The following is a 72,089-nucleotide window of genomic DNA, read 5'->3' as shown; positions in this document are numbered from 1 at the left end:
GAGACTTGCTTTTTTTATGGTAAACAAACAAAATGTCATATTTTATTTTTAAAATTTAATTTCTAGATATCTTAATAGTCATATTATTTCATAAGTGGATGGATGACTACTTGGGTGGCTCTGAATGTGTAGTTTAGGATATGTCTAGAAGAATTAATAGGTTTAGAAAATAAAAATTTTTATAAAGAAAGATCAACAGAGAAACCATAAAAAAAAAAAAAAAATGTAGGCCAGGCATGGTGATTCATGCCTGTAGTCCTAGCACTTTGGGAGGCCAGGGTGGATGGATCACGAGGTCAAAGATCAAGACCATGCTGGCCAACATAGTGAAATCCTATCTCTACTCAAAAAAATACAAGAATTAGCTGGGTATGGTGGTGCATGCCTGTAATCCCAGCTACTCAGGAGGCTGAGGCAGAACAGTCACTTGAACCAGGTAGTCAGAGGTTGCAGTGAGCCAAGATTGCACCACTGCACTCCAGCCTGGTGACAAAGCCAGACTTTGATTTAAAAAAAAAGAAGAAGAAGAAAGAAAAGAAAAAGAAAAAAAAATAATGTGAGCATATATTCACAAGAATCAAAAATTATGTGCCTGGCATAGTAGCTCATACCTCTAATCCTCGCACTTTGGGAGGCGAGGTAGGCAGGTTACTTAAGCTCAGAGTTCGAGACCAGCCTTGTAGAGACCCTGTCTCTACAAAAAATAGAAAACTTAGGTGGTGCGTGCACCTGTAGTCCCAGCTACTTGGGGGGCTGATATGGGAGTATTGCTTGAGCCAGGGAGATTGAGGCTGCAGTGAGCTGAGACTATACAATTGCACTCCAGTGGGTGACAGATCGGCCTTGTCTGGTTAACATTTCTCCTAAAGGTAATTCTACTTTGCAATTATATAATACTTCTTTCCCCTTTGAAAGTAGTTTTTTTTTTTTTTTTTTGAGACGGAGTTTCACTCTTGCTACCAGGCTGGAGTGCAATGGCGCGATCCTGGCTCACCGCAACCTCCGCCTCCTAGGTTCAGGCAATTCTTCTGCCTCGACCTCCTGAGTAGCTGGGATTACAGGCACGCGCCACCATGCCCAGCTGATGTTTTTTGTATTTTTAGTAGAGATGAGTTTCACCGTGTTGACCAGGATAGTCTCGATCTCTTGACCTCGTGATCCACCCGCCTCGGCCTCCCAAAGTGCTGGGATTACAGGCGTGAGCCACCGCGCCCGGCCTTGAAAGCAGTTTCAATTCTATTATCTCACTTTATAAGCTTTGAAGGCTAAAGTGATGAATAGAATTTTAGGCTATCTTCAGCCTGAAAACAATGAAAGTTAGCAAAAACAAAAAAAAAAAAAAAAAAAAAAAAAAAAGATTATGAACTAATGGTTTACAGAGACTATTTTCAAGGACAATTCTTTTGATTGTGCAGATTGATAAAGGGAGCAGGCCTCCTGAGTAATCATTACCTTCTGTTTCCTGTGGGTGTGTTGAACCAAACCGTCAGGAAAGCCGCTAATTATCGGGAATAGCAAAGCTGAACTGTTCCCCTAAGCTTCTTCAAAGTGCCAGAGCAAATCCAGAGAAGGAAATCCTGCAGTGGAGGGAAAAAGGATTTGTGTCTCAGAGAAAGTGAAATTTAAGACGTATGCCCTCTGGCGCCCAAGAAGTGAAGGACAAGGGTGATGATCCAAGATATGCAATTTGTGAATATGAAATATGTTGAAAGACTGAAAATTTCCTGATTAGGTGTAGGGCTGGGATAGTGAAGAACATTCTTGGCTTAAGATATAGACATAAAAATTCATACATTTGGAAGGTCTCTCCTGCGGAAATTTAGGAACAAGACTACAGTAACCTGTTAGTATTCACATATTTTCTAACTCACAAGTAGTAAATATATGTGAGTATTCATTCATGTTTTCTAGATTTTATATCACCATTAATAAAGCAAGTATTATTATTATTCTAATTTTAGAAAAAACAGAAATTATCATATCAAGGCTGATTTATACTGAAAAATAAGTGAACAAGGGAAATTATACAAAATTATATCCCTAAACAAATATACTATAAAATTGCTTACTCTTTTATAATAACTCAATGTAACTTGACATTACTAAGTTACCAGGCCCTAGAGACTATTTTTTAAGGTCTGTGTGACTATTAGAAAATTAAAGAGCCTTCCATAGTGCCCCATCTTCTCATAGTGATCTCACATTCTTTTTCCCTCATAATCACCACATTAAACTTGGAATTTTTTATCTCAGAGAAGCAGGATTGTTCTCTCAAGGAGCAGATTTTAAAAAATTGAGGAAGAACAGGAAACAGATAGTAGGAAGGAGGAAATTGTTACCAACCACTCATTCAGCCACATGATGCCATGAGGGCCACTAATCTGTTCACATAGGCTCAACAGCTCACAGGGTCTTCTGCTATCTCATCTGGGTCCCTTTAATTTTAATTCCCTCCCTCCAAGTTTATTATGGTAAAATATATGTAACAGAATTTACTATCTTAATCATTTTTAAGTGCACAGCTGAGTGGCATTCAGTGTATTCATATGGTTATGCAACCATCACCAGCATCCATCTCCAGATCTCTTTTCATCCTGCAAAATTGAAACTCTATGCCCATTAAACAATTCCTCATTGCCCCCTTCCTGCTACCCCTGACAACCATCATTCTACTTTCTGTCTCCATGATTTTGACTACTTTAAGTACTTCATAAGAGTGGGATCATATAGTATTTGTTGTTTTGTGACTGGCTTATTTCACTCACTTAGCCTAATGTCATCAAGGTTCATCCATGTAGTAGTATGTGTCAGAATTTTCCTCTTGGTCTTCTTTTTTATTTTTTTCTTGTGGCAAGGTCTCACTCTGTTGCCCAGGCTGGAGTGCAGTGGTATGATCTTGGTTCAGTGCAACCTCTGCCTCCTGGGTTCAAGCAATTCTCCTGCCTCAGTCTTCTGAGTGGCTGGGATTATATGCACCCGTCACCGTGCCTGGCTAATTTTTGTATTTTTGGTAGAAATGGGGTTTAACCATGTTGACCAGGCTGGTCTTGAACTTCTGACCCATGATCCGCCTGCCACAGCCTCCCAAAGTGCTGGGATTACAGGTATGAGCCACCAAGCCCAGGCAGGAGACTTTTCTATTTATTTATTTTGAGATGGAGTCCTGTTCTGTTGCCCAGGCTGGGAGTTCATTGGCACAATCTCAGCTCACTGCAACCTCTGCCTTCCGGGTTCAAGCAATTCCCCTGCCTCAGCCTCCTGAGTAGCTGGAGTTACAGGTGCCCACCACCATGCCCAGCTAATTTTTGTGTTTTTAGTAGAGAGGGGGTTTCACCATGTTGGCCAGGATGGTCTCAATCTCCTGACTTTGTGATCCACCCACCTTAGCTTCCCAAAGTGTTGGGATTACAGGCGTGAGTCACTGTGCCTGGCCTGAGACTCTTTCCTGTTTATCTATCTCCTTTGTAAAGTTAATTCCTAAGTACTTTATTATTTTTGATACTATTATAAATGGAATTATTTTCTTAATTTTCTTTTCAGATTGTTTATTGTTAGTATATATGAATGCAACTGATTTTTGTATGTTGACCTTGCATCTTGCTATTTTGCTGAATTTCTTTATTAATTCTAATTATTTTTGTGTATGAAATCTTCAGGGTTTGTCATCTGCAAATAGAGATATTTTACTTCTTTTTTTTTCCAATTTAAATGCCTTTCATTTCTTCTTCTTGTCTCATTGTTGTGTCTAGCATTTCCAGTGTTAGACGGTGAAAGTGGAAATTTTTGTTTCGTTCCTGATCTTAGAGAAAGAGCTTTCAGTCTTTCACCTGAAAGCTGAAGAAGCCACCTGCTGTGGGTTCTTCACAGACAACTTTTGTTATATTGAGTTAGTTTCCTTCTACTCAGCGTTTACTGAGCGTTTTTACTATGAAAGGATGTTGAATTTTGTCAAATGCTTTTTCTGCACCACTTGAGATGATCGCGGCTTTTCCCCTTCATTCTGTTAATGTGGTGTATTACATTGATCAGTTTTCACAGATTGAATCATCCTTGCATTCCAGGAATAAACCTCACTTAGCCATATCGTATAATCTTTTTACTATGCTGCTGCATTCAGTTTGCTTGTATTTTGTTCAGAATTTGTGTGTGTGTGTGTGTGTAAATGTTCATAAGGGATATTGGTCTATAAATTTTCTTGTCTTGTAGAGTCTTTATCTGGCTTTGGTATCAGTGTAATGCTAGCCTAATAGACTGGGTTAGAGAGTAATCTTTCCTCTTCAATTTTTTTGCAAAAGTTTGAGGATTGGTGTTAGTTCTTTAAATGTTTGGTATAATTCACTGGTAGAACCATCAGATCCAGGGCTTTTCTTTTCTTTTAAGAGATAGGGTTGTCCGGGCATGTTGGCTTATGCCTGAAATTCCAGTACTTCGGGAGGCTGAGGCGGGTGGATCACCTGAGGTCAGGAATTAGAGGCCAGTCTGACCAAAATGGAGAAACCCCATCTCTACTGAAAATACAAAATTAGCTGGGCATGGTAGAAGGCACCTGTAATTCCAGCTACTTGGGAGGCTGAGGCAGGAGAATCACTTGAACCTGGGAGGCGGAAGTTTCAGTGAGCCAACATTGCGCCATCGCACTCCAGCCTAGGCAACAAAAGCAAAACTCCAACTCAGACCAAAAAAAAAAATAAGAAAGAAAGAAAGATGGGGTCTTGTTATGCTGTCCACGCTGGTCTGGAGCTCCTGGGCTCAAGTGATCCTGCTCCTGCTACTGCAGCCCCTGAGTAGGTGAGACTACTATTGCATGCCACTGTGCAGGGCTTTTCTTTCATGGGAGATTTTAAATTACTCTCTTTTATAAGAGATTCAATCTTCTTATTAGCTACAGGTTTATTCCGATTTTCTATTTCTTTATGGCTTAGTCATGACAGGTTGTGTGTTTTTAGAAATTTGTCCATTTCATCTAGGTTATTCAATTTGTTGTAATACAATTGCTTATAGTACTCTCTTAAAATCCTTTTTATTTCTGTAGATTTGGTAATAAGTCCCCACTTTAATTTCTGATTTTAATAATTTGAGTCTTCTTTTTCTTTAGTCCATTTAGCTAAAGGCTTGTCAATGTTGTTGATCTTTTTGAAGAACCACCTTTTGATTTCTCTATTATTCCTTTTTTCTTCTGTTTATTATTTTTTTTTCTGTTGTTTTTCTGTTCTCTAATTCATTTATCTCTGCTCTAATCTTTATTATTTTCTTCCTCCTACCAGCTTTGGGTTTAGTTTCTTTTTCTTTTTCTAGTTCCTTAAGTTTTAAGGTTAGGTTGTTGATTTGAGACATACATGTTTTTAAATGTAACCTATTTAATGTAAATTTTGAATTTTTATAAATTGTCCCCTTAGCACTACTTTGTCTGTGTTCCATAAGTTTGGGTATCAGGTGTGTTCATTTTCATTTGTCTCTAGGTACATTGTAATTTCCATTGTGATTTCTTCTTTTATTTATTGGCTATTTAAGGGTGTGTTGATTAATTTTCACAAATTTGTGAATTTTTCAAATAGTTAGAGTTTTTGATCATTATTTCTTCAAATAGTCTCTCTTCCCCTTTCTCTCTCTGTTCACCCTCTGGAACTCCCACAATGCATATGATGATCTGATTGATGGTGCCCTACAGGTCCCTTAGGCTCTATTCACTTTCCTCCAATCTTTTTTCTTTCTATTCCTCAGACTTGATAATTTCCATTGTCTTATCAAGTTTGTTGATTTTTCTGCTTGCTCAAATTTGCCTTTGAATTTCTTTAGTAAATTTTTCACTTTGACTACTGTAATGTTCAGCTCCAGAATTTCCTTCTTTCTCTCTTTCTTTCTTTCTTCTTTCTTTCTTTTTTCTTTTTTTTTAAATTTCTTTATTTTTAATACAGGGTCTTACTCTGTTACCCACGCTGGAGTGCAGTGGTGCAATCATAGCTCACTACAGCCTGGAATTCCTGGACTCAGGTGATCCTCCCACCTCTCAGCTCCAGAATTTCTTTTTGCTTTCTTTTTAGGTTTTCTATTTCTTTATTGGTATTTCCATTTTCTTTCACCACATCCTTTTTTAGTTCTTTTAGCATCTTTAATACAGTTTTTTTTTTTTTTTTTTTTTTTTTTTTGAGACAGAGTCTCGCTCTGTCACCCAGGCTGGAGTGCAGTGGTGCCATCTCTGCTCACTGCAACCTCCGCCTTCTGGGTTCAAGTGATTCTCCTGCCTCAGCCTCCCAAGTATCTGGGACTACAGGTGCCTGCCACCATGCCTGGCTGAGTTTTTTGTATTTTTAGTAGAGACAACATTTCACTATGTTGGCCAGGCTAGTCTCCAACTCATGACTTCAAGTGATCTGTCCACCCCGCCCTCCCAAAGTGCTGGGATGGAGTTTCACTCTTGTTGCCCAGGGTGGAGTGCAATGGTGTGATCTTGGCTCACTACAACCTCCACCTCCTGGGTTCAAGTAATTCTCCTGCCTCAGCCTCCCAAGTAGCTGGGATTACAGGCATGCACCACCATGCCCAGCTAATTTCATGTTTTTAGTAGGGACAGGGTTTCTCCATGTTGGTCAGGCTGGTCTCGAACTCCCAACCTCAGGTCATATGCCCCCCTCAGCCTCCCAAAGTGTTGGGATTATAGGTATGAGCCACCACACCTGGCCAGTTTGCTGGTTTTCTTTTCTTTTTTTTTTTTTTTTTGGTTGTAGGCTGTCTATTGGTGTGGATCAGCCAGAAGTATAAAGTTAAGATCTTCTCATATATTTTTTTGAGCCTTCACCTTTCCCTGGGCATACATAATGATTTTCTAATTCCAATCACATATATGTGGTTGCTTTTTAATGTTCTAGTCTTCAATATCTAGCTCACAAAAGGGGAAAAAATGAAGGGTAAAAGGTGTTTCCCCTTTATACTCCCTGAGAGTCACTTCATCCAGAGATGGAGGGCCTTGCAACAATGGGGTAAGGTGCAGCAACAAAACCTGCCGCTTTGCAGCTCTGTGATCAGAATCAGCAATCAGCAATGAGAGCACAGATCCTAGACATTTGGAGAACAGGGTCCTTTTCAGCCACCCTGGCTCCCACAGGCTTTGTACAGGTTGCTCCAGGGGCATGTGCACAGCTGCCTGACACGTGTCTGAGGGTGGTTAGCTGCTACTGTGCTTACAGCACAAATTGATGAAAATTAACCACAGTTATTGCCCAAGCTCTGGAACTTATAATCCTTCAACAGACTCCACAGTTCCAAAATACTACTACTAGTAAAATTATTGTCTAGGTGGTAAGATAGGTTCCTGTTTTTCCTGCCCTGCCACCTTCTAGGAATTCTCTCTGGGGCCCCTTATTTTAAAAAACTTTTTATTGTGAAAAATTTCAAACCTAAACAGAAGTAAAGAGAATGATACAGTGAATCCCTATGCACTCATCACCCGGCTTCAACAATTACCAGCTACCTGCTCCTTCACCTCAATTTCAGCCTATAATTTCTTGCCCATCCCTTTCCTGGCTTTCCTCCCAATGCCTGGCTTCAAATGATGTGATTTTCTGCCTTCTGCTCCAGCTCCAAGAATCAATGTGAATTAATATTAGGATTCACATAATATTGATTTGACTAAATTAATGGGCCCTCTTTTTAATATTCCTAACTTGAATAATTTTTATACCCTCCACCCTACCCCCGAGACTCTTTTTTTTTAAAGGCAGTTTTTAATCCTTTCCAATGGTTTGAGAATTTGATGAAAGCCATGGACCATAACCCTAGAAAAAAAGGCACACACACCATTTTATATGTGATTTCAGGAGGTTCATGGACAGCTTGAAACCTTCTAAAGACCCTATGTTAAGAACCCCTACTCTAAAAGGTAGATTCTCCTTTTTCCTAAGCCATACCTGGTTTTTGTAGCCATGGTTCTCTTCCACATATACATAGAAATGTAATACTGGGAAAGCATCCAGTCCCATCATTTTTTTGTTGTTCTATTGAGGCAACCAGACATAAAGGGCAATTTTATTTGTTTTTGTTTTTTTCATGAGGGCATTTTTAATTAATGTCCAATTAGTTTCATTCCACATGAAGGAAACATGCCTGTTCTAAATCCTGGAGAATGAGCAACAGAATTAGAGGTACCACCAACATTTTCATACTAACCTCATGCTACCTCTAAATATTTTTCTGCCCCTTTGAAGTGAATTAATGCTAACTCCAAAATATTCCAAAAACCTGCTCTAAAAATACCTGCTTCAGCACATTTTCTTCTCTCTCCTCCCTTCTCTTTTTTCACACAGCATTGGATTTACATGAAAAGCAAGAAGGAAAAGTACTAAGGGAGTCAAAAGACAAATTGGAATGAATTGGACAACTAATTTAAAAAACCTTTTAACAAGTATATTTTAAACTATAAGGGTGTTCATGATTCCTTGGCAGGATTCAATTTATGTTTTGTTCTGCTATTTGCTCATTCATGGAAAATCTCTGGGATGAACCCATCAACTAGCATAGGAGATTGGTCGAGTACTCTAGCACTGTTCCCTGAAACATTCTCCCCAGTTTTTCTAATGCTGAACCTTAGCTCTGGCTGTACATCACAATCACCTATGAAGTTTTTCAAATTGAGAAAAGAGATGGGCTCAGGTGAGCCCATTTCAGGTTTACTTACTTTGGGGCCAGGCTTCTGAATGTGCAAGCCAGGGATGAGAACCCTGCTCTAATGCTATACGCAAGAAATTAATATTGTTAGTAATGGTGGAGGCCTGGGAAAATACTAAAATTATTTCATAGCTTATAGCTCAGCAAGAAAGCTATATTTAGTCTTTAAACAAAACAGGAAAATTTCAGAAGGAAAATTTTGAAGAAACTTGACATGTAAACCACTCTAGGGTGAATTTTTTTTTTCTTTTGAGACAGCGTCTCACTCTGTTGTCCAGGCTGAAGTGCAGTAGCATGATCTCGGCTCACTGCAACCGTCACCTCCCAGGTTCAAGCAATTGTCCTGCCTCAGCCTCCCGAGTAGCTGGGATTACAGGTGTTCGCCACCACGACCAGCTAATTTTTGCATTTTTTAAAGTAGAGGTGGGGTTTCACCACACTGGTCAGGCTGGTCTCGAACTCCTGACCTCGTGATCTGCCCCTGCCTTGGCCTCCCAAAGTGCTGAGATTTCAGGCATGAGCCACCGCTCCTGGCCTCGGCTAATATTTTTAAAATGCTATTTTTCTCTACCATTTAATTCCTAATGTGGCAAAAACTTTTTAGCTCTGTTGGGATATGCTGACACATTATATGTAAACACATTTGTATCTTATTTATTTGTATTATATAAATAATAAATGCACTTTTTTAATGTATAGAAAAGTACAAAGTAGAGAGTAAAAATCTTGACCACCCTCCCTGGTCCCATCTCAGATGAAACCCTATTAGGAATTTCTTATGTATTCCTCTAGAAATTGGCTTTTCACATCAAATATATATATAATGTTAATATTTATTTATTACATTTATTTATTAGCTCAGGATTCAAAGGGGCTTGGAGATTATTATGAAGGTACATTTCTTTTACTTTCATCCTACCTATGGTGCAACAAGAAGTCTAGATTTTTACTAGGTTCTCCTCACAAATAACTTTAGGACTCCTTGGGAACATTTGACTTTCCCACAGGATCATGATGGTTAGCTCCCAGGGGCAAGCCTCTGAGTAAATAACCTCATGTAACCTCAGGACTAGCCGGCTTTTCAGCATATCTGGAGGTTCAGGCCAGATCCTGGACCCTCTCTGCCTAACTCCCATGGCAAGGTCCAGTTCTCCTGGTGGTACTTGAGCCTGTTTTTCTTTTCTTTTCTTTTGAGACGAAGTTTCGCTCTTGTTGCCTAGGCTGGAGTGCAATGGCGCAATCTCTGCTCACTGCAACCTCCGCCTCCTGGGTTCAAGTGATTCTCCTGCCTCAGCCTCCTGAGTAGCTGGGATTACAGGCATGCATCACAATGCCTGGCTAATTTATTGTATTTTTAGTAAAGATGTAGTTTCTCCATGTTGATCAGGCTAGTCTTGAACTCCCGACCTCAGGTGATCCGCCTGCCTTGGCCTCCCAAAGTGCTGGGATTACAGGTATAAGTCACCGTGCCCAGTCTGAGCCTGTTTTTTTTTTTAACTGGAATCTGGACTCCTGAATTCTCCCAGGTCATAAGAAAAGAGTATGTTTTAATTCAATCAAAGTCTGTCTACTTCCAAATGACAATGGGAATGTCCACTCCTTTCAGGGGATGACTTTACTTTGTCATTCAGGAAAGTGTGATTTGACCCGAAAGGAAGTCAGGATTCAGGACATTTTGCACAGTGTGGGTTCTTCAGGGGTTTTTTTGTTTTTTGTTTTTGAGATGGAGTCTTGCTCTGTTGCCCAGCCTGGAGTACAGTGGTGCCATCTTGGCTCAATGAAACCTCCACCTTCCGAGTTCAAGCAATCCTCCTGCTTCAGCCTCCCAAGTAGAAAAAGGATTACTTTGATGTAACAATATTTGCAAGCCATGGCATGCACCTCTGGGTTCTCCAGTTTTAGAATAAGTGTCTCCTTATTCTGTAGTAGTAAGGGTCTTCCATGGCCCAGTATGTGTCACATCCAGCCAAATCCAAGCCAGCTCTCTAAAGTTTAAGGTAATAATCTGGCCTGCACACCTTTTCCGGGGTCTTCAGACTTGCTCTTATTCTCCTATGAACAATCCCCTTAATTAACACCAAGTATCACATGCACCTAAGAACAAGTGAAATTGTACTGGGATAGTGCAGCCTAACCACAAGGAACCTGTAATCTGAAGAAATGCAAGTCTTCTGCCACAGTGATCATTTTCATATTACCAGCCAGAATAAGATTGCTCTTCAACTAAACAATCTCCATCTCAGAAATGATGCCTGAGATTTGACTCATAATTACATAAAAGTGGGGCACTGAGCAAAGTGGGTGGGGATTTTGAGGCAACAATATTTGACACTAGTCGATTATCATTGAAACTAAGTGATGTGTACATGAGGGTTCATTATACTATTCTATCTACTTTTGTATAAGTCTGAGATATTCTATAGTTAAAAACAAAACAACAACATATCTGCAAAGGCTTTACTCTTTGGCCAGGCACAGTGGCTCACACCTATAATCCCAGTGCTTTGGAAGGCCAAGTCAGGGGGATTACTTGAAATCAGGAGTTCAAGACCAGCCTGGGCAGCATAGCAAGCCCTCATCTCTACAAAATATTTAAAAATTAGTAAGGCATGGTGGCACATGCCTGTAGTCCTAGCTTCTTGGGAGGCTGTGGTGGGAGGATCACTTGAGCCCACAAGTTCGAGGCTACAGTGAGCCATGAACTTGTGTACTCCAAGTACTCCAGTCTGGGCAACAAAATAAAAAATAAAAAAATAAAAAGGCCGTCTAAAACAATAAAATAAAAAGGCTTTATCCTTGATGTTTGCATCACTACAAAATTCATCTTTGTGGTTTTGTGGAATAATAGAACTTGCAGGCCTATGGGTGAATTTAGTCTCTACTCTCTTAACAAGCTTCTTTCCCTCCACACATAACAGAGATTTTTAGGGCCAATATTCACTCAAAGTTTGCATTCTAGCTACTGAGTTCTTCCTCACAAGCACTCGCTTCAGGGGAACTTCTCATAATCAACCCTAGGATTACAGCAACCTAAATGTCTTGTTCTCCTTTCAATATTTCTAAAGATGTGTGCCATCTTGCATTTCCAGATAGTAAAAAAAATTCTACCTATGCAATTTTATGACTCTCTTTTTTTTTGAAAAATGATTATGCTAGTAGAATTGGAGGAAAAGGAGTCTGGTGAGGGTGGCTTGGAGAATGACCAGCTAGTCACCAGGACGGGATAGCACCTCTGGTCCTAGTGAGATTTATGGGAGGGGCTTTGTTCTAGAATGTGGTACTCAGCTTTATTAACTCAGAAACTTAAATGTTAACACACATAGACACAATGGGACTCTAAGGGCTGATGAATGCCAATTAATTAACTTGCAATGGGAAACATAACTATAAGCAAGCTCCAAATCCAAGTTTGCTAGTTAGCACATTTTCTGTATATGGGAACCTTAAGAAGGCAAATTATAACCAGAAGGGTATTTGGTGATAGCAAGTTCTACAACAGTTTTCAACTAGGGAGGGTTGCCATTCTCTGGAGGATACCCAGAGGAAAGAATGCAGAGCAGTGGTGTGATCTTGGTTCACTGCAACCTCCACCTCCCAGGTTCAAGTGATTCTCCTGCCTCAGCCTCCTGAGTAGCTGGGATTTCAGGTGCACGCCATTATGCCCAGCTAATTTTTGTATTTTTAGTACAGACAGGGTTTCACCATGTTGTTCAGGCTAGTCTTTAACTCCTGACCTCATGATCTGCCCTCCTCAGCCTCCTGAAGTGCTTGTATTACAGGTGTGAGCCACTGCAGCCAGCCTGGAAGAAGCATTTAGGGGCGTGTGTGTGTGTGTGGGGGGGTGGGTATTTTCTTTTAGCATATATGATTAGAAAAGGCATATTCAATATTATAATTCAACAATATTTGGGGGAAAATTTAAAACTCTACTGGATTCATAACAAAATTGTAAAAAATAAACCTCAACAAAATGTTCCTGGCTGGTGACTCAGCTGGGGGTAAGGGGCAGGGTGGGTATCTACAAATCAGACTCTTTCTGGAGAATCTAAGATTTTTCATTTTTCAAAATGAGGCAAGAAAACATTGTTTACTGAGACACTGAACAAAAGCCATACATGAGGCAACATAAGTTTGCAGAATCCAAAACAATTTTCTGTTCTCATGTTCTCACAAAACAGTGTTATGATTAATATAATCACATTTAGTTTTTTAGTACTCATTAACTGTGGGAATTGATGTAGAAATCTGGGTTACTTATAAAGTATGTACTTTATAGTACTGTACTACGTACACAGTACTACTATAAAGTAGTGCTACAGTTTTGTGACCAAATTCTGCAGCCAGCTGAAACCACTGTATGGGTAAATCAGACATTGATGGTCTCAGCTTTGATTTTTCTCACTTCTTTTTTTCTAAAGGATCCCATTTTCATTTGGGGATTGCTGTGTCTCCTGGAAAGAGGACTCCACTCCTATTCTATTACATTCCAACCCCTCAAACACAGCAATTAGTTGGTAGCCTAAACCAGTCCAACCAAAGTGAATCTGAAAGATTTTTCTAATAATGTTAATGACAAAGATGGGCTCATTTTCCAGGTACCTTTAGTAGCCATCTGTGGCCATGAGAAGAGTCTAAAGTAGGAGAAAGCCAACAGACAGGAAAGATACTGGGGCATTGGGATCGTCTCTAGGCCACTGGATCATGTTTACCGGAACCAACACTACTTCTGGACTTGATGGTTATTGGTACCAACAAACTTTTTTAATTGTTCCAGCCATTTTTAGTTGTAATTGAAAGCACTAGTGGGTGGATCAGGGTTCTGTTGAATCTGGACTGTTTGATTTTCTTGTTCTTCGACCAGCTTGAGTATCAGTCAGTGAAGCAAGTCATAGAGAAGTGGCTGTAGTAAAACTGTCATGTTCTTAACTTTTGCTGCACATCAGAATCATGTGGAGAGCTTTAACAGATATCAGGCCAATTAAACCAGAATCTATAAAGTCGGTATTCAGGAATCAGAATTTTTAAAAATTCTCAAGTAATTCCAGTGAGTGGCATTGGCTGAGAACCACTGGTCTAAGGATCTTGTTCTGTCCATTCAGTGGGATCTGCAGACAGCATGTCCTAAATGTGTCTTTACAGTAAAGAAAAAAAAAGGCTGACATGTAATTTGTGAGGTTAATGCAAACCATACTTGTGTGACAGAAAAGCAAAATGTATGCAAATTTTGTACTTACTCCATATTATAATCCTTTCTCTCTCACTCCCTTTCACACTTCATTTAATAGGAACTTACCATATACCAGACATAGTGACAGATGCAGAATACAGAGAAAACAAGAAAAGCAGTTGTTATAGTTCACAAAAAATAGAAAATTAACCTATTAATTACAGCAAAACCTAATGCACCTATGATAAGGCAGCATAAAGCACTATGTGCATGCACAGAGCAGGGGACGCCTAACCTCCTGGAGCAAAGAAAGTTTAAGCTAAAACCGGAAGAATGCATGGGTTAATTTGGTAGATGACGGAGGAGGGCCCAGACAGAAGCTTTGAATTCAATGTCATAGAAGTGAGGGAACTAAAAGAACATAGTGGGGAGGAGAGAATGAATACTAGAGAAATAAGGCTGGACCTCGCCAACATGGTGAAACTCTGTCTCTACTAAAAATATGAAAATTAGCTGCGCATGGTGGCATGTGCTTGTAATCCCAGCTACTCGGAAAGCTGAGACAGGAGAATCACTTGAATCTAGGAGGCAGAGGTTGCAGTGAGCTGAGATGGCGCCATTGCACTCCAGCCTGGGCAACAAAGCAAGACTCTGTGTCAAAAAAAAAAAAAGAAAGAAAGAAAGAAAGAAATGAGGCTGGAGATTGGAGATCAAGGCAGGAGCCAGATTATGAAAGACTTTATAAGTTATATTAGAAGTTTGAATTTTATTAAAAAGGCAATGTAAATCAACTGAAGAGTTTTCAGCATTCAAATAATATGATTTCTATGTTTGGAAGACAATTCTGACTCTGGGCAAGGAATGGGAATGCACTGTGGAGTATGGGGGGTTTGATAAGAGGAAATCAGGGAGACCAGTTAACTGCAGGCAGATACACTAGCTCTTGCAAGAGACAATAGTGGACCAATGAGCATGGGGGCAATGAACAGAAGTGAACTAATTTAAGGTATATTTAGGAAGGTAGAATTGATAGAACTTGGGAATTGACCAGCTGTGGTAAGAAGTCAGAGAGAAGCAAAGAGTGACATACGTCTCTGGTTTGAGTGAGTGAGTGAATGGTGATACCATTTCATAAATAAAAAACACTGGAAGAAGAGCAAGTTTGTAAGAGAAGATGAATTTTGTTTATTTATTTATTTTTATTTTTTAATGACCAAAACAATGCATCTAAAACCGCAGCTTCTGGAAGAACCACTTGTTCTTGCCTATTTTGTATCTCTCTTCAAACTTGACCTTGGCCTCTTGTCAGGCCTTGCATTTAAGAGCAGAATCTCTGAAGACATTCTTATTGACGACAGTTTTGTCCAAGAGGATATCCACAGAGTACCTTGTGGGCATTAGGTGATTGTAGTTATAAACTTTCATAAAAGACTTGATCTTTGACCTGTTGGCGATCTTCTTCTTGCACATGGCAGCTATCACTTTACAGGGTTAGTGGTCAATTCCAGCCACCAGAGTGCGGCTACAGGGGCGATCTGAGGTGCCATCATCAATGTTCATGATGACAGCTTTGCGTCCAGAGTAGCGTCCAGCCAGGACAAGCACCACCTTCCCAGGTTTCATGAATTTGCCCATGTTGGCAGCAACCACTTGGGCCTATAGCAAAAAGGAAAGAATGACACTTCTGCCGAATTTCGTTTATTTTGAGTATGAAGTACCTGTTGGACATTTAAGTGCAGGTATGTAGTAGGTACATCTGTCTCAAACTCAGGAAAGCAATATGGGCCAAACATCTATAGCTGATAGTTATCAGCAAACCGATGTTAATTAAAGCCTAGGGAATAAGCCAAACTACCTAGCATAAATGTGTGGGGAGAAATGGCTTAGGATGAAGCTCTGGGGAACACTTACTACTAACAGGAGCATAGAAGAGAGTCCTGCAAAGAATAATAATACAGTGCTAGAGTTGTAGGATGCAAAATAGCAGAGTGACAAAAAAGAACATAGTAGGGTAGGGGAGAACACTAGAAGGAAAAAAAAGAAAATAAAAAAACAAAGGACGGAGATGGGTACATTAAAATGAGGACTGAAAAGTATGCATTGGATTTAGCAACATGGAAGTTCCTGAAAATGTTACCAAGATTGGTTTGGAAAGGCAGGTGAATTTTTTCAAGGAGTTACTGAAATAGACAATAGGGAAGGTGTGTGGTAACTGAACAGGGATGTGAATCAAAGGACATTGAGATGAAATAGACTTAAAAATACTTACTTTTTAACATAAGAAATCAGGAAGATGAATAAGTAAAAGTCACAAAAGTGTCAGAAAAGAATGGGATCCAGAAATGTGAGGAATGGCTTTCCTACTGGAATGGGAGAGGAAAAGGACTATTAGGGCAGGGAACAGGGAGAATTGTAAACTTGGTGACCAAAAGAGGGGAGAATTCCTGTCTGGTCACCTCTGTTCTGTGAAGAAGGAAGGAGTCATCTACCAAGAATGAGAAGGGGTGCTGGGTTGACTGGTGGTTTAAGGCGAGTGGAGAAGTTTTGAAATAGTTGTTGAAAGTGGGAGACAGCTGACTAGGGAAACTGAAAGACAGCCAGTGTTAAGGGTTTAATTGAGATCGATGACAATGAATGTATTAACTTGATAATCTCTGTGGTTTTGCTTATGTTCTCCTGTAGAGCTCAGCAGCCCAGGCACAGAGTATATTGCATGTACTATTCACTCATCACTCTTATTTACTCATTCACTTGTTCATTAATTTAACTACTCTGTGCCAGGTACTATTCTAGGCACTGTTTCATTCAATGATTATTTAATGTTTTATCTTCTTGCTTTTTCTTTGAAACAAGGTCTCATTCTGTCACCCAGGCTGAAGTGCAGTGGCACAATCACTGCTCACTGCAGCCTCAATCTCCTGGGCTCAAGTGATCCTCCCATCTCAGCCTCCCAAGTAGTTGGGACTACAGGCACACGCCACCACACCTGGCTAATTTTTGACTTTTTGTAGAGATGGGGTCTCGCTATGTTGCTGAGGCTGGTCTCCAACTCCTGGCCTCAATCAATCCTCCTGCCTCAGCCTCCCAAAAGCACTGGGATAACAGGTGTGAGCCCTCATGTCCAGCTGTTTTTTAATCTTATTTCTGTAAGCAGACTGTAATATATTAATACTGAATTACAGTGAAACCACAGATTATTGAGTTTTACAGAGATAAGAATTTATAGATATGATAGAGAAGGTACAGAAAGCAAATAGGACTATTGCATTAAAGAAAAATGGTCATTAATGTTGTGTATTTTGAATCTTGTCTCCCTAATCACACCGTGAGATCTTTATAAGTTTGTTGCAGCCAATATATATGCTTATCCTAAAAAAATAACTTTTAGATACACGACAATTTGCAGAGCTATTTTACAAAAATTCCATTTGTGTAATAATGTAAGCAATTTTATAAAATTAATGTAATTGTATTGTTACACTTGATAGCATTTAGGGTTAGACCCTAAGACCATAACCTAAGCAGAGAATGAATTTATTAGAAATGCATTAGGTACTCTGCAGAATCAAGAGACAGACCTAAGACCTGGTCCATAAAGGACAAGAATAGGAGCAGATCCATGAGGCTGTGTAACAGGCCATCAAACACCTGGCCAGGCCACTAAAATGAATCTGTGTCAACCATTCTCTTTAAGTTCGAGGATTTCAGAGTTCCAGGAGAGATTTATAGCCTCAGTATGGATACCAGATAGCATGGCCCCATGTCTGACAGTCCCATTAAACTATAGCCAACTTAGAAGAGAATATTCCACACATGTAAACTTGGGTGTAATCAAAACAGCAAAATGATCAATTAAAAAAAGCATCTTCTTGATGTCCCTAGTGAAAACTAATGGGTCCCTCTCTTATAAATGCAGAGCTCCTTATTTGTTGTAGCTCTTCATCTGCCTAACGCACTCTGAACTGATGATGTCTATGTACCTTTCCATTTCCTCCAATAGCTTATGAGCCTTGGAAGTCAGTGGCTGAAGCAGCTGCATCATCTGGGGAGCAGAGTCCTAAAGATCTCCCGATGTGGCTATTTCAAAATTAGTTTAGAATATTCTGAGGCATGGACTTCTGGAAGAGCAAATGCCCTTTTCTCCATTCCAATATAGACAAATAAATTTTTAATGGTTTTTACCTTTCTAATTTGAAAAACACTACTAGATGCCTATAGGAAGACATAAATCCTTAGTTGCTTTCCTATCTTTTCTAAGTCTGCCAAATGTCCACAGAACATCTCTCATTTTAGTAGGAAATCTTTTAAGTCAAAATTAAAAAGATATACAGTTTTCCCCTGGTATCCACAGGGGACTGGTTCCAGGACTCCTGAAGATACCAAAATCTGTGGATGTTCAAGTCCCTTACATAAAATGGTGTAGTACAGAAAGTCCTCAACTTTCAATTGTTCAACTTGCGATTTTTTGACTTTAGGATGGTAAGACACACATTTAATATGGTCTTTATGAGGGGACCACATCCAGATAAACCCATCATAAATAGAAAAATATTGAAAAGATGGGCCAGGCACAGTGGCTCACGTCTGTAATCCCAGCACTTTGGGAGGCTGAGGTGGGTGGATCACCTGAGGTCAGGAGTTTGAGACCAGCCTGGCCAACATGGAGAAACCCCGTCTCTATTAAAGATACAAAAAATTAGCCAGGTGTGGTGGTGCACACCTGTAATCCCAGCTACTCAGGAGGCAGAGACAGGAGAATCGCTTGAATCACGGAGGCGGAAGTTGCAGTGAGCCGAGATCGTGCCATTGCACTCCAGCCTGGGCGACAGAGCAAGACTTTTTCTCAAAAAAAAAAAAAGCAAGCAAGAAAAATAAAATTTCTAAAGGTAAACCTATCATAAGTCAAGGAGCATTGTGTTCACACATAACCTATGCACATCCTTCCCTATACTTGAAGTCATTTCTAGACTACTTGTAATATCTAATGTAAATGACATGTAAATAGTTGTTACACGATATTTTAAAGTGTTTGTATTATTTTTATTGTTATAGCTTTATATTTCTGAATACCTTTGATCTGTGGTTGGCTGAATACATGTATGTGAAACTGAGATATGGAGACTGACTGTAAAACTGGTCTAATTTTCTTTACAGCTGATTTTAGCTAAATCTCTTCAAGAATTCTTCTAACTTCATAGCTGGTATAACTTTTGAATAAGGCTAAAAACAAAACACAATCCACTGGAAAACAACTCTTCTAATAACTGGCTAAGAAGAGGTTGCTCTCCGATGCTTCCAACTTGTATCTGGGAAGATAATTCTATTTTTTCTTTTGAGATGGAGTTTCACTCTTGTTGCCCAGGCCGGAGTGCAATGGCATGATCTCAGCTCACAGCAACTCCCACCTCCCGGGTTCAAGCAATTCTCCTGCCTCAGCTTCCCGATTAGTTGGGTTTACAAGCGCCTGCCTCCACACCCAGTTAATTTTTTGTATTTTTAGTAGAGTCAGGGTTTCACCATGTTGGCCAGGCTGGTCTCGAACTCCTTGCCTCAAGTGATCTGTCTGCCTTGGCCTCCCAAAGTTCTGGGATTACAAGCCTGAGCCACCACACTGGGAAGATAATTATAAAAAACCATAATTATAGAAAATATATTACTAAATCTGTTAGAAGTTCTTTTATGAACATAAAATAAACTGCAACAGATTATAATCACAGTAAGACCAAGAAAAAGGCTTGTTTAAAATATTCTGAAAAGGAGTATCCACAGAATGCTTATTCAGTCATAAAGGATATGAAATACTGATACATGCTACAACATGGATGAACCTTGAAAACATCATGCTAAGTGAAAGATGCCAGACACAAAAGAGCATATGGTATATAATTCACTTATATGAAACATCCAGAATAGGCAAATCCACTGAAAGTAGATTAGTGGTTGCTAGAAGAAGGGAAAATGAAGAGTGACTGCTAATAATTACAGGTTTCTTTTGGGTATGATGAAAATGTTCTGTAATCAGATAGTGCTAATGGTTACACAATTTTGTGAACATCCTAAAAGCCACTGAATTGTACATTTTGAAAGGGTAAATTTTATGTGAATTATATCTCAATAAAAAATAATTTCTTAAAAGAAAGGGAGGAGGCTTAATGAGAGGTTTGGCATGAAAATAAATTGTTTTAAGGGCCTAAGAAAGGCACGGAATTTAGTATTTATCTCTTGGCAAAAACAAAGAGTGGATGAAACAAGTATAGAAAAGAATACCCAGTAATTACATTCTTGAAAGACTAAACATAGGGGAAAAAAAAAGGTTTTAATTACATTGCTCATTCCAGGAGATAAATAATTTTTGCCTTTTTGAAAAGTACATGGGGAATGGCTCATTTTCCCCCGGGATACTAAAAAAAAAAAATTGCCTGCAGCTTTTCTTAAGCTCTTCTTTTAGTCTATGAATTGTGCCAAGTCTCAGCTGCAAAATCAAGCCATTTTATTATGGTGCAGCACTTAAACTCGCTTGAGCATTGTAAGAATTTTTTATTTATTTGGAATGAAAGAATACGGTTTTCAGACCATGCCAGAAAATCATATCCTAATCATCTATACTTGCTCCAATGAAACTCAGACTTCCCTGGATTTTCTTTTCCTCATTCTCTGAATTTTAATCTTTGTGTTTTTAGTCTTTGAGTTAACTGAGAACCCTTTTCGTTCTGTGAACTAAGCACATTCCTAAAAAACCACAGGCATCTACTTCTCATTGGACTTATGACAATCACAACATTGGCATGCAGGTAAAAAAGAACTTGATTTGCTTTTCCCATCACACCTCTGGTTACCTCAGGGGACCCCACTTCAATGGAAAAAGAGTAAGGATAATTTCAAAGTATTCTTCAGTATTCTATAATGATTTAACCTTTCCTCTGCACACTGCTACAGCTGTAGCCATTGAATCATGTTAGATTTCTGCCTTCCAGAAGAAGGTAGAGTTACAAGGAAAAACAATTCTAGCAGACGCAAGACCAGAGGAGCTTCCTTTCTTCAGAATAACTCCCTCAGGAGATTCCTTTCTGCAGCCTAATGAGCTTATAGATTAAACTGTTTTAGAGGATGGACTGGCCTAAGACGATTCTAAATTCTGAGATTAGAACTTTATCCTTTGTTCAACACACAATATGGATCACTCTAAGCACTTGCTATTTAACAAAACTGAATCTGTACCATGTAAAAAAGCCAGAAGAGGTTTCGAAATGTGTTTTATTATCAATATAATGCCATGCATAAGTGGATAGTTTATAGTAGCTCAGTGTTAACAGAGCAGAGTAAAAAAATTTAAAAAGTTAAAAGGCCTCATATGGTTGGTGAGAAAAGGCAAAAATCTTTTTTTGTGTTATTTCCCTTTTTGGTTGCTGGGCAGACTCTTCTGCAACAGAGGATATGATAACTGCAAGAGAAAAAAATGAAAAGTGTAGTCTTTACAACTAAAAAATGTCAACTTACGCTCAAGCACAGTTCAAGAGCACAGTCTCTCAATCTGGTGATCACATAATTAATAAAATTTCTAATGATAACATAATTTACACTATAATTATGAAAAGGAGTTCATCTTATTAAAAAGTTGCTTGGGTTTAGAATGGCAACAACTCAAGTAAAAGCCAAGTTTTAGAGTACATTAACCTAGATATTTGTATTATTGATATTCCCGTTTACTTTCAGCCCATTAAGGATATAAAATTACTGTTATTCTTATTATTTTTTGAGACAGAATCTCACTCTTTCACCCAGGCTAGAGAGCAATGGTGCGATCTTGGCTTACTGAAACCTTCGCCTCATGGGTTCAAGCGATTCTCCTTTCTCAGCCTTCTGAGTAGCTGGGTCCATAGGTGTATGCTACCACGCCTGGCTAATTTTTGTACTTTAGTAGAGACAGGGTTTCACCATATTGGCCAGGCTGGTCTCAAACTCCTGACCTCATGATCCACCCGCCTTGGCCTCCCAAAGTGCCAGGATTACAGGCATTAGCCACTGTGCCCGGCCTAAAATTGTTTTTTTCTATGTTTCCCCATTACGGTATGTCAAAACTTATGGACTCGAGGCTGTTATGCATACTTAAGTTATAGTCTAAGTTCCTGGGTAGAGAGGAGCTATAAAAATCTAGAACAAAGAGCCATTACTACTCAGTGATCAAATCATTAACTATACACTTTAGTGCCATAAAGTATTTTTCTGATCTTTACAGAATGTTTTAAAAGCTGAAAAATAATGGGCTTTTTCAGCTTTTATAATTCAAACATTACTTTCAAAATTTATAACGCTCACTGAACTAATCACATTAATGGTGGAATTACATTCATTTGTTCTAAGTATTTAAGTTTGAACATAACAGTCATGATGATTTTAAAAGTGAACATATTTAAGTTAGAGGCAATGTAGTATCCTAACATTTCCACCAAAATATTTTCTACTGTTGGTGGAAGAAAGATGTGAGAGTACTCTATGATTATGGAAACTCTAGAAAGGTAAGAAGAGATTTAATCAAATTCATATAAGTACAGAGAAGACTGAGTAAATTATACCAGAAGGACTTTAATATAGCAGAACTTTCTGACCATAAGGGAGGTGACAAACTACAGAGTACTATGTTTTCATTTGAGATGAAAAACAACACAGACAATTCTCCATTTAGATGTAGTATTACCTAGAAAAGGAGAAATGGCTTAGATAAGATTCCCATGTTTCCTTCACTAACATGTAGAAGAAAAAAGACAGAACAAGGAAACTAGATCTAGAGCACTCTCTATGTAAAACCCTCAGCCTGTTTACCTGAGTCCTTTGGGTACTCAGTAGTTTTGAACAGCTGAGCTTTCTGGTAAACTATGTGTTTATCATTCTAAGAATTAAAATTTGGATAAAAATATCTACTAAAATATATTTAAATTCTCTTATTTTTTTTCTTCCCTTTAGTATTTTTTCTAAATATTATGAAAGTCGTTCAAACTTACTATAGAAATTAAAAAGAAAAAGAAACAGCCATAATTCCGCCACCCAGAAACAACCAGTTAACATTTTTTCCCAGTTTCTTTAGCAGAGTATACAGCACGTAATTCAGTATTGTAAAATAATGGGGTCTTCAGTCTATAAAACTATTTTAATAATGGTAAACATTTATTGAGTTCTTTGTAAAGCCTGGTACTATGTTAAACATTCAATATACATGGTCTCATTTAGTCCTTATAAGCCAATGTAGTAGGTAATCCTATATTCCTATTTTAGAGATTAAACAAATAAAAGGCTTGGAGAATTTATCAAGCATCCATAATAAGCTACAGAACCTAAATTCAAATCTTTTGTCCAACTTTGAAGACTTACCTCTTAACCTTTTCATAAGATTAAAATGCTAAAAGGACATATACTGTTATGAATTTTAAGGGTTCCTACACATGCATCCTTTATACACAGCCTTCACGATTTTTCAAACCATGTCAGATTCTCATTTTTCAATTCTCAAGATACAGCATCTTCTTATAGCATCTTTACTACCTTTCCTGTTTACTGTCTTAAATGGGACCAATCTCAGAAACATCAATAACAAAATAAGCTTGTTGACATTTTGTGAAACATTTAAGGAGACTTCCAAGGAATGTAACATATGTAGACTTTGTGACACATACATTGGCATGTGCTCACAGCCCTGTTCTGAGATGAGAAGTTATTATTTTGGCTTTGAGACATGAAGGATATGACATTTAAGTCTAAACATGCACCAGCCACTCTTGAAAAATCAGCACACTCATAATCCAAAATGTTCCAAGAGAAATTTAGATATAGAGGCGCATTACTCAGAGTCAAGAAACTATGGGTTATACTGGAGAGTAAAACAGTGACTATCGCTACAGAAAATTATGTTCATATGCAAGCTATAACAAATATTAAATGTTATATAAAACAAACAACAGAGGGGAGTCCACATGGATGTGGAATGTTTGTGCAAAAAAAAGGAAAAAGCTCATTCAATGGCTTGTACTAAAAGACGAGCTCTAGATTCTAAAAGAAGGTAGGCAAACTGCTCCCAACTCACCCTGGTCCCAAAAAGTGAAGAAGGTAGAACATCACAGAAGGAATAATGGAGTACAGTGAAAAGAGGACAAGGGAAGTTGATAAAAATTAAAAAAAAAATTAGCACATGTTTTCTTGTTTTAATTGGGGTAAGAACAGTGGGCACAGAGATGGGAGATAGGTTGTTCTGAGGAGACAAAGGGTTATTGTTTCAGTCTTGGCTGAGGTCAGCCATGTTTATCTTCCATTGAATGTGGACAAATAAAAGGCTTCACAGAGGTATTTTTTTTTATCATATAAGCTTTGCAGGCATGTTGCTTTTAAAACCAATGACATATTCTACTAATCCATGTAATAGATAAAGCTTCCCCTTTGTTTGTGAGGTTGAATATATGACAGCTTCACTAATCAAGTTGTCACTATAATTAAAAATTATTTCAGATTATAGTTTGCTGACATCTAATATAGTTTTTTGTGTTTTTGTTTTTGTTTTTTTTTACAACTGTAGAACATACACCTATAGGAAAAGGCTAGCCTAGATGCCGGAGCCATTTCAAGTATGCTTTTCTTCCACTGGCCTATTCCCTGCTAGGCTCTCTCTTCTCTTTTTTTTTTTTTTTTTTTTTTTTGAGACGGAGTTTCGCTCTTGTTACCCAGGCTGGAGTGCAATGGCGCGATCTCGGCTCACCGCAACCTCCGCCTCCTGGGTTCAGACAATTCTCCTGCCTCAGCCTCCTGAGTAGCTGGGATTACAGGCACGCACCACCATGCCCAGCTGATTTTTTGTATTTTTAGTAGAGACGGGGTTTCACCATGTTGACCAGGATGGTCTCGATCTCTTGACCTCGTGATCCACCCGCCTCTGCCTCCCAAAGTGCTGGGATTACAGGCTTGAGCCACCGCGCCCGGCCAGGCTCTCTCTTCTCTAAAGAGATTGCAACATGGTATCACCGACCTGAAAATCCCTAATTCTTAGGAAGTAAAGTATTGACAAAGTCTGGAGTGCAGTTTAGACTCTGGTTGCCTCTACAACCCTTTCTAGGTTATTCCATAAAGGTAAGACTCTCAGGATAAGACCTTAGATACAGTTAAGACTGAACCCTCATTTCCACCCTTCCATACAATTCTTTTCCCTAAGTCAGCCTCTGTGTCTCCGCAATCTCTCAGGCTAACCTGACAAATCAGCACCTGAGTTTTTCAGGCCAAAAGTTTTTGGTTCCTTACTAAAAAATAAAACAAAACATAAATCAAGTTTGTAAGGGAGAAGGGACATTTGTTTATAATGTAGTAAGCATGGCCTTTCTTCCCTCATCATAGTTTATTCAAATTTTAAAAAGTGACTATAATTTGTATCTGGGACAATCAGGAATTGATTATATTTCTCTGCATCCATTATTTATGACAGGGCCGGGCACAGTGGCTCAGGCCTGTAATCCCAGCACTTTGGGAGGCTGAGGCGGGCCGATTACGAGGTCAAGAGATCAAGACCATCCTGGCAAACATGGTGAAACCCTGTCTCTACTAAAAGTGCAAAAATTAGCCGGGTGTAGTGGTGGCACACGCCGGTAATCCCAGCTACTTGGGAGGCTAAGGCGGGAGAATCACTTGAACTCAGGAAGCAGACGTGGCAGTGAGCCAAGATCATGCCCCTGTACTCCATCCTGGTGACAAAGCAAGACTCCATCTCAAAAAAGAAACTGTAAATGACAGTGTGTCTCTTAGATGCTTTGGGTATGGTGGAAGAAATTAGTCCTTGACACAATATATGACTACACAAATTTGAGTACCATTTAAGCCAGTTAACCATGATCACTCAAACTTAGGCAATACGGTAAATAATTATCATCTTCACAAAGAAAAATGAATAAACTACCTGCAACAATATAGCATTAAACATCATATTGATGTTCAATATTCTGTGGCTACTAACATTGTGGGGTGTTTTAAAAGTCAAAAATACTGAACTGTTTAGAAAATTCTGCATAGTAATAGTATTACACTATGAATTTTATTTTCAAATTTTATCAATAAAGAGGAAAATAATACAGTTAAGCAGTCAAAAGAAGTAGCAAAGCCAGGATAGTCATTCATATATACAGAAGATATAGATTCATTTCTAGCTGATTCAATCCTATTATCATATTTAAAATACAAAATAATGGCCACTCACTCAATAATTCCATTGTTAGAGCATGAGACTTAAAATATAAAATACATCTTAATCTGTCAAGACGACCACAGTTAGCACCAAGAAAGGAAATTTACTTTAGCTTCTGATGATGACCTCAGTATCTTGGAATAGATACTGAGGAGTCTAGATGTATTTATCATCATCAATTAATAAAAAAATAATTTTGAAAAGTAATCGCTATATATCATCAATTCATAAGTGATTCAAAGGGATTCAAACCTTAAAATTGGCACTACTTGATGTTGCGAACAACTCTCCTACAGTGGTTTGTCTTCACCTCTTCCAATGCTTGTTCCAGTTGTTGAACCAAATGGAGCAGAGTGGCTGGGTCTGTTTGTAGAACTTTGGTGTTGTGATCTCCATTTTGATTAAGGTGTAGCTTTATAGTCACTGCTGGTTTAATCTGTTGCCTGAGACTTCTACTTGCAAGCTTGATTTTAAAGGAAAGAAGAGCACAGTAACTATTTAATAACCATGTGGAATACATATTATTTATAATTATCTTAAACCATATACAAAATTAATCTTCAGATGAATTATAGACTTCAAAATGAAAAGTAAACTTTAAAATCTTTGAAAAGAAAATAATAAGAATATAAAAACAATTTTATGGTATGGAAAGATTTCTTAAACATGATATAAAAGGTTTAAACCATTAAGATAAAACTGATAAACTTAACTACATTAAAAATCAATTTTCTTCAAAGGATATCTAAAGATGGTGAAAAAACAAGTCATAAACCAAGAGAAGATATTTTGCAACACACATATAACCAAAAAAAGATTAGTATCCAGAATGTGTGATGAACTCCTCTGATTTAATAAGAAAAAAACTCAAAACTCAAGATAAAAATACAAAGATCTAAATTTTTATAGAAGATCTAAATTTTTATATGAATTTTAATAAATGAATTTTTATTCATTTTACAGAAGACAAATGAATAAACATAGAAAAATATGTTCAACTTTATTAATCATCAGGATAATAGCCAGTAAACCACATGAAATACCATTTTACAAATATCTGACTAGCAAAAATTAAAAACCTGTCTATACCAAGCACTGCAAGTGGCAGTAATGGGAACTCTCATCCAAGGCTTGTAAGGGATGAGAAAACCACTTTGGAAAACAATATGCATTACCAGCAATCTACTCCTAAGCATATACCTTAAAGTCTTACACATATACATTTATTCCTGATAGTATATTTCCAAAAACTAAAAATTAGAAATACCTCAAATATTCATTAACAACAGAAGGAATAAACCAAGAATAATCACACAATGAATGGCTTACTCAATAGAAGAGAAAAGAAATGAATTACAGCAACATGGGTTATCACAGAAGAAACTAAAAAGAAAATGATGAAAAAAAGCAAGTCACAGAATATGTGCAAGCTTAAAAAATATACAGTTTAGTGACAAAATTTATGTTTAAAAAAACTATAAAGAAAAGATTAGGGGCTGGGCGCAGTGGCTCACGCCTATAATCCCAGCACTTCGGGAGGCCAAGGCAGGTGGATCACGAGGTCAGGAGTTCAAGACCAGCCTGGCCAACAAAGTGAAACCCCGTCTCTACTAAAAATACAAAAAGTAGCTGAGCATGGTGGTGCATACCTGCAGTGCCAGCTACTTGGGAGGCTGAGGCAGAAGAATTGCTTGAGCCCGGAAGGCAGAGGTTGTGGTGAGCTGAGATCACGCCACTATACTCCAACCTGGGCAACAGAGTGAGACTCTGTCACCGGGAAAAAAAAAAAAAGAAAGAAATGATTGACAGAAAATTCAGGATAATGGTTTCCTCCAGGTGGCTGGGAGATGGTTACAACTGAGGGATTGTACAGTTCTTCAGAGGTATTCGTTTTATTTGCTAAGCTTGGTGGTGGGTGTACTGGTATTTGTTTTATCATTATTCTTTAAACTGAGTATCTATAACCTTTCATTTGTATAATATATACCAAAATTTTAAAAATAAGTACTACTGACATATTTTTAAAAGAAAAAACCCAAAACTATAAACAATGACCAACTTGAAGGTCCTTTCAGTCTTTAGAGTCTCCACTAAAAGGAACCAGAACTATCCAAAGCAATAGCTGATTTGAAGTCTAGGAGAGAAACTATACAAGATGAGCCTGCAACATCCTGTTTTAGGAGACAGCAAAAAAGTCATCAAAAATAGTGGAGTCATGTCAAGAAGACTAGATTCCAACCTGAAGAGATTTTCAAGTGAATAATAAATCTAAACCTGAGATTTCAGGATAAATTTAATTCCATAACATAGAATTATTTTGACAAATAACTTCTTCCAAATAATTCTAGGTAACTTGGGTTTCCAAAAGAACCCAAGATACTGATCCAAGGCTGAAATTTAATGTCCCAAAATAATTTACAAACAATAGGTCAATCCCTTTGGGTGACCTAGTCCTAAACGTAAAATAGGTACTTGCAAGCTGAAGTACCAGTTTAAGATAATCTCTGTAGTACAGATAATTATAGATTATGACATATATGCAAACTATACATATAACTGAAAACAGTACTTATTTATTCAATTATGCTCTGTTTATATTTGTTTTTCCTCTACACTGACAGACAGGGACTGCACTGACAGGAACTGAGTGGTATGTAATGAAGACATGGCTTTTTTGTTGAAAGACTTAAAGCTACTATCCTCCAATTTTTAGGCAACATACCTAAATATCTTTACAAATATCTATACTATTCTTTAATAGTTCTAGAAAAGAGATTACATAACATCCCTAACAAACATCTAGTAAGATTTTTCCTCAGAAAGAAGTTGAATGACAGTACTATAGGACAAAGGACAGTAGCCCACAAAATTCTGAATATGGACTTATTTTTTAAGGGGAATGAAATTCTATCCTTATCCCTGTAAACATAACAACAATAAAAACAACTTTAAAATGTCATATGTCAGTGCAAATTAGAAAAAAAATTTTTTAAATGTTTACTTTGAAGGGCCATATCTCAAGGCACTGAAGAGGGTATTCTGGCAAAAAACATCAAGTAGGAAACAGGATACATAAATTATGTTTCATGTAGCTACAGTTCCTATTTCAGTTCTCTATTTAGCCTCAGGGCAAATAGCATGTGGGCAGGACAGAAAAAAAATGCTTTGAAGGCCATGCGCAGTAGCTTACACCTGTAATCCCAGCACTTTGGGAGGCCGAGGGGGGCGGACCACAAGGTCGAGAGATTGAGACCATCTTGGCCAACATGGTGAAACCCCGTCTCTACTAAAAATACAAAACTTAGCTGGGCTTGGTGGTGCGTGCCTGTAGTCCCAGCTACTTGGGAGGCTGAGGCAGGAGAATCGCTTGAACCTGGGAGGCGCAGGTTGCAGTGAGCCGAGATTGTGCCACTGCACTCCAGCCTGGCAACTGTTTGAGACTCTGTTTCAAAAAATAAAATACTTTGAAGTAGTAGTTGTAAATGAGCCAGCCCTAAAAGGAACATCCTCCTGCATCAGTCTCATTCAATTACTAATGCTATTAACAAGGACATCAATTGTGTTGGCAGTTTATTAAGTCTGGGGAAATGTTCCTATGAGACACTAAGCTATGTTGATTAATTTGATTCCCATAAGCAAGAGCACAATAATTAAGTGGTAATTGTCCATCACTAAGAGTCTCCATGAGACAAGTCAGTTACTTAAACATGAAAGGTGCTGTATCTTGTTACTAGTTTCCTAGCCATTTAGCTAGTCTTACCTGATATGCCTTTCTTACTGAGCAGAAGAATCCACTCCAGTTAAAATCCTATGCAATGGTTTCAACAAATAAGCTCAGGAACTCAATTGGTTCTGGGTAGCTTTTTTAGGCCTTAAATGCACTTCTCCATAAGTAACAACATTCACTCAGTGTACTCTCAACCTTAAACCATACTAGTCCTAGCAATAATGCAGTGATTCAAACTGATTTTACTCCGTAAATGAACTATCTTGAGTTTAATTTTAGAAAATTCAATTTCTTAATTTTAACTTCCAAAAATGTCTTCATAATGGAAAAACTCAAAGCCAATCAATAAAGCCAAAAAAATAACTGTTAAAGCCTACTGGACCCCAAAAGTCAGGGGACACTTGCACACACGACAGAGGTAAAGACCTATAAGATAAACTACTGCTGAGCCACATACATGACCATCCTCACATCTCCACTGGGTTATCATGAAAGGACCTAATATAAAGGCTTATCCACAGTCATTTCCCCCATGAACCCCACAAGACTTGCTGCTTATGATGTCCCCCAGAGCACGAACTGTGTTTTGTTCTTTGCTGTATCCACAACACCTGGCACATGTTAGAGGTACAAGAAATATCTGATAAATAATTTAAGAAGCCACTCCCCCTGCCACCCACTCTTTCTATTCCGTACCGAATGCCTATTATATGCCAGCATTTTGCTGGGCACACAGTAATGAAAAAGACACAATACCTGCCCTCCTGGAGCCTACAGTCTGGTTTATACCACATCCTGTGTTCATGCCTATTCAAGCACTCATCACACTTGATTATAATTGCTGATTTCTAATGAAATTTTATTTTTTGGTCTCCCTCTTACTGTAAGATTGTGGGGACTTAAAGGCCAGCACTCTTTCTTTCACTGCTAAGTCCACAAGGCCTAGCATGCACCAGACATTCAATAAATGGTCTGGTAACTGAATAGATGTATGGAAGCAAAAATGGATTAATGGCATAAGACGTTATCTTTTTTATTGTTTATCTGCATGTACCTGAAGATGCTCATGACAATGGAATATTCTCTATGCCAGCCACTCTATCCCAAGTGTAAAATTTGAAGATATAGTATGACAGATACATCTTTCCTCTGTCCAAATCCTAAGACTTTTGTCTTAACTCTTATACCCCCAATGATCCCTCTATTCTTAAATGTTGCTGTTACTTTCAGTGACATTGTGTTGTGTCTAGTGGTTGTTTTCACTAAAACCACTCTTACTTTAATCACTGGCTTTTATTCCTATTAGTCATGAGCAACCAATGAGATTCAGTTCAGATGTCAGAAAAATCATTCCCATTTGTGATTTGAAATAATTTTGCATCTAAGTTCTAGGCCCACATCCTCACCTAATGTAGAGACTGCAACTTAAATAAGCTGTCATCACCTTAAATTCAATCTATCTTCAACTGATGAAGGCCACGTGTGTGTGGCTCTAGTGCGCCTGAACTTCTAATTTTTCAAAAGTTGCTAAAAATTATAATTTTGGTGTGAAATTTCCTACTTTTTTTTTTTTCAAATCATACAAGGGAAGTGGTCAGACTGTGGATACCTTTTTAAAAAACTGACTTGCAGATGGACTAGATGAAGGTCAAGGAGAAGAGTAAAGGATGATCCCAAAAATATTTTTGGCCTTCATGATTCAAACAATGGATGTAGCATCTGAGACAGGAGAGGCTACGGAAGGAGCAGTTTTAGTAACGAGCAGGTATATTAATCCTTTCTCACACTGCTGTGAAAAAATAACAGAGACTGGGTAATTTACAAAGAAAAGAGGTTTAATTCACTCAACAGTTCCACATGGCTGGGGAGGCCTCAGGAAACTTACAATCATGGCAGAAGGCACCTCTTCACAGGGCGGCAGGAGAGAGACTGAATGCCAAACAAAGGGGGTAGTCCCTTATAAAACTATCAGATCTTGTAAGCACTCACTATCAGAAGAACAGCATGGAGAAAACTGCTCCCATGATTCAATTATCTCCACCTGATTCCACCCTTGACACATGGGGACTAATACAATTCAAGGTGAAATCTGGGTGGGGACACAGAGCCAAACTGTAGCAGTGGGTAAGAAAGGTGGGATTCAGTTTGGGACATATTGCATTTGAATGCTTATCAAATTACCAAAGTGGAGATATCAAACAGGCTTCAACTGTATGACTCTGAAGTTGGGAGAACAGGTCTAGGCTAAAGATATAAATTTGGTAATCCCAAGAATATGGGCATTATTTAAGAATTCAAATTGGATGAAACCAGCTTGAGAATGTAGGTGCCACCACGCCTGGCTAATTTTTGTATTCATAGTAGCGACAGGGTTTCACCATGTTGGCCAGGCTGGTCTCGAACTCCTGACCTGAAGTGATTCACTTGCCTTGGCCTCCCCAAGTGCTGAGATTATAGGTGTGAGCCACCACTTCTGGCCTATACCTTCTGGCCTTCACCTTTGAAAAGGAGTGAAGGGGCAGTAATTGTAGGGAGGCAAGGAAGATGCTTCTGGGGTGTGAGTCATAGTTAAATGCACCATGTGATAATTCATTGAGCGGTACATTGACCTGTGCACTTTTCCACATCTGTTATATTCAAACAGAAAAGTTTTTAAACATCTAGGCACCACCTAAAAAATCTGCATAATCATTTCCTTTTCAAAAATAACCAATTTCTTATAAACTTTGCAAATTAAACTGATTTGAACACGCTGAAAATAAAAGAAATGGCCTAAAAGTGAATGTTAAAAAAAACAAAGTTTCAAACCGGATCTTAGTTAAGGTGGTAAGGAATACAATAAACTGGACGCAAACCTAAAATAATTCTTATATTCTATGTTAAGTTAATTTTTAAAATGCTATACCTGTACATCTAGTCGCCATTCAAGGTTATGATAACTGGGAAGACTTGGTGCCAGTTCACTGAGAATAGTTCTGATCTCTTTTCTGTTGTCCAGATAAAGCTGAAGCAACAATTTGTTTAATTCTTCAGAGAATCCCAGAACAAAAACAGAGTCTTGAAAATCCAGTTCAGAAATCTAAGTAAATTGAGTTTAAAAGAACATCAAATTTATCTTTGTCTAGCTAAAATACCTAATATACACAAAGGAATGATATCTTCTAATGTATTCTGTCTAGTAAAAGAAACAGTATTCCTTAAAGATAACCATTGCCCACCATGCCAAAATCTGAGTTACCGATACATAAAAGTACTTTATTAAAGTATAAAATGGGAATAATTAAGATGCCCAGTTTCCTTTCTTATTCTTCATTAAGCCAGATACTGCTGATATGCAAACAATATTAATATTCTCTCTCCTCTTAGGATACATATATTGTTTAACAACATGCAGAATTAGAGGTACTTCTATACCAGCTATTTATACTAGCAAGAGGTAGTCATGTCAGTAGATGATGTCATAGGATTTTTATTTTTTAGATATGTCTTCAAAAACTCAATTATAAACCATTAACAACATTATTAAAATACACAGGTACCTGCCAGGACTTTGATTTAGGGTACCCTAGACCTTTCTTAAGGGTCTAGGCAATACAGAAGAGTCCAGAGAAACCCTTACCATGAGCTTTGAGCTCTCAGTGAGGAGATACGTTAATCCTTCCACACCATGCTGGACAGTGTCACTACTCACATTGAGTTTTCCTGGGAAAGAAAACCAAAAACGAGCAAATAAATTACTACTGTGGTATTTACCTTGTTCATATTTGTATGTAAAAATAAACACTATCCATTATTACATGTTTTCAAACACTGCATGAAAAATAGTAAGTTGGTCAGAGGCTCCTTCTCCTTCTCACTCCACCCCCAGCCAAATGCCTTTGGTATTTCCCACCATAACAAAACGCTAACTGTGGAGGCTAATACCAGGTGCGTAGCCCTTCTCTTGAATGTAGCTCCTTCAAGTTTGTAGATGAGGAACTGGACAGGGATTGACTTAATCCCAGAGACTGCCTCTTATCCAGCGGGAAAACAACACTTTTTTTTTAGCAAAAGCGGATATCTGAACAATTAATAATGATAACCAAATACTTGCATATTTACAGTTGAACCAGCTATTCCACAGACTTTGGTATATTTATACCAACTTCTTTTCAGTATTTCTGAAAGTAAGGTGGCATTATGTACATTTTACCATGAGAAAACTGATTTAATAGAAGCTTTAACAATCTCACAGCTACTTAAGCGACGGGCAGGATTTGCACCTTGACTGAAGAGCTCTGCTGGTTTTATTCTACTACAATGGGAACAAGACCCTAGGAATCGCAACAATCCCCTTCTCTCCCGGGAGACAGAGAATAGCTCGCACTATCCTAGCAGCCTGCGGAGCCGTCCCCTTCCCCTTCTTACTGGCGGCGCCTTCGTAGATTTTTGGGTTTGCGCCGCGCCTCAGGAATTCCACAGCAATCCTCCCAAACTCGGCGACCACTGCAATGAAAGTCAGGCTGTTGAGTGCCGGGCGCTGCCTTTGGACCTCCTCCCCAGCCCACAGAACACCGCCCCGGCGCCCCCTGACCCGCGCTGTCCACTTGAGGCAGGAAGGCCAGGTGCTCCTTATGCTCCTCAGACAACTCCAGCAGCATCTTCGCTGGCCTACGATTTCACCCGGCAGCGCGGATCCCGACTTCGCCACTTCCGGCGCCAGTGTCCTGTGGCCTAGAGGCTCCGGCGTCGCAGCGTCTGGAGCTTTGGGTTCCGGCCTACGAACGAACGTTCTACACTCGGACGCCCCCTGCAGTGGAGGCTGAGGTTAGAACACTCTTCCTTTTATAAATCATCCCCCAAAGATGTAGTGAGCGCCTGCTAGGTGTACGGTGCTAGGCTCTTTGGGAGATGACAAGGTGTTTCAAATCCGGCACGCCATCTCGTGGAGCACACATTAATAATAACAATAGCTCACATTTGTTAAGCACTAACCGTGTCAGGAGCTGTTCTTATATTTATTAAATATATTTGGAATTCACAAGAACCCTGTTCGGTAGGTTCCATTATAATTTCCATTAGAGATAAGGAAACTGAGGGACAAGTCCAGCAACTGACACTTTTATAAAAAGTTCCCACAGAGCTTCTGTATATGTTATCTTAAACATATCTCAGTTAATATCCTCAACAGCCATGGCTTTGTTTTTACAGATAAAGAGAGAAAACTCCAGAGATTGTGAGACAAAGCCTATGACAAAGCTAGAAGGAGAGGGTTGGATCCCTCACCTACCTGCTCCAAAGCACATCCTTCTACATACCAGGCTGAAAACTGGAGGTTTGTGACAAGTTTTATAAGTGATTATAAATTAGGATAAAGATAATGATGATGATGACAATGACTGATACTTACAGAATTTAGAGCAATGTCTTTTTTTTTTTGAGAAGGGGTCTCACTCTATTGCCAGGCTGGGGTGCAGTGGCGCCATCTCAGCTCATTGCAACCTCCGACTCCTTCGTTCAAGTGATTCTCCTGCCTCAGCCTCCCGAGTAGCTGGGATTACAGGCACCTAACCACCATGCCTGGCTAATTTTTTGTATTTTTAGTAGACACAGAGTTTCACCATGTTGGCCAGGCTGGTCTTGAACTCCTGACCTCAAGTCATCCACTCAACTCGGCCTCCCAAAGTGCTGGGATTACAGGCATGAGCCACCACACCTGGCCCAGAGTAATGTCTTTTAAAAAGTGTTTAGGGCCTGTGATAATTTAGATTCTTATCCAACTCTCTCTTCTCACCTGCTGTGGTTCGAATATGAGACTATAAAGTTGCCAATTGATAGGAATAGGATTCTTCAAATCTCAGTCCCTTGAAATGGAGGGCATGAAGGAAAAGAGGGGAAGAGGAGGAGACTCTTCATATCTGTCTTTTCTATCTAAGGCTTGAGACAACTCTTTCTGTATTCTGAGTCTCTCAGGGAACATTGGAAGAGTTTTTCAAGTCATTTCTCTGTGTCTACATTGTCCATCACATCTGACTGAAATTGTTTCTTCCACTGGGGCACAGAAAGACAGGTCCTTGAACTTATTAGTTAGGCCTTGAAGTACGATTTGCGGAGTGAACAAAATTTTTTACTTAGGCTGTGAATTGCAGATCAGCAAAAATTGCATCATTCCCTGAAGTTGCCTTTATTCATACATTATTGAGAAAACATCCATTATTAAAGAATAATTCTCAGAAAATGTAAAATCATGACTCTTCTACAAGTATACAGTGAACACATGTCAAAGAATGTATTGAACTAGTTAATGAGAGAAGTAGTGAGATTACAGTAAAAGCCAGTTTCAACTGATTCAAAAGAGGTATTCAAGAACTGTACATATATAGGGGATAAGGAATGCTGAAATGAATTTGCAGATAGACACAATACTATGCCAATATTAAATAGCCTTTCTTCAGCTGGGTGCAGTGGCTCACTCTTGTAATCCCAGCACTTTGGGAGGCTGAGGTGGGCAGATCATGAGTTTAGGAGATCGAGACTATCCTGGCTAACACTGTGACACCCCGTCTTTACTAAAAATACAAAAAATTACCTGGGCGTGGTGGCACATGCCTGTAGTCTCAGCTACTTGGGAGGCTGAGGCAGGAGAATCGCTTGTACCTGGGAAGCAGAGGTTTCAGTGAGCCATGATCGTGCCACTGCACTCCAGCCTGGGAAGCAAGACTTTGTCTCAAAAAAAAAAAAAAAAAAAGAAAAAGAAAAAAGAAATAGCCTTTCTTCTCTGTAATCTCAGGGAATGAAGTGAGGACAGGCGAGGTGAAGGTGAGAATAGGGAGTAGAAGAATGGGCTGTCTAAAGAAGGTGGCAAGGCACCAAGTTCGACCAGGTGCAGTAGCTCATGCCTGTAAAACCAGCACTTTGGGAGACCAAGGCGGGAGGATCACTTGAGGCCAGAAGTTTGGGTCCAGCCTGGTCAACATGGTGAAACCCCATCACTACTAAAAATACAAAAATTAGCGAAGCATGGTGGCATGTGCCTGTGGTCTCGGCTACTTGGTAGGCTAAGGCATGAGAATTGCTTGAACCTGGGAGGGAGAAGTTGCAGTGAGTCAAGATTTGAGTCACTGCACTCCAGCCTGGGTGACGGAGTGAGACACTGTCAAAAAAAAAAGAAACCAAATTATATCCAGAAAAAACTAGCCTGGGAGTTAAAATTCCCCAGGATAATTTATAGAATGACTTTTGTTGCCACAGGTGATATGGTTGTTTAGAGAAATTACCTGAGTGAAAAAATCAAAACTCTAGATTCCAGATCTGGTTCTGGCATTACCTGTATGAGCTCTAATAAATTGTTTTCATGTTATAAGCATAGCCTCTTCATCTGTAAAATTGATATTTTAATACTGCCCTTCTATTCCATGCAGGGTCGTTAGGATGCTCAGATGAACTAATAAATTCACATTAAAAAATTGATTTTGGTGATCAAATTAAACAATAAATTAGAATTAAGCAAACAGCAGCATTTACGTTTCATAGGAGCAGATTTCATGCTCCTATAAATTCATAAATAATTGAGAATTCCATGTGCAGGATCATCTTAAAAGCCATTCATTTAATTCAACAAGCATTTATTGAGTAATTCCTCAAAGGTTCAAAGACATGCTGTGCTTTGGCAGTTTGGAGAGGAATAAAACAATGCCCTTGTTCTCTAGGAGGTGTCAGAAAAGTGAAGGAGACAGACAATGAAGTAACTTTAATATAGTGTGATGAGTAACAATACTTGAAGAATGAACAAAATGACACAGAAGGTAGAGAATATACATTAACTCTAATTTCAGTGAGAATCAGGCTGAGAATAAATATCTTAGGGTATCCAGTGCATGTTAATACTAATACTCTACAATTGCATTTATATTATAAATATATACAGTCTTAATGTCACTTCATGCTATCTTCCAGGGTGAATGTAAACAAAGCATAAATCTTAGTATTTTTTCAATTGATGCTGGTAGGAGACAATGCTTATATCAATCATTCTCTCACATATTCTCTGGATCTTTCTATTCCCCTCCAGCTCATATGTCTTTCTTTTCTCTTACATTTTCCCTTTTTTCTCCCCTTAAAGAAGTATTCTAGTCCCAGAATCCTTGCATAGGGTATTTCCTTGGCTGTGTTTCAATGATACATAAAATATTATCACCCCCTGCAAGGAATTACAGCTCAATTCACTACACTGTCAAGAGGACAATAACATGGTGACAAGCCTCTGTCACACCAACCACCTTCTCATGACTCTAAAGCTGGCACCAAATGCATGAATTAGCTCCTGAGATTTTAAAAAATTATTTTAATTCATTTAAATATTGTATTATAAAATTATTGAAAGTAGATAAAAAATTTAAATTTATATAAAAAATTTAAAAATATAAATTTGTATAAAAATCAAAAATATATAAAAAGTGTAAAAAATTTATAACTGTATTATAAAAATGCAAACAGAAAAGGGTACAGATTTTAAAAATATTTCTTGCTGAATTTTCTCAAATTAAACACACCTATTACTCCAGAACAGGAAATAGAATGTTACAACATCCCAGAATCTCTGCTGTGCCTCCTGCCAGTCACTATCATTTCTTGTTTTCTCTATGGTGAACTAATACCTATTCACATGCTGCCTTACAACACCCCTATAGAATCATCTATATGTGTGTGTGTGTGCACGCGCGCCCGCGTGCATTTGCGTGTGCATGTGTGTGTGTGCATGCGTGTGTGTGTGTGTTTGTATTAACCTTTGTGCCTCAACCCCATAATACCTAACTGAGAACTCAAAGGTATTTTTTTAGAACGAGCCTTAGATTTTAGGTGCATCTGACAGTTGTGCCAAAATCTGTCTTATAATCATCTCAGTAAATTGCCTCAAAAATATAAAATATTTAGAAAAAAACTTTTTTTTTTTTTTTTGAGACGGAGTTTCACTCATGTTACCCAGGCTGGAGTGCAATGGCGCGATCTCAGCTCACCGCAACCTCCGCCTCCTGGGTTCAGACAATTCTCCTGCCTCAGCCTCCTGAGTAGCTGGGATTACAGGCACGCACCACCATGCCCAGCTGATTTTTTGTATTTTTAGTAGAGACGGGGTTTCACCATGTTGACCAGGATGGTCTCGATCTCTTGACCTCGTGATCCACCCGCCTCGGCCTCCCAAAGTGCTGGGATTACAGGCTTGAGCCACCGCGCCCGGCCAAAAAAAACTTTTAACAGAAGATTTATGAGATATGTACACTAAAAATTGCAAAACTTTGCTAAGAAGAATTAAGACAAGTAAATGGAGACATATACCACAAATACAGAAATATACATCACGGGTTATAAGATTTAATATTAGTAAAATGTCAGTTGTGCCCAATCAGAATCCCAGCAGGCTTTTAAAATAGAGAATGGCAAGTTTATTTTAAAATTTATATGGAAATGTGAAGGACTAAAAATAGCCAAAACAAACTTGAAAAACAGTAACAAAGTTGGAAGATTCATATTACCTGATTTCAAGACTAATTAAGACATAGTAGTTAAGACAATGTAGTATTAGTATAAGGAAAAGTAAATAGATCAATGGAACAAAACAGAAAGTCTGGAAATAGATCTGTACCTATATTGCCAATTGATTTTCAACAGAGATGCTAAGGTAAGTCAGTGGGGGAAAGGAAAGTGTTTTCAAAAATTAATCCCAACCCTAACTACACATCAGTCACACAAATAATTTGAGATAGAATATAAACCTAACATAAAGACTAAAATTATTGAACTTCTAGAAGAAAATATAAGAGAACATCTTGATTACTTTTGAGTAGGCAGAGGTTTTTTTTGTTGTTGTTGTTGTTGTTTTGGTTTTTTTGAGATGTGGTCTCACTCTGTTGCCCCGGCTAGAGTGTCATGGTACGATCTTGGATCATTGCAACCTCTGCCTCCCAGGTTCAAGTGGTTCTCCTTCCTCAGCCTCCTGAAAAGCTGGGATTACAGGTGTGCACCAGCATGCCTGGCTAATTTTTGTACTTTTAGTAGAGACAGATTTTCATCATGTTGGCCAGGCTGGTATCGAACTCCTGACCTCAAGTGATCCGTCTACCTCGGCTTCTAAAATGTTGGGATTACAGGCATGAGCCACTGGATCTGGCCAGGCGGAGTTCTTCTAGAGGAAATAAAAAGCATGAACCATAAAAGAAAAAAGTGATAACTTCTAATTCATCAAATTTAAAACATTTTTGTTTATCAAAAAACATCATTAGTCATATGAAAAGGTGATCCACAGACTGGGGAAAAGACCCACTATATATCTATATCTATATATCTGATGAAGAACTTGTATCATAAATACAAAAATCTCCAGCAAACCAATAATTAAACAATAGCCCAATTTTTTAAATAGACAGAAACCTGCATTGATATTTCACAAAAGAAGATACACAAATGGCCAATAAGCTCATGAAAAGGCATCCAGCATCATAGTCCTCAGGAAAATGCAAATTAAACCACAATGATTGGCCATTTCAAACCCCATAGAATGACTAAAGGTAAAAAACACTGATGACACCAAGTGTGTGAAGGCAGAACTCTTGTACATTGCTAGCCAAAGGGTTAAAAATCGTAAAATCACTTTGGAGAACTCTTAGGTAGTTTCTTATAATGTTAAATGTACATTTACCCTATTATTCAACAATTCTACTCCTAGATATTTACCCAAAAGAAATGAACACATATGTCCAGAAAAATACTTTTTACAATAATGTTCATAAAGCTTTATTCATAATATGTCAAAACTGGAGGCAACCCAAACATCTATACAGTCCATACACTATGCATTATGGTGCATCCATATAATGGAATACTACTCAGTAATAACAAGGAATGTACGGCTGGACATGGTGGCTCATGCCTGTAATCCCAGCACTTTGGGAGGCCGAGGCAGGCGGATCACTTGAGATCAGGAATTAAAAATACAAAATACTAAAAATACAAAAATTAGGTGGGTGTGGTGACACATGCTTGTAATCCCAGCTACTCAGGAGGCTGAGGCAGGAGAATTGTTTGAACCCGGGAGGTGGAGGTTACAGTGAGCTGAGATCATGCCACTGCAGTCCAACCTGGACGACAGAGTAAGACTCTGTCTCAAAAAAAAAAGGAATGTACTACTGATGCATGCAGCATTGTAAATGAATCTTAAAACATTAAGTTGAATGAAATAACCCAGACACAAAAGTGAACAACTGTATGATACCAATGGTTTGAAAACCTCATCTAAGGAGATAGAAATCAGAATAGAAGTAACCTATAGAAGTTGGGATTGACTTAGGAGCTTAAAGGAACTTTCTGGGGTAACAAAAATGTTCTATGTTTTGACTGGGATATTTTTCAAATCCATTGAATCTTACATTTAAGATTCATGCAATTGACTGCATGTAAATTTTAATTCAATTTAAAAAGATTAATTGGAAGCAATGTTATAGCAGAAGTTCAAAAGATGTCTGAGATCAGCATTAGACCTAGATGGTATTTGCTAACTTTCTTTTTTTTTCTTTTTCATTCTTTCTTTTTTTGTATCTATTAACTTTCTTAAGAACTTTCCTCATATAGAATTACAAATTTTTGTTTATTTTTAAATACGTTCTACCTTCATATGGCTTAAAAAACCAAAGCACACTTTTTTTTTTTTTTTTTTTTTTTTTTTAAAAAAAAAAAAAAAAAAAGAAATGTAAAAAATCTCACTTTCTTTTGTTCTGTTGTCTCAGCTCCCCTACCCTGTGGGCAACTAGTATTCTCAATTTCTTCTGAATTATTCCTCATATTCTTTACACAAAAAAGTACTAAATTTTCACTTAGGGTGATGAAGTTCGAGAAAACGTGGGGTTAAATATCCTATTAAAAGTTATGTGGCGTTAGAACTGTTACTAGAGATGATAACATTAGAACTGTTATTAGAGATGTTAACATTAGAACTGGAGATTCTGTTTGATCAGGTCTTTGTCCAAACTGGGGCTGTGCTTTTCAAAGCACAGTTTCTAGAGGGTTTTCACATGCTGTCAGGCCTCCTCTGGTAGTCAAGTTAGAAATGCTCTTTTTGGCCAGGACTCTTGCTATTTCTAACTGCTGAAGCCATCGTTTCTCTTTAAAGGCACTGCAAGAAAACAAGATATAATTTATAAGGAGGTCTGATCTTGTCTGCATACACAGCTGAAAAAGGGTGGAAATCTTTAGGCTGATTTTGTAGCTAGGGCTAGTTTATCTTGTCACATAGGTAGATGTGAAATAGAAACAGGGATCTTTCTAAAACAAGTTCCCTCTGATACAGTGAGAATGATATTTTCCCAAGGCAATACTAAAAATTTAGAATCCACAACTAGAAACAGAAAGCCACTCAATATCGTAGAATTCTCTGGGTTGAAACTTTTTCTCTCTCTTTTCTAGATATTCCTATACATCACATATTCCCTGGCCTCTTCTCTTTTCTCCACTTTCTACCCCTGCAAACACACATGAGGATTTTTTAGTTGAAAAGATATTAGGTATTTTGATAGTCTTCATCTAAAATGCAATGGAATTTAATGTTATATGATAGTTATTCTCTGACTATATACCAATGAAGACTTGCAAATTTGAATACAACTATTCTTACTTTGCAGGATGCAAATGTGATTTAATACCGAGGTGTGTTACATCCCCTTAAATGTTGGGGTCCTCCAAGATTCTATCCTTGGTCCTTCTCTCTTTCTATAACCTCATCCTAGGAGTCCTCATTTACTCAGTTTCAATTCCCTTATCCATGACTCCTAAATCTTGACCTTTCATAAAAGTTGCATATCTCCAATTGCCAAATAAAAATATTTATCCCATAGGCACTTCTAATTTAACATATCTTCTTCCGAAACTTGTCCCACTTCTGTTTCCTTGTTCCAACACTTTGATTTTGCTACCCTCACCGGTGGTCTCCAAATCTAGAAACAAAACTAAATTCCTTCTTTCTCTATCTCCATACCCAGTCAGTGACCAAATTTTGTAGATGATTCCCCAGAAATATATCTTGTATTTGGCCTTTTCTTTTTTCCCTAACTACTACTGTTCTAGTCTAGGTCATTATTGTGTCTTATTTCTTGTTGCAGGTTCCTAACTCTACTATAGTCTTTCCACATCTTTCCAGTGAGTCTTCCATATATCTCTATCATATTTGTCTCAAAAACAATCTGAAACTAATTATGTAACATACTTCATGAAAAAGAACTTCTATGAGCTTCCCACCCACCTCCTTCCTGCCCCATGGAAGGGGGAATAAGAAGCAAACTCTCTACTTGGTCACACAAGATGCTTCTTAGTGTAGATGCAGTTCATATTGCCAGTCTTATCTGTAGCCAGTTTTTCCCTATTGCCTACAGTGCCTTTTGCAAATCCACATAATTTCCTGAAAACTAAATTTCTTGCTTGATCTTTCACAAAACAGTGCCTTTGACCACGTTACTATCTTGGATCCTTTACCTCACCTCTACCCATGTTGCCTGACAAAGTCCAGTATTTTTAAAAGGCTTTGACTCAATCTATTAGGAACAACCTGTATCAAAGTACCATAGTGTTTCCAACATTTGAACCAGGTCCATGTCTGCCTGATTCAACTTCTTTGTTCTGAATTAACTTCTTCCTTTACCTCAATGGCTATATTTTTCTGGGCTCTCTAAACTGGCTTAACCCATCCATGATGCCCATAAAATTAGGTGTTAAGTCTTAAAGAAATCACTTGGGCACTTTTAGCCTTTCCTCATATCCCATCTGACTTAATTTGAAGTCCTCTCCTGTTCTAATGCATATCCTAGCTTTTCCTAGACTCAGAGCCTATCCTGATTCTCTCCCTGACATTTGAAACTTGTCTTTTCCACATTCATTCAAAAAATGCTTACCTTAAGAAAAAGGTGCATATTGAGCATTTATTCTATGGCAAGCACTATTCTATGTGCTAGAGATGCAAAAAGTGATTAAAGCATACAAGACATGCCTTTTAAAATAAAGAATAAAACGAAGAGCTGTACTTGTACCTAGAATACCAGAGCTCATCAAAGTTCATAGCATTTGAGATTATCATCTATTCTCAGTCCACTCAAACTCTCAGCCTTTTGGATCAATCCCCTACATTTGAATCTTTACTTAACTGAACTCCCAGGTCACATAAACCTCTCTGGAATTGGACAATAAGCCATAAGGAAGGCTATTTTCTAGACACACCTTACAGATATTTTTTGACCTGTGTAAAGCCTACACTGCCTTCTAGGCTGAGGAATGATACTCTATGTGACCTTCTGGCCTCAATGACTGTCATGTCTACACTAGCCACATGCACTCACCAACCCAAACCCACATTAGCACTTGATTATATGCCAAATGCATCAATGCCATCTTGGAGTCAGCCCTGAGAGGTTTAGTTTTATGAATCTAAGGGTAGAGTTCCTGAATGACATGTTGTCCAACAAGTACTTTCACATGATGCCAGGTGACTTGTCTGGTTGGGGAGACTCCTCTTCCTACAGTACAGGAACATCTGATGGTCACTTTACCCACCTGATCCCTGGGTCAGCATCATAAAGGATTATGTTAGGTTCTTCCCCATTTCCTGGCTATGATACTAGCTTGGTGCATGTAGCCATCAAAATAGTGTACATCCATTCCTCATGTTTGTGTCTTTGTGGTACAAGAGCTGCACTGGTCATTTAGAGGAGTGCTCAAACCACCTGACTGCCTGCCTACTGTCTACTTCAGGAAGACATAAGTGCTTTTGTGACTCTGAGGAACTTGAACTAGATCAAGAAGACTGCAAGGGCATGAGGTTGTAGATCTCCTCTTCCTTTCCACAGCACACCAACAAAGGAAGGTGGAACAGGTCCTGGGAAAGATTCCATGGAAAGGGGGCAGAAACAGATGGGAAGTGGAGGGTGTGAATATGGGAAAGAGAAAAATATTGGGAAAAGAGAAATGAAAAGAGGATTTGCAAGGAGTAACACTGCCACAGTAAGTGTGCAGTCAGACTGACCACCACTCCCTCATGGGTCTCCCTTCTGCACTAACACTTTTCTTCCCTCCCTCCCTCCTTCCCTCCCTCCCTCCCTTCCTCCTTCCCTCTTTCCCTTCCCTTCCCTTCCTTCCTTCCTTTTTTCCTTTCTCTCTGTCGCTTTATTTCCTCTCTCTTTCCCTTCATTCCTTCACAGAATAACCCTTTCTTTAACAAAATGTCTTCTCTAGCAATTTCTTTCTTGATCTTGAAATTGCCGCTCCTTAATAATGCTAATCCTTATGAAATATAGCTACAAAAAAGCTGCACACTGGTAGTCTTTTTAAAAAAGTGTTTAGAAATGTTTACTAAAGCTAAACAAATTTATCCTATGACCCAGCAATTCTATTTCTTGGTATAGAGTCAAGAGAAGTGCATGCAAATGTCCACCAAACCTCATATGTAAGAATAATCCTGCATTTTAATTCAAAATAGCCCCTAAATTAGAAATAATCCAAATGCTTATCAATAGGAAAATAGATAAATAAATTAGATATGAAATACTGCATAAAAAGGAATACTACATAGAAATAAGAACAACCAATACATGCAAAAACATTGATGAATCTTACAGGCAATGTGTTGAACAAAAAAGCAAAATATAAAAGGCATTTGCCACATGTGCCCTTTATTTGAAGTTCAAGAATAGGCTAAACTAATCTTCAGTGTTAGAGATAAGAATAATATAGTTACATCCAGGAAGGATCATTGACTGGCAAGGGGCATGAAGGAAAATTTTGGGGGGCCGGAAATAGTTTGCTTCTGATATGAGTAGTACTTACACGGATATATGAAAACATAAAAATTCAACAAGCCATATATGTGAGATTAGTGGTCTTTATGGATTTTACTATATATTTCATAATTCAATTCCTCCCCAAGAAAGCACTCTACACAACAGACACTGTCAGCTTTTCTCATCTAAAACCACACACACACACACATACACACACCCCTTAAAAATAGATGCTTTTCATGCACATTTCTGTTCTCCTGGGCACAGTACTGGGCTATAGTAAACACTTATTGAATGTTTGGAAAATAAACTCATTTTTCGCATGTATCTGTTGCTAAAACAAATCAATATTTCCTTTCTTGTTTGTAGCCTTATTTTAAGCTGGACTATGTTGGTTTTCAATTAATAATTTTCCTAATACATTTCTAGAATTTTTGATGATATCTTTTTATACATTCTAGTCAGGGATATCTCACAAATTATAAAGATTGAGACTATTAAGCTATTAAGTGTCTTCCTGTATTGTCAGCCTCACTCTATTGGATATTGAATTTTGCATTTTACAGCCAAAATTACTCTCACCACAAGGTGGCAACAACCTAACTGAAATAAAGTTGAGCGGAGCTAAAGACCAGTACAGAAAACCGGGTAAAACAACCTAGCCTTGTTTTTTCTTTCCTTCTCATTATATTAAGGGAAAAAGTCACTCATAAATCTATATTTCTAACTGTAATATTTGCATCAAATAATGCCTCATAAGTAATGGATGGGATCTGAGCTCTAATCAGAGGGTTGTGTACCTGAAATACCTAATTCTGATACAATTTTTTTTTAAACCTCTTTAGATGTGCTATGGATTACCTTTTAACTCACTGTAAATATTAATGTCAATTCTAGCACCCTGTTCAATATAGATCTCACCACACCTGTGTATCTTGCCTAGTAAATCAATTCAAGTCCTTATCATTCAATTTATCATTGAAGTGTTCCTTTCTTTCCTCCCATTTTCATTGCCATCTAGTCTTCTATGAGACATTTGATGCCTCCCTCCTGTATTTCAGTTTTCCCTTTTTCCCATCTAATTACAATTAATTTTTTATTAGCTTTAGAAGAAGAAGAGGAAGAGAAAGAAGAGGAGGAGGAGGAAAAAGAAGAAGAAACAGTAGCAGCCTAGGCACAGTGGTTCATGCCTATAATCCCAGTGCTTCGGGAGGCCAAGGTGGGAGGATCACTTGAGCCCAGGAGTTTGAGACCAGCCTGGGCAACATGGTAAGTCCCCATCTCTACACACAAAAATAAAGCAACCAGGTATAGTGGCATGTGCCTGTAGTCCCAGCTACTTGGAAGGCTGAGGTGGGAGAATTGCTTGAGCCTAGGAATTCGAGGATGCAGTGAGCTGTGATAGCACCACTGCACTCCAGCCTGGGCAACAGAGTGAGACTCTGTCTCAAACAGAAAGAAAAAAGAAAAGCAGCGGCAGCAGCAGCAACAACAACAGCAGCAGCAGAAGCAGCAAGGGACCTTGCTAATTGATACAGTTCTTTGTACTGTGTTTCTTTCCCTTCTGAAGTTTGAGGAATAAAGTACTACACAGATTGGATTGGTTAGTAATATTAGTTCATTTTGTCCTAGTCATGAGGCTAAGATGAGGTCCCTGAAGCTGGGTATTGATGCATTGAAACAACTTGTATTACTTTCAGTGGCATAGTAGGGCATTATGGACCATTCCTTACCCTGGAATAAAGTAAAAACAAGAAAGAAAACCACACACACACACACACTCCTTAAAAACAGATGCTTTTCACGCACATTTCTGTTCTGCCGGGCACAGCACTGGGCTATAGTAAACACATGTATGAAAGAAAAAACAAAGCTAGATTGTTTTACTTGCTTTTCTGTACTGGTCTTTAGCTCAGCTCAACTTTATTTCAGTTACCCTAAGCCTTATTCCCTTTGTATGTTTAAGGAGGAACATTACCTTGCCACAGCTAAGCAGTAGATTGCATTCTCCCTTGGAGTCTTTCCACTGTGCTCTGAGAAAGATGCAAAGGAGGACTTCAGTAAAAAGTGAGCACTGGATGTTGCATAGAAAAACGTTGGATGTGAATATCCCACTCTTGAAACTGGAGGGAGGGGGACTTGGGGAAGATATATGTTTTTTATGAGCTGTTCTTTTTTGCTAGCTATGGCAGCAATTTTTTTCTGATTTTGTTGTTGATGTTTTTGTAATTCAGAGAATGTACTTGCATTCACAAGTGGATGAAATTTGAGGGCTTGTTCTCTTGTGTCCGACTGTGAAATTGCCAAAGGATTGACAGGCTTGCTGCTTGCAGTTTGTCTGCTGAGAGATGGTAGCTTGGGCAAGATGCTTTGTGAGTCCCTTTTCCCAGCCTTATGCCAGCTCTTGGAGGTCATTTTTGGCTTGGTGAAACCATCCACCATCACAGTGTCTCCAACTTTTGCCCCAAAGACCCTTGCTCCGCAAAATTGGCTTTTATGAAGACTGTGACTCTGAGCTCTGAGGATCCATTGTTTTATTTTAATGTAAATCCTCATTGGGACTGAAATTTTCAGAAAAGAAACCGTGGACCACATTTTACTCAGCAAATATAATACACAGTCTTTATGCTTGTGTTTGAACACAATGGTCAGGGGAGTTTGTCCTGCTGCATTTTTGCATTCCAGGCACAGCACGCTGCAGTTGACAAAAGCCTTCAGAATCAACAGTTGGCCTGCTTCTGCGGCTGCATGAATGGGGCATTTAGAGACATCTGTATGAAGGGCTTCATGGCACCATGCTCGATAGGGGTGAACACCGACTGCCTCGTGGGGCTGCACACCCTGCTTCAGGGCCCATTCAGTGAGTTCAATGTACCCACAAAAAGCAGCAATGTACAGGGCTACCCTTTTCTGATACCTAAATGAGTGAAACAAGTGGGGAGGGGGTGGTTAGAAAATCAGCAAACAGACAAAAGTGGTTACACTAAATACTCATGAAATATTCTAGTTAAATGTTTATTTCTTCTAACTTTTACCTTAAAATGTTTTTAGAAAAGGCAGATAGTGATATACAGGTTAAATTGCACAGGTTCTGCTTATACACATTATCCTACCATACACATGTAAATAGTTTCTTTGAAGTTATCATCTTTCTTATAAAAATTAAATCCTCAGGACAAATATCAAGCATGGGGAAATAAAAGGAGCTTTTAAGTCTGACCCTTTACATTCTCTGAGCTCTTAGATTTTATTTAAAGATGAAGACAAGTGTAGATGGTCAAGCACATGAACACCAGAGTCAAATTGTTACTGTTCAATACCAAGTTCTGCCCTTGCTATTTGTATGACATGGGGCAGGTTTCCTTGCCTCTGTCCCCCACAGGCAAAGTCTTGCTCTGGTGCTCAGGCTGGAGTGCAGTGGCACAATCTCGGCTCACTGCAACCTCTACCTCCTTTGTTGAAGCGGTTCTCCTGCCTCAGCCTCCTTAGTAGCTGGAATTACAGGTGCGAGCCACCACACCCAGCTAATTTTTGTATTTTTAATAGATATGGGGGTTTTGCTATGTTGGCCAGGCTGATCTCGAACTCCTGACCTCAAGTGATCTGTCCACCTTGACCTCCCAAAGTGCTGGGGTTATAGGTGTGAGCCACTGCACCCAGGCAACATGAGGCAGGTTTTCTGATCTTAGCTTCCTCATTTGTAAAATAAGATTAAAACGTGTCCACCTCATCAAATTGTTATAAGCATAAAAGGAGGTAATAAATATAACACAGTGTCTGCCGCAAAGTATTAAACTATTGTTAACTAAAGTATATACTGCTAAAAGTAAAAAGCAACGCAGCTATTTCTTTGGATGCAGAACATGGAAAAAGAAATATCACTATCTCACAATAGAAATCAGCGTAAAATATTTGAATATTTTATAAAACTGTAAAAGCTGCTCTTCTAATCCATCGCTTCACAGAGCCCTTAGATCTTCTGGTGCGTTGGCTTCTGCAAAACATGATCAAATCACCCACGAGGGGGCACTATTCTAAAATACTATTAAACCTACAGATTAGTGCAGTTTATGTATTTGAGAAGCTGATGGCTATATTAACACTTTAAAATGACCACCTGCCTCTCTGAACCTACCCTCCTCCACTGTCCCAGTCATAGCCGTTATACTTTATGTATGGCAAAAGTGCAAATGCTGGTAATAAATGCAGTTTGAAAAATTACATGTGAGCTTAGGAAGATACAGCCAATGTTTTCAGCCAATTAACAAGTGTTTTCTTAAAGAATAACTGAATGTGAAAGTGGCAAGATACAGATGTCCTTTGACTTATTAAAGGGTTACGTCCTCATACAAACCATCATGTATTGGAAGTATGATAAGTCTGAAATGCACTTAATACACCTAATCTCCTAAACATCAAATCTTAGTCTAGCCTACTTTAATTAGCCTACAGTTGGGCAAAATCATCTGACACAAAGCCTATTTTATAATAAAGTTTTGAATATCTCATGTAATTTATTGAATGCTGTACTGAAAATGAAAAAGAATGGTTGTATGCACACTGCAATTTGGTCTCTACTGAATGAATATCACTTTTACACCATTGTAAGTTGAAAAATCTAAGTTTGATCCATCATAAGTTGGGGATTGTCTGTATTTATTCTGATAGCCTTTTAAAATGTTGCTGAAAGTCTCATATCTAAACCAAATCGAAGTCACCCATTTAATCACAGTTAACCTTTGATCAACATGAATTTGAACTGCGGGGGTTCAGTTTGTGGATTTTCTTCCACCTCTGCCACACCTGAGACAGAAGACAAACCCCTTATCCTCTTTCTCCTCCTCAGCCTAATTCAACATGAAGATTGAAGACCTTCATAATGATCCACATCCACGTAATGACTAGGAAATACATTTTCTCTTCCTTATGATTTTTCTTAATGTTTTCTTTTCTTAGCTTACCTTATTGTAAGAATATGGTATATAATACATATAACATACACAACGTGTGTTAATTGACTGTGTTATCAGTAAGGCTTCTGGTCAATGGTAGGCTATTAGTAGCTAAGCTTTGGGGAAGTCAAAAGTTATGTGTGAATTTTCAACTGTGTGGAGAGTTGGCATCCCTAACCCCTGCATTGTTAAAGGTTAACTGTAGTTGGTATTTCCTGAGGGAAGTCTACCTGAATCACAAGACTATGAGTCCTGATGGCATCCCTGCTGCTTTGTTCCAGCAAATATGTCAAAAATTTTTGGTTGAGACATGGTAAGTGGAATTGGCAGAGAGCAGTACCCTAGCTGTAGAGTTAATTGCAGGCTCAAGGTCTGATGGAAGTTTAGTGAAAAATTATAGCACTTGCTAAGTTAATTTAACATTAATCTCTCATACTTGAGTACTGGTCCTTCTTTTGATAAATAGCGTTGGACTTTAAGTTTTTGTCCAAGTAGACAACCCATCAGAAATTCCTTCCATCCATCCCAGACGTCCAAACGAAGTGTTGTGCCTGTGGATCAAGAGAAGTGGCTTATTGTTCCAGTCCAGCAGTATGGTTTGGCAATCCACAAAACTTCTAATGATAGCTTTCCCAAACAGAGGCCTGAGCTAGGTGCAAAACGAAAAATAACCTTGGAACAAGGAGACAGGGATATTTATCATAGATCTTTCTTTATTGGCTTGGAAAAACTGTTTAGCATCTGTGCATTACCATTTTCTCATCTGCTCAATGATTGTATATAGCACTGAAATATTTTTTTTGTAGCTATCTTTAAACAATCTTGTGGAAATTGATTCAGTGCTGCTGTCTACATTACCATGTAAACTAAAGCCATTATATTGGAAGAGGAAACTAAGGAACCTGTGGCAGGACAAACGGTCTTCTGGGGCCTTTAGCTTATGAGTGGGCTGTGAGGGAGTGGAATGATGCTCACCAACTAATTTGCTTGTTCTATCCTTTATGAAACAGGAGCCAGGAGCTGTTCTCTGTTATAAACATAAAAATAATTCACTGCTGGTGAGCTTATCACTTGCTCCTCAAAAGTCTACCCTTTCAGTGATACCAAATCCCCTTTATCCTTCAGGCTGGTGTTTTCCAGGAATCTTTCCTCATGCCTTCTGCTCTTCTCACTCTACACACATTCCCCTGGAAATTAAACCTAGTCTTCTACTTATGTGGTTCAACCTAGCTCTCTCACCTCTCTTCACTCTGCCTCATTCATTTATTACTTCCACCTTGACCTTTCACCTGTCCTCACACCAAGTCTGCTCCCATCTCAGGACCTAATGACTTATAATTTTTTGCTTGAAAGAGTCTTCATCAGATGAGCAAGGAGGCTCATACCTGTAATCCCAGCACTTTGGGAGGCCGAGGCAGGTAGATCATCTGAAGTCAGGAGTTCAAGACCAGCTGGCCAACATGATGAAACTGTCTCTACTAAAAATACAAAAAATTAGCTGGGCATGATGCTGGGCACTGTAATCTCAGTTACTTGGGAGCCCGAGGCAGGAGAATCACTTGAACCCAGGAGGCAGAGGTTGCAGTGAGCCGAGGTCGTACCATTGCACTCCAGCCTGGGAAACAAGAGTGAAACTCCGTCTCAAAAGAAAAAAAAGGTCTTCATCTAGATTTTCACAGCACTGGGTCCTTTTAATTTAGCTTTCCCTTCAACCATAGCTAAAGCAGTCTCTGCCATCACTACCTCCACCCCTTCATTACTTTATATCCCATGACTTTAAATTCTTTTTTTTTTTTTTTTTTTTGACATGGAGTCATGCTCTGTCACCCAGGCTGGAGTACAGTAGTGTAATCTCAGCTCACTGCAACCTCCACCTTCAGGGTTCAAGCGATTCTCCTGCCACAGCCTCCCGAGTAGCTGGGATTACAGGCATGTGCCACCACACCCAGCTAATTTTTGTATTTGTAGTAGGGATGGGGTTTCGCCATGTTGGCCAGGCTGGTCTCAAACTCCTGACCTCAGGTGATCTACCCATTGTCTTGGCTTCCCAAAGTGCAGGGATTACAGGCACGAGCCACTGCGCCCAACCATCTTTAGGATTCTTTCTAATGCCTAGAGAGTCCCTCCTTTCAGTTGCATTTTTCTTTCCTTTCTGCTTTCCCTCTCTTTTCCTTCTTGTCTCCTCTCTGCACACACACAACAGAGGATATCTCCCTGCCGCTCCCTTTCTTTCTGGACAGTCTGTGTTACAACCTGTAATCTTGAAATGGGGCTCTTCCTCTGCTACTCCTTACTCTGGTTTGGATTTCTTGAACTTGGACTTTGTGAGTTGATTCCTATTTGCATACTTGTCTTAGAGCCTGACCTGCATTACTACCTTCATCCCCCTCACGTGCCTCAATCCTCATAACCTGGGCCTCTGCTAGGAGAGTTTACTCTTCTTGCTGGAGAATTCTGGAATTATTCTGTAAACATAAAGTAGTAGTTCTGCAACTATTCTATAGAAAGATCTTGATAAACATTTTTCAAAATATGGACCATACTTGCTACAATATAGATCAATTTTCTCTAAAGCTTCTTGCTATACTTAAACTTTCTCATAAAATGTTTAATTCTCATGCACTGGAAACGAAGGACTTTAAACACCACTCCAAGTGCATTTATTTTATCTCCTGATGAAATGATCTATGTTTTTAGTTGATTGTGAAAATCACTCCCAAATGAGCAATAGAAAGCTTTAGCCTGGCCCCGTACTCCAGCCTCCTTAGTCTGCCACAGCTGAGGCTACACAGTCTCCATTTGAAGGACCAGCCAGCCCCAGCTCCAGAGGACAACCTTAATTCCAGTAGGAGGGAATTTATTAAGATTTAGGTCAGGGGCCCAGTGTAGTGGTTCACACCTGTATTCCAGAACTTTGGGCAGGAAGATTGTTTGAGGCCAGGAGTTTGCCAGCCTGAGCAACACAGCGAGACCCCATCTCTACAAAAACTAAAAAAAAGATGTAGCGACTTCGAGGGTTCATAGGAAGTCAGTGTTCCCATTCATCCTGGTCAGATATTCTAGTCACTTCTAAGCAAGTCCTCACTTTGTGCCTTATATCGTGAATGTCAATATTCTACCCCACCTTTTGAGTTTTAAGATTAGTTTTCTGTTTATGAATTTCCTACTCTGAACCCTAATCTCTGGGGTTAGATTTCTGTCACGTGTTGTCAGAGCTTCTGATGTCAACATCAGCTTATCTACTTTCGTGCCTCTTGTGTCATTCATTCATTCATTCATTCACTACCTTGGTGCTCTGGTTCATGCATCAAGTCCCTGTTGGATCTCCCTGAGGGTCACCCTCTGTCTTCCTTGGCCTTACCAACTGACAGTTGCAGACTGACCTGCCTATTCCAGCACTTCCATCAGAAAGACTTATTTGAAGATAACCTCCCCCTGCTAAATGTCTATAGATGGGATTTTCCTGGCCTACCTATTCTCTGGAGGTTTGCCTACCCTCAGAGTCTCAGCTGTCTCTAGCCCAGCCTGCCTACTGCTGAATGAGACCTGATTCTGAAAACTACAGAGAAGGCTGTACGATTTAAATCTTCTTCACATTGGTAGGGCATCCCCATCTGAGCCTATATTTTGTTTCACTTTAATTCCTTGTCTAGTAGCAAATATTACAGGTGTTATAACCATCAGTTCAGTTCCGTGCAATGAAACAGTCCTGATAATGCTCAACTTTTGAATATCCAGAGAATTTCTAAGCAAGTCAGCTAGGACTGTTTATTGGATAATCCTTTTACCCCTGTTGCTTTGTAATGCCTTCTTTGCCAGATATTAAATTCCTTCATAAGCTAGGAATTCTGTTGGGAAACAGAAATTTACTTGAAAAATGCTATATGTTGCAAAAAAAAAATGCAGCTAAAACCTATTACTGAAGAGAGAGGAAAACTAATAAGTTTAGGGCCCCTCACTACCTTCTACAGAGCCTTCTAATTCTCTTGTCTTAGTTTTGAATTTTTTAAAAGAGGACCCACAAAATTGTATTAACTTTACAAAACCTAGATCTGCCCATTCTGTGCTTGCAAACATATCTACTATGTCCAGGCCACACAGGACAGTAGATGGGAGCAACAGTGCCTATTTAGGCAATCATCCTCAACCTCTCTACATGTGGCCTCTGACTCCCAAGTTTCTGGATTCCTCATTCATACCCCAAGAGTCAATGTATGCCTATCTGATTTGGACTTTTTCTTCCTGAATATGGAAAATTGTTTCTCTGTTTTGAGCTTCCTCTGACACAGGAAACAAAATAAAACATTGATCAGAGTATCAATAAAGGCATACTGGTTTGGCAGTATCAATTGTTGGAAAGAACCCAATCCTGGGTGTATGATTACCATTTATTAGCAGTGTGACCTTGATCAGATCACTTAACTTTTCCAAACCTCAGTTTTCTTACCAATAAAAGGAATTAAAATGGCACCTTAGGTCTCCATGGGCCTAAAGGTTGGTGAAAGGACCCTGGAGCCAGCTCAGATTTCAGGATCTGAGCCGACACAACCCTGCTCCTGAATGGTTTCTCAGAAGCAATGTGCCCAGGCAGCCATGAATATATCCCATGAGGCATTTATAGTGAAGATTACCGATTGGTATAATCTGTAAAGGAAAGGCATTAATTCGTTCACTCATTTGTTTAGGTACTCCTTGTTGCAAAAAGGATGAATGCCAGTTTATGAATGTATGTGAAATATAAACAGAACAACAAGCAGTTAAGTATGCAGATAAGCAAGAGGAAAGCAAAGGCCAGGGCAGAGATTTCAGAGCTAGAAGCAGGGCTAAACTGAATATTTGGTACCATATAGGTTGTTGTAAGACAAGGGGTGTGTGTGTGTGTGTGTATGTGTGTGTGTGTGTGTGCATATATATGTGTCTATTGGACCTATATGATGTACCACTAAGCCTCAAGTCAGAAAATAATACATATTAAGATATAATTAGCATGATAGATTCATTATAAATTGGTCATTATATGTTCTACCACCAGAATCCCCTTATCCCCTCATTACTTCTCTTCTTAATCCCTAAACTCTTTCTCCATCTCCTCCATTAAAACTGCTCTCTCTGAGCCCACCAAAGACCTTTAAACTAAATCCAAAGCTATTTTTTCTAAGAATTGTCTTTGGACTTTTACCAGCACCTTGAAAACAGTCTCATCATCTGTTACAATACAGAGTTCCAGTTCTCCTGACTGTGATAGCTTTCCATGCCTCGTTTTCTGACTGTGTTTGCTCTGACCTCAGCATGTCCTGAGTGCCAATCATTGGCCCTTAATACATTCCTCTCTATATTTACTCTCTGAAGAATGCACTCCTCACCTGGCTCGATCTCCACCTACATGGGCAGGATCAGTATCTGCTAACCCAACCTATCACTGAAGCACTAGTTCCTTGTTAGTAGTGAAGGAGAATTAGAAGACTTCAGGTGTACTTACAGCTTTGCCACTAACTGACCAGCTGAGTAACTTTATTTTAAAAAGTACTCTGAGTTTCCTTGTATCTAAAGCTTAAAACCTAGAACTGCTTTCATCAATTTCCCCGCCACTGTCCTAGTGTGAGAGCTTTGGTTCTTACTTCTACTTAAATGTGATCTAGGGTCGGGTGTGGTGGCTCATGCCTGAAATCACAGCACTTTAAGAGGCCAAGGTGAAATTCCTCACTTGAGGTCAGGAGTTTGAGACAAGCAACATGGTGAAACCCTGTTTCTTTTAAAAAGAAATTTTAAAAAACTGGCTGGGCGTGGTGGCTCATGCTTGTAATCCCAGCACTTTGGGAGGCTGAGGCATGTAGATCATGAGGTCAGTTCTAGACCAGCCTGGCCAACATGGTGAAACCCCATCTCTACAAAAAATACAAAGATTAGCTGTGCTTGGTGGTGAGTGGCTGTAATCTCAGCTACTAGAGAGGCTGAAACAGGAGAACTGCTTGAACCTGGGAGGCAGAAGTTGGAGTGAGCCAAGATCACGCCACTGTACTCCAGCCTGGGCAACAGAGCTAGACCCCATCTCAAAAAAACAAAATTAGCCAGGCATGGTGGGATATGACTTTAGTCCCAGCTACTTGGGAGGCGGAGGTGGGAGAATCGCTTGGATCCAGGAGGCAGCGGTTGCAGTGAGCTGAGGTTGTGTCATTGCACTCCAGCCTAGGTGATAGAGTGAGACCCTGTCTCAAAAACAAAAAAAAGTGATCTAGCATGATGTTCTGTCCTGTTCTATCTTCTGTGTTTCTCAGATTTGTCTCTTCCATTGCTAGTGGAATTAATTAATACTGGGATTATCAAACATGCCAGTTAGTGTACCACCCTCCTTGCAGGCTTTCCTCACTCCTTTCTGTATTTCATATTGCTTGCTACCAGATTAAACCTCACTTAAAACATTCCTGTTCAGAAGGTGCATGGCTCTGGCTACAGCCGCAGCAAACCTGCGCTCTGTCCCCTCACCTTAAGACCTTCCTCCTTCTGCCCTCAGCTGTGTTTCCTAGTGCTCTCAGCAAGGCCCCTTCACTCTCCAGAACAGTCTCCTGTTTTCTGTCCTTCCCTGGGATAAGACGATGCTTATGAACCTGTGACTCGTGCTTTTCTCCTGGCCTGGAAGCCTGGACTGTCTTCCCTTTCTCCTCTCAAATGATCCATAGTTCCCACATTTTTGTGTGCTCCAGCCATATATTCTCCAGAATGCCTTCCCTACCTGACTTCAGCCTGCATTGAGCTGACTTACTGCATTTTAACTGAGTGTGAATACATGTCTCATTTCTATCACTTTACTGTAGACACCCAGAGTGCAGAGGCAGCTTTGTAAATATTTGTGTAAGCTAGTACGTGGAGTGATTAATTGAGCTACTTAAATCTTTGATTTTCAACCTGGACTTGACCGCTTCTCTAAACACTTCTGATTTTCTACTGCCTTTGGAGAAGGGGCCAAGGTTCAACTCCTGATAGCAGCAGGGACGACTTGTTGACTAGAAAGAGAAATCCTGCAAGAGAAGCTGATCAAGGACTCTTTTTACCTTCTAGTTTAAAAAAAGGTGAGCTGGCTGCTTAAGGGATATTAGTTATGCTTTAGGCAAAGGTATGAAGCATATGAAGGAGGCCAAAGTTTGGCCCTTCTTCCCTTCCCTTTGAGGTCCTTCTTTCCTTGCCTGTCCTCTGAAGTTCTGTGTTCTCATGGTGGCCAAAGCAGCCTACTCAGGTCATGCTCAGATCCTTAACCTTGTTATCTGAACACCCTCATTTCCTAAAGTTCCTACTCCCAGAGAGCCATTTTAAGGAGCAGGTATGCTGTCCTTGACACACACTGAGCAAGTCATTTAATCATTCAGAAGATTTGCTTTTTTTTTTACAAATCTGTAGAAGTTGGGGTTGGGTCAATTCAAAGTATCTTCCAGCTTAACACATCACATCATAATCTGAGCAGTATAGGCCTGAAGAATAGTCATCCAGAGTTTATTATAGTTTTGTTTTACCCTGTGGTACTTCATTACATAACTAGATTATCAGTTGCTTGGGGACAAATGCCACTGTGTGCCCTTCCTTATGTAAGCCCTCATCATGTTCTAAGCAGGGCTCACCCTCCTGCAAGCATGCAGAGCAGATGTGTGCATTATAGCAAAGTACTCTGAGGACGAATTGCAGAACTTCTTAATTTAAAATAACAGGAAAGAATAATGCCAAGCAAATATAACAGTAGAAGTATCAATAAATGCAAATTTACCAGTTATATGAAGCAAAACTACTTAACTAAGGACACCTACAAAGCCCTATGTATATGTTGGGAGAACTCAAATTTCATTGCAATGTTATAAACACAATGTTACCTAAGGATGTGCTGATTGTCAGCAAGGATTTATATACTTCAAGTAATAATTTCTATAAGGTTCCAACCATTTAAAAAAATATGAAATGCTTCACAAACTTGTATGTCATTGTCACGTAGGGGCCATGTTAATCTCTCTATTGTTGAACCATTTTTTAGCATGCTTAAAACAAATCTGAAAGCCTTTTTTAAATTGATGTTTGGCTACAGCAGATATTACCTGGAAGTACAGATTTTTTTTTTATTTTTTGAGACAGGGTCTTGGTGTCACCCAGGCTGGGGTGCAGTGGTGTGATCACAGCTCACTATAGCCTTAACCTCCTGGCCCAAGTGATTCTCCTACCTCAGCTTCCCAAGCAGCTGGGACTACAGGTGTGCACCACAACACCTGGCTATTTTTTTTATGTTTTGTAGAGATGAGGGTCTCACTATGTTGCCTAGGCTGGTCTTGAACTAATGAGCTCAAGTGATCCCCCTCCCTCGGCCTCCAAAAGTGCTAGCATTACAGATGAATCACTAGTCACTATGCCCAGCCGAGGTATAGTATTTAAAGAGAGGTTGTAATTTCTATCAGGTATAAACGCGATTCCACTAAGGCAGGTTTTCAGCTAGTACAGCATTGTGTCACATTGGGAAAAAGATTATTTTAACATAAGCAGCAACATTTTAAAGATAAAATTGCCCAAAGCAGTGTTCAGAATAGCAGGCATCATATGCTACCTTGCATTTTAAAAGGGAAAAAGAGGGCCAGGTGTGGTGGCTCACATCTTTAATCCCAGCACTGTGGAAGGCCAAGGTGGTCAGATCACAAGGATGGATACCATCCTGGCCAACATGGCAAAATCCCGTCTCTACTAAAAATACTAAAATGAGCTGGGCATGGTGGCACATGCCTGTAGTCCCAGCTACTTGGGAGGCAGAGGCAGGAGAATTGATTGAACTCAGGAGGCAGAGGTTGCAGTGAGCTGAGATTGCACCACTGCACTCCAGCGTGGCAAGGGAGTGAGACTCTGTCTCAAAAAAAAAAAAAAAAAAAAAAAAAAGGTGGGGGGGAATATGTGCTTCAACTTGCATTTATATATGCTTGAAGTGTATTTTGAGAGAGAAAAAGATGAAGTGGTCTAAGTTTTGCTTTCCCCCGCTTGAGGATATTAATGAATCTGCTTTGAGAATAAGACTTCACATGCCTATGAGACCCTCCTTATGTCTTAGTCTGTAGACCTAGACACAAGAATGAAATGTTGATAATTCATATCTACACTGAACTTACAGAGATTTCCATTAGAAATATTGCCTTCATTTGTTGAGGTTTAATTTGGAAATACTTTTGATTGTAAATATTCAAAACAATAATGGTTGCCCATGGGGAGGGAACTAAGTGCTTGGAGGGCCAGGAGAGGGAGGGAGGCTTACCACTACACATCCTTTTCCACTCTGGTATTTAAACCATGTAAATGTAGTAACTGTTTTAAAGTGGATATGTAAATAAAGTTGACAGATTATATATGAAAATCTAGATTTCCATTTTCTCTTGAAAAGCTGCAAAATCTGGTATCAAAGGTACCCTAGTGCTGAATGGTAGCTGATATCAAATATACTGAGCGGTACCAATATCAGTCTGGTAGTCCTTGAGCGTGTTGCAATCATACATCTCCAGTCCCTTTGGGGTTCGGAGACAGTAAACACTCACGGGGAGGCCACATCTCAGAGTTACCAGTGTTCTCAGGTCAGACACTTTTTTGTCAAGAAGGGAAATGCTCTCCATTATTGGCATTGTGTCTTCTGTTACAGCATTGAACACGTATAGAGTAGGCTTGTCTTCTTCCTAAAGGGTGAGAAAAGGAGGGAACTTATTGTCTGGAGATTAGGATGAGGGCCAAGAATTTCGGGGGTAGCTCTGAGCACCTCTAGCTCCATGACATGGGTGTTAAAGTGAAAGCAATAGTCAGTTAAGTTCTCTGCCTTCAGGTCTGAGTCTAGCTCTTAAGTCCTGAGATATTAACAGGTCCTTCCATTTGAGTGAAGTGAAGGAGACTTGGCAGGGCTTTGAGATCCTTTGTACTTCTTAGTCTACAGACCCAGATACATGAGAATGTTAATAATTTATATCCATCCTGTGCTTATGGATGTGTTAGTTTAGAAAACATTTCTCTATTAAGCAGCATTTTAATTTGGAATACTGTGGATTTGAAATCTTTTTTTTTTTTTTTTTTTTTTTGAGACGGAGTTTCACTCTTGTTACCCAGGCTGGAGTGCAATGGCGCGATCTCGGCTCACCGCGACCTCCGCCTCCTGGGTTCAGGCAATTCTCCTACCTCAGCCTCCTGAGTCGCTGGGATTACAGGCACGTGCCACCATGCCCAGCTAATTTTTTGTATTTTTAGTAGAGACGGGGTTTCATCATGTTGACCAGGATGGTCTCAATCTCTTGACCTTGTGATCCACCCGCCTCGGCCTCCCAAAGTGCTGGGATTACAGGCTTGAGCCACCGCGCCCGGCTGAAATCTTTAGTCAATTAACAAATTTTTTTCTCAGAGTTTATTTCTAGCAAGAGGAACTGAGTTGAGAGTGGGAGGGGAGTGTTTGCTTATCATTTTGTGCTTTTCATTATCTGTATGGCTTGACTTTTTAAAAAGTCACATATAGGCCGGGCGCAGTGGCTCACGCCTGTAACCCCAGCAATTTGGGAGGCCTAGGTGGGCGTATCACAAGGTCAAGAGATCAAGATCATCCTGGCTAACATGGTGAAACCCTATCCCTACTAAAAATACAAAAAATTAAATGGGTGTGGTGGTGGGCACCTGTAATCCCAGCTACTCAGGAGGCTGAGGCAGGAGAATCGCTTGAACATGGGAGGTGGAGATTGTAGTGAGCCGAGATTGCGCCACTGCACTTCAGCCTGGTGACAGGTCGAGACTCTGTCTCAAAAAAAAAAAGCCTCAGATATTTACTTTTATTATTTATCTTTTTTCTTTTCTTTCTTTTTTTCTTTTTTTTTTTTTTTTAATGATCTTCCCAACTTGGCTTCCCGTAGTGTTGAGATTATAGGCGCGAGCCACTGTGCCCAGCATACTCTTACTATTTAAAAAGGGAAATACTGAATATAGGTTTAGAAAAATTTCTTTTGTTTCTTTCATTTCGTAGTACAAGTAGGAAAGCAAGTAGAACTGAGATTATCTGAAGTAGAACTCATATGGAAAGTTTGAGGAAAATATTAATCCTTCTGTTAACAACAGTTTAAACAAGCCAAACCCAAACTCAAAATATAGCAAATAGGAAAAATGGGAAGCAGGTGGGGAGGAAAAGATTATTATCATTTCTACTTTTCTAATGAAAAATGAAACTGACTTTACTTCCTCTTTAGCAGATTCAGGACAATAATATTTTTCTGCAACGGCCTGTTGTTGGGTTGGCAGATACCAGTGCATGGTGCTGCCACAGAATGCCCACGAATGCTGGACTCTCTCAGAACCTGGTATCTTGCCTCCAGGTTCTCCAGGAGGCTCCAACCTGTCAATGCTGGCTTGCCCCTCCTTTGTTTCCTTCCCTTCTTTCTTTCATCAGAATCCCTCTCTGGTTTCTCCAGGGACCCCTCCCTCCTGCAGACTCATAATACATTAAATTCATTCCCCTCTCCCACATAACATATTGCAGTAACATAGTCAACATGGAGACCTTTTTGAAAAAGCCTTTGAGGAGTGATGTTACTGATGAAATTTAAGGCTACAATACTTTGATCTAGGGCCCATAGCAGTGATTGATGTGAATAGGAATAGGTTCGGTTCTTCTGTGACTGCACATAAAGCCAGATCAGCAGGCTGAGTTGCCCACTGAGACTAACGTGCTTAGAAAAAAATTTTGATGATAGTTTCTCATAAACCCATGCAATACAAATTTAAAGTACACAGGATTCACCCTTTCCCTTTTGCCATGCCATGCTTGCCTATGGTTCCATAAGGCAAATGTCTGTTCAAGCTAATCTAGATAATATTTATGGGCAGGCAGAAATTCCTATGAAAACTGAATAAAAAGATACTGGGAAAGAGAGAAAAATTGTATTTTATGTAATAGCTCTTTTTAATCTCTTTAAAAATTCCTAATTTATATTTAGAATTAAATGCAAATAGCAAATTAAATGCAAACAACAAAACAAATGCAAATAGAATAACATGCAAACAAAATAGCAGATGCCCAAGTCACTCTTCAAAAAAACACTTTTTAAATTTTATTTATTTATTTATTTATTTATTTTTAGCGTCTAGGGCTCCCTATGTTGCCCAGGCTGGTCTTGAACTTCTGGGTTCAAGCAGTCCTCCCACCTCCTGAGTAGTTGGGGAAAGAATGCACCTCCATACCGGCTCTCAAGTCACTTTTAAGTTAACTAGCTATATGAGGTTAGATAAATAAGTTAAAAAGAAACTTCTCAGAATATGAATAATTACATATTTATATCTATAAAGATAAGAATCTGTAACCCAGTATACATATAACTGACTCTGGAACAAGTAATAAGGGAGAATTGCAAAATATCTGGCAATCTTTTTTTTTTTTTTTTTGAGGCAGGGTCTCACTCTGTTGCCCAGGCTGAAGTGAGGTGGCATCATCAGAGCTCACAGTAACCTCAAACTCCCAGGCTCAAGTAACCAAGTAATCCTCCCGCCCCAGCCTCTAAGTACAGGCACTCATCACCACACCCAGCTACTTTTTAAATTCTTATTTGTAGAGACAGGGCCTAGCTATGTTGCCCAGGTGTCTGGACACCCTGGCCTCAAGCAATCCACCTACCTCAGCCTCCTAAAGTATTGGGATTACAGGAGTGAGCCTTTGTGCCCAGCTGATCTGGCATTCTTTAGACGAAAATAAAAAGTGCAAGGAAGAAAATATTATTATTAATGAAGCAAGGTTCTTAAGTCTCAAGAAAATTAACAGCTACAGAGTTCTGTTCTTTTGTTTTTTTTTTTTTTTTTTTTTTTTTTTAGCACTTAGGAACTTTTTATCTTGTAAATAAATAATAAATGTTGAATGACATCCCAGGCCTTTTTAATCCATAATGTATCTGGATCATAGTTCTCACTGCAGTCTTTTAACTCTACATACTCACCTTTTTATAAACCTTCTTTTTATGGGAAAACCCATTTTGAGTTCTAGTGAGGCACATTAGTTGTCAATACTTCCTCATTTGGTTGTATGATGAGGGAGTAGGTAGATGTCAATTAATAGCAACTTGCTAACCCACCTTATCCACATAAGAGAAGGCATCTCTCTACTTCTTTCTATGTATGATACTTCTCCCTATGTATTCTGAATCAGAGAAGGCTGGTCAGTCACACCCAAAGAAGTCAGATGCTATTGAATAAATAATACCATACACAAATCATTTTTGGACATATCTAAAATTAGACTTTTCCCTTTATAAACAAACTGAGACACAAACCAACACAGGAGATATACACAAAGTATCTTACTTTTCAGTAAAAACAAATACATTCTATTTCATGTGAATAATTCCATGCTTACCTTCAAAAAACAAATGCAAACCTACTGTAAATTCATACATGTACTTTAACAATAAAAAAGGAAACATTAAACAGAACTGACTGAAAGAAAACAAGTTAATGAAAGCTTTGAATATACTGCTATATTTTTTTCCCAAGTTCTGCTTTTTAAAAAATATTTTGCTGTTTTGGAATTGCAGCACTAAGCAAGCAAAAGCTTGCCCCAACTATTTCAGAGTGAACTAAAAGGGGAAATAATATTTGTTTTTGTTGAACTGAATGAATTCCAGTGACATGTCTTCATAAACTTCTCTTGGGTGGTAGTCTTCCTGGAGAGATTATCCTTGGAGTCTTGGACACCGAATTGGAATACCTTTCTTCACCAGATTCTTTTCATACCGTTTATTATGACTTATCTTAGAAAAGAGAGCCATTTTTAAGAAACATGCTTTCATGTGTAAATTTTAAAGAAACATGTTTATACATGCTTTTGTGTATAAAAATCGTTAAATGTAAAACCACATATATATTTCCTGGATTTTGGCGTTTTTATGTTAACAGTATCTTTTGAAAGCTAAAATGTATATCATTTTGAATCAATTTTAGATTTGTCAAGATAGTACAAACTTCTCTAACTTATCTAATAGACATCTACTCAATGGTACTACAGTTAACTCAGTCTCTCAGCATAAAACAGCTCTTTATCAGCTGGGTGCGGTGGGTCATGCCTATAATCTCAGCATTTTGGGAGGTGGAGGTGGGTGGATCACGAGATCAGGAGATCAAGACCATTCTGGCTAGCACAATGAAACTCTGTCTCTACTAAAAAGACAAAAATTAGCCAGGCATGGTGGTACACACCTGTAATCTCAGCTACTTGGGAGGCTGAGGCAGGAGAATCGCTTGAACCTGGGAGGCAGAGATTGCAGTGAGCTGAGATCGTGCCACTGCACTCCAGCCTGGGCAGCAGAGTGACACTGTGTCTCAAAAGAAGAAGAAGGAAAAAAACAACAACCAGCTTTTCACAACATTCCAGGGATGTCGGGGGGATTAACTACGTTTTGACCCCAGCACTTGGTTGGCACAAGTCTGGTTATAGAAGGAGGTAGGGAAACCAGAAGGAGTCCTGGGTCGGCTGGGCCCACTTCATGCTGTGGAAAGCACAACCGGCTGGATAGTTGCCCTTTTGCAGTAGAGAATGGACTTGTGATAAGGTGCTCCCAATCAGACTTACCTATCTACTCCCACTTTGAATTAAAAGCCAATAAGGCAAAGAAGCACAGCAAAGTCTTTGGGCAATGGCATTTCTGAAGCATTGCTGGCCTGGCAACAGGGCAGGCAGCATGTCCAATACCTGCTTTGAGGGATCAGTGTTGCCTGCAGAGGTGGCCTTCCCAGATTAGTTCTGGGGCATGCTTTGAATGTTGTTTCTGGCTGCATAATCTCTAAGATTGATTCTCCAATTTCCTGAAAATTACTCAATAGCTTCTCAATATTTATTTTCTCCTTAAATTATCTAGGCTTTGTTTCTGCTGCTTGCAACTGAAAACCTTGATGTTGGTCAGGGGAAGGGCTTAGAATACTGGTGAGTGCTTTGCCTTGAAAGTAGAGAAAAATGGGAAATGCCACAGTAAGGGAGGGAATAGATCCCTGAAATGCATCTCAGTACCTTGCTATGAATTGTAGACAATCATATACCGTCTTGTTAATTTCCATACTTTACCTCTCAAACCTTTATCAATTCATTTATTTAACACCTATTTATGTGCAGCCTACTATACATTATATCAGATACTATTCTAAGCACTGGGTGAAAACGTGGACAAAACTTAAGCAATCATTTCCACGATAACACAGGTTAAAATGAAAGAGGCAAAAGTGATAGCACCTCTGCCTGTTGTACAAAAACATATGCTTTTGCAGTGCCTCATGCCTGGTTTATAGGAACACAGTGAACTGCAACAGCATCAGCAATGAATGGTCAGGACTGACTCCTGTATTTATAGAAATTGGAACTGTATGCCATAGGAAATATTGATTATGGCTTCTATAAGAGTTCTTTTCCAAAGAAGGAAAAGTTAATACAATGTTCTTTTCCCACTATTTGTATATCACCCCTATTCCCATTTCTTTTCCAAATGTGTCTGCACTACCATTAAAAGAAAAGTATAATATACAGAGAAGCTGGAAAAAGTATTGACTATTTAAAGAATATACTTAACAGTAGATAATCTTTGTATTTATCCAGTGTCTCTCCCTCTTTTTCACACAAGTAAAACCTTGTAAGCACACAAAAATATGAACACAATAAGTAAGCCAAATATTTTGGATTTATTTCGTGAGACATAATATGTACTTGTACCTTTTTAGAAAGAAAAACCGCTTACTTGCCAAGTTTTTTGAACCTTACAAAAGTTTTAGGTTCACATTATGATATTTCTAAGTTTTACCAAAATTTAGAGATGCTAAAGAGATGTATTTCATGGATTCATTCCCTCCCTTACTGTGGCATCTTCCATCTCTCTCGAGGCAAACTAACTTTCACAAAGTAACATGGTTAAACATAGTTAAGTAGGAAAGGTACTATTTAAATGTGTATATATCTAATTATTCAGTGAAGCAGTAACATGACTTTATTCCACCCTTAACAAACTTACATCTCTGCAAAGCCATCAGGTTCTTCCGGTCAGCTCAAATGTTAGTACTGAACTTACACCACTTCCAGTCAGCTCAAAGGTTAGTATTAAAGTTATACTACAAAGGAAAGCAGCCTTTGGTAACCTGAGATGGGCAAGCATGATAGAGCTGGTATCATTCTTTAAGCCTGGGATATTCTCCAAATGTCCCAGGCCTCAAAGAATGAGGAATGAAGAGTACAATTAGTAAAATTGTATGGAACTTGAGAGTTTTTAATTAAACTCTGTGTGTTGACCAGTCTTGTGACTGCTGCCCTATCTCTCTTGAATAAACTTCTCTTTTTTTTAAGACAGGGTCTCACTCTCTTGCACAGGCTGGGTTCAAACAATCCTCCCACCTCAGCCTTGCAAGTAGCTGGGATTACAAGTGTGCACTACCACACCAGAATAATTTTTGAAATATTTTTGCAGAGGTGGGGTCTTGCCACATTGCTCAGGTTGGTTTCATTGAATAACCTGTTTTACCCGTACTTTCTATTTATAGAATTAGCAGTTTAAAACTTTAGGTAAAAGAGTTCAGTGTGAAGCTTGCGTCACTGTAATATATGATGCTTTATTAGCAGAATTTAGGAAATGTTTTTGTAAGTAGAACTGTGAATATAGGTTGCATCTGGGGAGGGAAACTGGGGGCCAGAGGAGGGAGACTTTTATTTTCTTTTTCTTTTTCTTTCTTTCCTTCTTTCTTTCTTTCCTTCTTTCTTTCTTTCTTTCTTTCTCTTCTTTCTTTCTTTCTTTTTCTTTCTTTCTTCTTTCTTTCTTTCTTTCTTTTTTCTCTTTCTCTCTTTCTTTCTTCTTTCTTTCTTTCTTTCTTTCTTCCTTTCTTTCTTTTTTTTGAAATGGAGTCTCACTCTGTCACCCAGGCTGGAGTGCAGTGGTGCAATCTTGGCTCACTGAAATCTCCGCCTCCTGGGTTCAAACTATTCCCCTGCCTCAGCCTCCTGAGTAGTTGGGATTACAGCCATGCCCACCACACCCAGATAATTTTTGTATTTTTATTAGAGACAGGGTTTCGCCATGAGTGGCCTCGAACTCCGCATCTCAGGCAATCCACCCACTTCAGCCTCCTAAAGTGCTGGGATTACAGGTGTGAGCCACCACACCTGGCCAGTAGACTTTTTGCTGTGTATTTTTTTATACCTTTTGAGTTGAGAACTATGTGAACATGCTACCTAGACAAAAATAAATACAATTTTTAAATGTTAAATAATAAAAATGAAATCAGTCCTTAGTTAAATAAAAGTATCCCGTTCATACCCTTAACAAACTTACATCCCTGAAGAGCCATCAGATTCTTCCAGTCAGCTCAAATGTAGTATTGAACTTACACCACTATCTCTAAGCAAGCAAACAATAAAAAGTCTTGAACCTTATGATTGGCATTACAGAATTCTGGGAAATTTTAGAGAGTTGATCCTATCTGGTACCAAAAACATAGTATGGAAATAGATTTAAAGATATAAAGAGAAGACATTTAAAAATAGCTGGAATTGGTCTGCTTTGAAATGTAATATTATACTTCTATTTTCTGAGTGAAAGAGGGAGAAAATAAAACATTTAAACACATGTAAATATGGTCTTTTGTTTATGTAAGTGGGATGATTCAATGTTCATTATTCTGTGATTGTCTTTCCTATTAAATAATAAATATTGAAGAGTATTCCTTTTCTTTTCTTCTTTTCTTTTCTTTTCTTTTCTTTTCTTTTCTTTTCTTTTCTAGTGTTGGGATTACAGGCACCGTGGCCAGCCAGAATATATTTTTTTAAACATCCATTTAGTCAATTACTAACACATGTTAAAAGAAAGAGTTAACTTTAATTATCATAATCTTTTAAATGTTAAATATAAGAAACTTGGTGCCACATTTAGTGGAGAATGTATGCTTTGCTAAGTTTCTTAAGGTTCATATTTATATATGGTAAAGCACTAATACAGGATAATACTTCTACCCTAGGGCAGCAGCATTTAAATTCTTTGGACCACCCATTCCTTTAAAAAATTGTTGAACATACGGATCTTAGACTCAGAAAATCTCCAGGCACATAATTTTGTATATATTACAACTTTAGGGATTTTTTAAGGTTCTTGAAGCCCAACCGTGCATCTTAAGTTAAGCACCATTGATTAAGGACCCTCTGTAAATGAAAAAAAGCTATCTTCATTGCATGTACACCTAATTGGAATTGCTACTTTGGCTGAATTTGGATGCAGAAAATTCTCTTTTATTCTTATTGTTACTTAGAATTTCTTCTCCTTCCTCATTCCACTGCCAGTAATCACTGTGGTTCCACTGAAGTGACCTAATGCTCTTCTTCCCACATCAAAATTCCAGATCTGCCCCTTGGCTTTGTTTTCATATTGGTTTGTGGTGAGCTCTATGATGACAGAATGGGACAAGCAATAAAGGGCGTGGGGAGGCAAGAGGAAGAAGAGTAAACAGGGGGCAACTGTTTCCCTTCTCCATGTCTTACTTCCCCTTAGAGCACAAAGCTTGCATAAGACCAGTTATACAAACGGAAGTGAGGAGAAGGCAAAAAGAGACAACCTCTTTCTAAGTTATGGAATTACTTTGGTTGACTTATCCCAACTTTATTCAGAATGAGATAGATATCTTAGACAAATGTTATCCTGACCATCATACCTTAACAAAGCATTTGAGAGTTGAACAGAAAGATATTCCAACATCAGCAAGACTCCAACTGTCCTTTAGAGTGGCTCCAGCATACATCAACTCCAGATACCGCCTGCCTTGTTTGTCTTCAGAGAGAGGAATGTGGAAATAATCCTTAAAAATCAATAGCATATTATGAAAACAGTACATCTCTACATAACTAGACCAGAAATGTACTCTTTTCCTTTTCATTTTTTCCTGTGAGCATTATAATTGTTTGAGACAAAGGGAAGAAGTATTAAACAGGGGTTCTTAACTTAGAAAACTGAAAAGTTTATGGATATAATTTAGATGGGAAAAAACTACATCTTTATTTTATTAACTCTAAATGAAGTTGAAATTTTGTTTCAATTACTGAAGCAAATTAAAGTAACAGTAGTCGCTGTACCTGTGACTGACACCAATAGATGTCACAGATGTTTTCACAGCACGTCATAGTTGTTGCAAATATTTCAAAATATTTATACTGATCCATATTTTGAAAATACAATAGTTATTAGATGAGCTGCTAGAACTTGTTAATGTGTTAATAAATAAGTCCACATGTCACTATATCACATTTGCATTTTAGTATTTGAAAATGTATTTCAATATAACAAGTTTCATTTTTATCATGTTTATTTTTTGCCTTTAAAGACATTTTAAGATGCAGTCTATAGACTTCACCAGACTTCCAAAGGGATTCATAAGACATTAAGATTCCTTGTGTTACAAGATCTAGATTTCAGTCATCATAATAATCAACTGAATGTCATGTAACTATGGTTCAGTTAATGCTTCTTAGCAAATAGGAATGACCATCTCCAAGTTAAATATTTGATGATCAGAAACTAAATATTTTGCTTAATTTTTTATTTTAAAGTGAACATTTATATGAAATTTATAAGGAACATACTGTACCCAAGTTATTTCTTATTCTGGCTCTGTGATCCTAGGTAAGATAGTCAGCCTCTCTGAGCTTCAGTTTTCCCTGAATACAAAATGAAGCCATTGCCCACAAGTTCTCTAAAGTCCTCTTTGCTTCCAAAATCCTTTGATTCTTTACAGTTTTTTGCTCACCAACTAAGACATTTATCTGATGACTGACATGTCCCACTTATATAGCCTGAAGTTAGTGTCTTGCTTTTGTCCTTTTATGAAGAATTGCAATAATATTATCTAGCCTATGCACAACCCACACATTCCCTAAAAAGAAGTCAGACTTTTTTTTCTTGAGAATTGACTAGCTCCATTTGCTTTCTTGTCTAACACCACCAGAGTTACCATCTTCCTATAAATCTATTGTGTAAGCAAATAATAGTATCAAATAGTTTTCTTTCCCTCTTTGCTGGAAATGTGCCCAATAGCATCTCTACCCTTTGTACATTTTTAAATGCATGCATAGTTAAAATTAATATACATTTTGGTGGCTTGGGAACAAAGTACATACCTTTATCATCAGCTTGACAACCTCCACAGTTTCATCTGCTGAAACATCAAACGGCTCAACAGATCCTTCAAAGGCGATGAAAATCCTCATTGTGCAATTATCTTTTCAGACAAAACACCCAACTTTTTCAAAGATCCTCCTGGATGGCTGGAAAAATACAGTTCACAATTAAGGACAAAAACGATAGTCACAGGCAGCTGCCACTGTCTAGCCTTAAAGGTAAGTTGAAAGAATGTGAAGAGCCTAGTCCCACAGTATCACAGTATCAGGCAACACAGACACCAGCTACATTGAAGGAAATATTTATCTGCTGAATGCAGTAGTCAATAGCCACCTTGTTCCTATATTATGGAAACCAGCAAACTGGACAATGGTTGAGGCAAGTATGAACAAGCTTCAAACATGTGATACAAAAATGCTACTCATAAATTATACTTTTGTGATGTAGTCTCCATCCACTGACTCCTGAATTCTTATGTAAAGAAGTACAGCTGATTGAGGAACTCTTAAAAATAGATATTTGATTGGGATGCACTAGCATAGGATGAAGCAAAACAAGAGTTGATTTTATTGAATATGATAATCCTGAAAGTTCTCTGTAAATAACTCTGAGCTAAAACATTCTGGTTTCTATAACAACTTTGTGTACTTGTTCCCTGGCAATATTTATAATCCTACCACAGGGTACAGAACAATACCCACTTGTACCAGGGAGATGAATGTGTAGGCAAATCACTCTGTGGCTTTCTCTTCCCATTCTGTATAACAGAATCTGCTGAGCAGCAACACAGTTTAGTTGGTGTTTTCTTTAATCCTTGCCTTTATGTTATTTAGAACAATTTCCCATTGTTATCTCCTTCAACCTCCACTTAGTGTTGGTGGAAAATATTTCAAACCCTCTCAATATGTGAGCAGATAAGCTGGGCATGGTGGCAGGTGTCTGTTATTGCAGCTATTCAGGAGGCTAAGATGGGAGGATAGCTTGAGCCCAGGCGTTTGGGAGTGTAATGTGTTGTGATTGCACCTGCGAATAGCCACTGCTCTCCAGCCTGGGGAACATAGCAAAATCCTATCTATATAATAGAAGAAAATACTCCATTTACTAAAGGAAAAATAATTAAGAATGAACTTGGCTGGGTGTGGTGGCTCATGCCTGTAATCCCAGCACTTTGTGAGGGCCAAGTCAGGCAGATCACTTGAGGTCAGGAGTTTGAGACCAGCCTGTCCAACATGGTAAAACCCCATCTCTACTAAAAATACAAAAATTAGGCAGGTGTGGTGGCACATGCCTGTAATCCCAGCTACTCGGGAGGCTGAGGTACATGAATAACTTGAACCCTGGAGGTGGAGTTAACAGTGAGCTGAGATCCCACTATTGCACTCCAGCCTGGTCAACAGAGTGAGAGCCTGTCTTAAAAAAAAAAAAAAAAAAAAAAA

At 38.8% G+C, this 72,089-nt stretch overlaps 2 protein-coding genes and 1 pseudogene across 5 annotated transcripts; all 3 read right to left on the bottom strand.

The window, feature by feature from the left end:
* Window positions 1-13,370: 13,370 nt before the first annotated feature.
* COMMD2 (COMM domain containing 2) lies at window positions 13,371-34,493 on the bottom strand. 4 transcript variants are annotated; one of them, XR_004264315.1, is made up of 6 exons: window positions 34,340-34,493; window positions 34,174-34,251; window positions 33,386-33,468; window positions 32,672-32,845; window positions 26,121-26,502; window positions 13,371-13,381 (listed from the first exon to the last, which is right to left on the bottom strand). XR_004264315.1 is itself a non-coding variant. In XM_032263481.1 (6 exons), exons 1-5 carry the CDS (start codon window positions 34,404-34,406, stop codon window positions 26,305-26,307), a joined length of 600 nt encoding a protein of 199 aa, XP_032119372.1. In that variant the 5' UTR covers window positions 34,407-34,493; the 3' UTR covers window positions 15,004-15,484; window positions 26,292-26,304. The 4 variants fall into 4 exon arrangements, 3 of the variants coding, with proteins under 3 accessions (XP_032119372.1, XP_032119380.1, XP_032119364.1); XM_032263481.1 differs by lacking the exon at window positions 13,371-13,381 and adding an exon at window positions 15,004-15,484 and having other exon boundaries at window positions 26,292-26,502; XM_032263489.1 differs by lacking the exon at window positions 13,371-13,381 and adding an exon at window positions 20,127-21,269 and having other exon boundaries at window positions 26,292-26,502.
* LOC116540140 lies at window positions 15,004-15,484 on the bottom strand (annotated as a pseudogene).
* Window positions 34,494-41,301: 6,808 nt separating the features above from the next.
* On the bottom strand, window positions 41,302-71,357 carry ANKUB1 (ankyrin repeat and ubiquitin domain containing 1). The gene is made up of 6 exons (XM_032263460.1): window positions 70,653-71,357; window positions 69,194-69,337; window positions 59,973-60,189; window positions 50,946-51,060; window positions 47,536-48,474; window positions 41,302-41,911 (listed from the first exon to the last, which is right to left on the bottom strand). The coding sequence occupies exons 1-6, from the start codon at window positions 70,740-70,742 to the stop codon at window positions 41,782-41,784; spliced, it is 1,635 nt and encodes a 544-aa protein (XP_032119351.1). The 5' UTR covers window positions 70,743-71,357; the 3' UTR covers window positions 41,302-41,781.
* Window positions 71,358-72,089: the final 732 nt, after the last annotated feature.

Source organism: Sapajus apella, unplaced genomic scaffold, assembly GCF_009761245.1.
Source record: "Sapajus apella isolate SASKATOON/1434 unplaced genomic scaffold, GSC_monkey_1.0 scaffold4, whole genome shotgun sequence".
In the NCBI taxonomy this organism is placed as follows: Eukaryota; Metazoa; Chordata; class Mammalia; order Primates; family Cebidae; genus Sapajus; species Sapajus apella.
The sequence above is the reverse complement of the archived record's forward strand: the minus strand, read 5'-3'. Positions and strand labels throughout refer to the sequence as shown.

Coding starts and splice junctions, on each gene's coding strand:
- COMMD2 (XM_032263481.1), bottom strand. CDS start 34,406: ATGCTGCTGGAGTTGTCTGAGGAGCATAAGGAGCACCTGGCCTTCCTG. Junction 34,252..34,339: donor GCCTCAAGTGGACAGCGCGG/GTCAGGGGGCGC, acceptor CTTTCATTGCAG/TGGTCGCCGAGTTTGGGAGG. Junction 32,846..33,385: donor CTGAGAGCTCAAAGCTCATG/GTAAGGGTTTCT, acceptor CAATTTACTTAG/ATTTCTGAACTGGATTTTCA.
- ANKUB1 (XM_032263460.1), bottom strand. CDS start 70,742: ATGAGGATTTTCATCGCCTTTGAAGGATCTGTTGAGCCGTTTGATGTT. Junction 60,190..69,193: donor CTCTCAAATGCTTTGTTAAG/GTATGATGGTCA, acceptor CTCACCCTTTAG/GAAGAAGACAAGCCTACTCT. Junction 48,475..50,945: donor AAAGAAGGACCAGTACTCAA/GTATGAGAGATT, acceptor TCACTCATTTAG/GTATCAGAAAAGGGTAGCCC.